This window comes from Pseudopodoces humilis, chromosome 7, assembly GCF_049639895.1.
Source record: "Pseudopodoces humilis isolate 2021_Gansu_Grassland_sample_001 chromosome 7, ASM4963989v1, whole genome shotgun sequence".
Classification (NCBI taxonomy): domain Eukaryota; kingdom Metazoa; phylum Chordata; class Aves; order Passeriformes; family Paridae; genus Pseudopodoces; species Pseudopodoces humilis.
Window position 1 is genome coordinate 59,305,617 of NC_142206.1, and position 71,897 is coordinate 59,377,513.

The 71,897-nt window shown below is 46.8% G+C and overlaps 1 protein-coding gene across 1 annotated transcript; it reads right to left on the reverse strand.

Moving 5' to 3' along the window:
* Positions 1-6,386: 6,386 nt before the first annotated feature.
* TMEM260 (transmembrane protein 260) lies at positions 6,387-40,877 on the reverse strand. Its single transcript, XM_014257431.2, has 16 exons — positions 40,718-40,877; positions 35,620-35,651; positions 34,407-34,555; positions 22,028-22,205; positions 19,983-20,096; positions 17,993-18,172; positions 15,657-15,697; positions 15,243-15,326; positions 14,753-14,870; positions 14,338-14,513; positions 13,126-13,297; positions 12,014-12,162; positions 10,996-11,172; positions 10,187-10,240; positions 9,695-9,785; positions 6,387-8,589 (listed from the first exon to the last, which is right to left on the reverse strand). Exons 1-16 carry the CDS (start codon positions 40,875-40,877, stop codon positions 8,317-8,319), a joined length of 2,148 nt encoding a protein of 715 aa, XP_014112906.2. The 3' UTR covers positions 6,387-8,316.
* Positions 40,878-71,897: the final 31,020 nt, after the last annotated feature.

A 71,897-nucleotide genomic window follows, 5' to 3' on the forward strand; every position in this document is an offset into this window, starting at 1 on the left:
GATATCACTCAAAGACCAAAACAGCTCCCCACACTTTACCAAACCAACCCCAGCAATTTAACAAAATACAAAGTGGGCAAAACAGGAAAATCTCTTATGTATGGATGGGGCTGATGGAGGAGGAAGGGTTATAAATCTAAACCCCCCATTCCGGACCACATCCCCAAATGGGAATAAGCACCAAAGCATGTTGCTACATATTTTTGCAGGAAATAATTCCAAACAGCCTTATCAGCGGCGGCGGATCCGGCGTGGCACCCATCACTTATCCGTTGTGCCCTCTGCTGGATGCAGCACACAAAGGCAAGGAATATTATTTCCAATTAATTTTTGGCATCATCCCTTGGCATCTGCGTTAGGAATGCAAAGCGTGAAATTTGTAGTAGCAGGTTTAATATTTGATCCAGCCAAAAAAAAAAAAAAAAAAAAAAGTTTTTTTTGCTACAAGGACTTACCTTTGGTAGTGTTTTCCTCCCAGCTCGCCCCCCTCCTCCGGCTTCGCGTTGTGTCGCTGCCACCGAGCCTTGTTTATGGTCCAAACGGAGAAATCTGCCACCGAACGCCATCCATGGCAGGAATAATTTCATGCTGTGCAAAATTTGTTTCATTTCACATCCTGTAAGAATAATTACTTAGCATAATGCCACTTAAGCTGAATTTCTAGCTGCAAACATTAAGGAAATGGTAAAAAGCTAGATCCCGGTTGGGAGAGGAAAAAAAAAGGGGTATTTAGGGGTCCCCAGGGTTTCTTCAAACGTTGATTTTAATACCAGGAACAACTGGAAGAATTAAAGTGTTATGAGTGATGTCACTGAATTTAAAAGCACAATGAACCCAAATATTTTCATTGATATTTGAGGGCACCCATGGGCTCGGGTCCTCGACAGGACACTGCCTTCAGAAATTGAGGACAAAACACGTAGCCCATATTTCCCACCTTTCTCGTGTTTTCTGCAAATAAGTTTATTTGAAGGTGACCGCTGCCCAAAATGGTCCTGAATAAAACAGCAAGTGAAGAAGCTGAATCCTCTTCATATCACATCATATCAGATTCCAATTTTTTAGTGACAAATAACAGGTCTCGGTAGGTTTGGAGGAGAGTCAATGTGATGGGTGAGCAGGGTGTATTGATCAAGTATCAGCATGAGCCGATACACTGAGCCAAAGGAGGCTCTGACCTCCCTCCTGGGCCCCCACAAGAAAGAAAAATCCTCTTTCATATCTCGACAGAATTATCCATGGTTCACTCTTACCTTCTAGCAAAACCAAGCTGCTGTCTTCAATCAAATGCAAGACTGGCATGGTCTAATTGAATTAGTTCAATTAAGTTTGAAGATCAAAATTATGATTGCAGATTTCTTAAAAAAAAAATCCCACTTTCTCGATGCCAAACCTTACAGCTCGTAACTGAATAAATTCTGACTTGTTCTTTCCCAAATGCAGGAAACAATCACTTCCAGAGATCTTCTCTTTCTCCAAAAATGGCAACCCTCATGTATCAAGTATGCAGGATAACCTTCATCTTCCTTGAGACCACTGTGTCTCTTCCTCACTCACCAGCAAAGCCCAGTTTTGAATGGGACTATCAAGGATTTACTGATAAAATTCACTGGCAATAAGTACATTTGCCTTTGGTTTGTTCAACCCAACAAAAGGCAAAATCTCCAGTTTGTTAGAAGCAGGCTGTGAAGGATGGATGGATGGATGGATGATGGATGGATGGATGGATGGATGATGGATGGATGGATGGATGGATGGATGGATGGATGGACGGATGGGGGATGGATGGATGGATGGATGGATGGATGGATGGATGGATGGATTGATGGATGGATGGATGGGTGGATGGATGGACGGATGGGGGATGGATGGATGATGGATGGATGGATGGATGGATGGATGGGTGGATGGATGATGGTTGGATGGATGGATGGATGGTTGGATGGATGGATGGATGATGGACGGATGGATGGATGGATGGATGATGGATGGATGATGGATGGATGGATGGATGGATAATGGATGGATGATGGATGGATGGATGGTTGGATGGATGGATGGATGGATGGATGGATGGATGGATGGATGATGGTTGGATGGATGGATAGATGGATGGATGGTTGGATGGATGGATGGATGGATGATGGATGGATGGATGGATGATGGATGGATGGATGGATGGATGGATGGATGGATGGATGGTGGATGGATGGATGGATGGGGGATGGATGGATGATGGATGGATGGATGGATGATGGATGGATGGATGGATGGATGGATGGATGGGGGATGGATGGATGATGGATGGATAATGGATGGATGATGGATGGATGATGGATGGATGGATGGGGGATGGATGATGGTTGGATGGATGGATGGATGGATGGATGGTTGGATGGATGGATGGATGGATGGATGGATGGATGGATGGATGGTTGGATGGATGGATGGATGGATGATGGATGGATGGATGGATGATGGATGGATGGATGGATGGATGGATGATGGATGGATGGATGATGGATGGATGGATGGATGGATGGATGGATGGATGGATGATGGATGGATGGATGGATGGATGATGGATGGATGGATGGATGGATGGATGGATGGATGGATGATGGATGGATGATGGATGGATGGATGGATGGATGGTTGGATGGATGGATGGATGGATGGATGATGGATGGATGGATGGATGATGGATGGATGGATGGATGGATGGATGATGGATGGATGGATGGATGGATGGATGGATGGATGGATGCTGTCAGACACAGCACCCTCTCCAACCAGCCCTCCACCAGCTGAATAAAGTGATTCCATATTCATTCTTTGTTTTCACTCTGTTTCAAAAAAAGCCTTTATTGAAAAGTCAAATGTAACAGGAGCTTCAAGAGGTAGCAAGGGAAAAAAAATAAAAATAAAAATAATTTGGAGGGGCAAATCCTTCAGGCCCAAAGCAGGCAGCAGATCCTCCTTGGGCTTCATGAGCAGTGGAGTTCTTCAGGTGTCTTTTTTTTTTTTTTTTTAAGTGGCTTTACTACCAAATCAAAGAACATGACAGAAAAGACCCCCAAAACCACCCAAACCCATGCTCCACCTACATGTTTTTTCCCCAAATTTCAGCAAGCTCCATCTGACCAGCAGCAATGTGCTACAACTCCAGAAGAATCAAGAACACTCAAATGCTCCTAGAAGGGAAAATTTGGTGCCACCAGCACCCTCCAGTACTGTGTGGCCCTTGGTGGCTGTGAAGCCAGGCAGTGTCTCACAGCCACCTGGCAGGAGCAACGCTCCAAGTCCATTGGGCAGATCCAAACCAAACAGCCTTTCCAAGGGTGCTGACCATGTCTTCATTCCCCACTGTGTGATGGGAGAGCCTCAGCTGCCCTTTTGCTCAGGTAGCACCATGCCAAGCTCCCTGTCCTGGAAGTCCCTGGAAAAATGGTGTGGGTTTGGCAGGGTACAGGCACTGGCATCCCAGTGGGAGACACCATCCTTACTGTGGGCATTTTGGTTCACAAGACCCTCAAATGCAGAGCTTGGGGGATGCATGAGTGGGATTTTCTGCTCTAAAACCCCCAGCTCAGTGTCTTCCAGGTGGAGGTTGCCCATGACATTCTCACTTCTCATGTAACCAGATGCTTTCACAACTTTGCAAAAGTTTTAGTCTTTGTTTGAAATACACAGTGTGGGGGATACGGGGAGAGAGGTCAGTAAGCACCTTCAAATTCATGCAGCACTTACCAAAATCAACATTAAAAAACAATTCACGTAAGAACATCCAAGTGCCTCCACGCTGAAATTCTTCCCATCTGTAAATCCCACCACTAAACCCAGGGATGACTCTAGGTCAGCCAGAGCTGTCTCCTGGAATAAGGAAACCTCAGCAGTGCTCTGCTTCACCCTGGAGTGGTTCCAAACTGTCCAGAACAGTGGTGCCCCCTCACAGACCATCTCCCACTGCTTTTGGGAAGCCTGTCCCATGAGGAGGTTTGGGTAATGCACACCTAGAGGATACATGAATTCCAACTGCACTTCAGGGTGGATCTCCCTGAGCCACATCTGCCTCCATCACTCTCTTTTAAAGAGCAAACACAGGTTGCTGATATCCTCATGAAAGATGAGCCCAACAATTTAGCAGTTCCCTCCTTTTTTTTAATATATATAATTCTAATATTTTTTTAAATACCACATCAAATCCCAATGGGATTTTGGGGGTTTTGTTTTAATGGCAAGGCAAAAATTTGCTGATCCTCCCCGTGGCGAAGTTACTTTCAAGTCAGTGAAAGTTCTTGGCCCGCAATGAAAAGTCTTTGCCAATTAGCGCTCAACAACTTCAATTCATCCCTCCTGGTTCAAGATGAGTAGGAACCTAATAAGGCTGTGATAAAAGGGCAAAAGGCACCGAGTACCCAAAGGGGATTAATGGGCTCTTCCATTTATTTGTCTTCCTAACAGCTGAACTGTTACAAGTATTGACGGTCTTCAAACGCCGGGCGCCGGGGTCTCCAATGGCCAACTCCAGCTCCTGGCCCCGAGGGGCGAGGGCTTCCCCCTGGGCGATGCCAAAACCAACAAAGCCCCCGGGATCAGGTAATGAAACTTCAGCTTTTCCCCCCTCCTCCTTCTTCTTTGAGATTTATTTACTGGCAGCTGACAAGGGGCAAATTCAGATGGAATTGTGTAGTCAAGGCCCTGTCAAGCCTTCAGAGGCACCCTTATGTCGAATCACCTTCCTGACTGGCATGTCGCTGAAAAGCCCTCGGCGCTGGTCCTTAACAGCTCCCGACAGCACAAAGGACACTCCAGACAGATGCCTACATGGCATCCTGCAGCATTTTAAAAGAGAATTAGTGGTTTTAATTATGGTCGTCGTATGAAAGGAAACCATGCAAGCTCGGCAGGAGACCTTTGATCAAACCCTTTTGCTAGCACAATGCCGCGGAACTGTGACTATTCCTAGCAAGGGGCCTTTTCTCGCTGAATGACTCACCAGTGATCTTTGAATGCAGACAAGTTCCTCACCCTCCCTCTTCATTAGCGAGCATTTCTATACAGCCCCTATATAGTGCGCCGAGTCTTGGAGCTATACAATGGGGGGGAAAAAAGAATCCCTACAGATTCTGGCCTCTACTTAGGAAGTGCTGAAGGACTCTGAGTGACTTTATTCATTAAAACAGGTTGCTATTAATTAACTGTCATAATAAAATAAAGAACTATTATTTGCATTTCTTAGTGCGCTCCCTTTAGTAATATGTATAAAAGATGCTTGTAACAAAAATGAATTTATAAGGGAGAAAAGACCCTCAGAAGTCTTTTTTCCCCTCTGCCCCCACCCCCTTTTTTTTTTTTTTTTTTTTTTTTTTAAGGTCTAGGCAGCAGGAGCCTGACTAATTATTAGGACCCGTTTTTGCAAGAGAACAAATAGAGGTAAAACACAAATATGAAAGTAATTAGGAAATGCAAAATCCTGTTTACTTGGCAACCGATTCATGCAACTGAGACTAACGAAGAGCAAATCAGCTTTGCTTGTTTGATAAACTTCAGGGTGCCACCTAAGAGGAGCTGATAAAAATTAAACTCTGCCAGCATCCCTCCGCACCGCCTTTTAGCCAACAGGCTCAGCAACATCCACGCAGCGGCTCCGTCTGTGAGCACCAGCAAATCTCATTTGAACAGGTCCAGGGGGAGGAATTTTGGAAGTTCCATCAGTGCTAGATATTTCCCCCCTCCATGGAATATCTTCTGCTGAACACCCAGCACAGACCCCTGCGTCTCACACACGCAGGATTTATAAGGCGACAGAGCACGTCAGCGGCAGGGTTCTGATTTTCTCCCTAAAAAAGGCATCACCGTCCTACTGCTCTTCACACCTGGGAAGGCTTTTGCCAGTGGTAAAGCCCTTTTTGTAGCCACCACCACTATTTATTACAATATAGGATGATACTTTATTCAGCACAGCCCCTCTTTTCTCCCGAGCAGATAGTGGGATCCACAAAAACTTCCAATTATTTCAAGACTACGCGGCTAAGGAGGGGCATCTAATCAAGATAAAGAAAACCCTCAGCTCAGTATATTTGCTTGAATGGATTTTCAATAATGCAGGTAACAAAAGCATTCAAAAATTGGATTCTGGATGCTTTTCTGCCAGGGCTGGAGGAGGGAAGGAGAAAGCCCTCCCTGAGAAAGCTGCACGGAGGAATGTGTGATATTCCCTCGCTCTGTACAAACACTCCTGCAGGGATTGAGAGGAAGAGATTTAAGTGAGGCACAACCGACCTGAAATATAGTCAATTACAACACAAAGAGTTAAAAGGACACCCCTGAACTGCTCCTCTTCCCTCTCACCCCTCTGCTTTGTGGCTTTGCAACCCAGAAGCCACAGTTTTCCATCTTTTTATTGATCATTTCTCATCCGCTGTTCGTACAGGAATTAACAGGGAATTGCGTATGCTACAAAAACAAATCAAGTGTGAGAGGATGAAAAGTAAAGGATGTTATTTTGCATCTGGAGTTAGAGATTCCCAGACAGCAGCTTGATTTTTACATGGGAAGTATTCAAAGTTGGAAATCAGCACTTGGTTTTCAAAGGATCTTTTAGGAACAGTGGCCACATGTCCCTACACACACCTCAAACCCCAGAGCAGCAGAGCATCCACCTGCAACACCCATCCCTCCTGCCCCCATCCCAGTCTGCTCCAGAGATGATGTTTGATAATGTCATCTTTACAGAAGTACTTGTTTCTTCTCTGATAATTTTACCAGAAGAAATCCTGGCCTGGCAGCAATTTGTGCAAAACACTGAGCTGAGACATCATAAAACCACAGAATAACGTATGAAGTTTTAGATGAACAGAGCTTTGCAGGAACACCACCAGAGTTTGGGGTCTGTTTCAAGCATTTGAAGTACTGTTAACTGACAAAATATTGAAAAACGCATTTTATGTCTTTTTTCTTGAAAAGAAGAAGCTGAGTTCTTGTTAACCCCAGAAGTCGCTTTGCTGTTGGGGCAGATTGAAAAGCAGGGTGGATTTGCACTCAATTATGTTGGTTAAAGCCTCAACACCTCCAAAACTGCACTTCTGGCATCCCCAGGAGCCACGAGGATGTGGCAGAGCAGATGGGGATTCTGGGCTCACACAGAAAGAGGCCACAGCATGGATGCCATGGCCCATGGAGGGAGCAGCATCCCAGGGGAGCAGCATCCTAGGGGAGTTGCTCTTATGTCCCATGTGGGGTCTCAGGACCATGGTCCCTCTGCCCCAGTGCAGGAGATGTCACACTGCTGCCAGCAGAGTCCCTCTGCAAGGGTAAATACACGAGTTGCTTGGTCAGGGTTGGAACTCTAAGCAATAAAGACCATCCCATCATAAAATCCCAAAGGAATGAAAGCAGCCATCCCTGAAAAGCAAGGGAGGCAGAAAAAAATGTGTTGGTCTCTACCCACCTCATTCCAGCAGGACATCCTGTCCTTCCAGCACCTAAAGGGGTTACAGAGAGCTGGAAAGGAACTGTTTACATGGGCATGAAGTGACAGGACTAGGGGGGAAGGCTTCAAAGGAGGGCAGGGTTAGACAGGATATTGGGAAGGAATATGTGAGGGTGGTGAGGCCCTGGCACAGGTTGCCCAGAGAAGCACCTGGCAGTGTCCAAGGTCAGGCTGGAAGGAGCTTGGAGCAACTTCCTAACAGCTAGGGATAGTGGGAGGTGTCCCTGCCCATGGCAGGGGTGGAATGAGAGGATCTTGAAGGTCCCTTCCAACCCAAACCATTCTGGGATTCTGTGGTTATTATTCTGCAGTGCCCTTGGGCACAGGCACAGCCAGGGTTCAGAGCACATCCAAAACAGTGAATGACCAGGCTCCTGTGGGGGGTGGGCATCATCCCACAGCTTGTCCTGCTGGAAACCCACCACAAAAACACCCAGACACAGCACAGCTAATGAAAAATGGCTTTAGGAAACCTCTTTGCTCAGCAACAGGGGAAGCAATAAAATGCTAAATACATTTTTACATCTAGAATGGAAGCTGCATTCATAAAAAAACATATATATTCACAGTTCAAGTTCATAGTTTTCTTGTAAAAGAAAACTCTCCTTTTTGAAACCCGCTATTTAGTGGTGAGCTTCTCCCCTACCCCCAAAAAAGTTCATTTGGCAACAGAAATCAAACATCACTGTGTTCCTGCAGAGGGGATCACACCTGATTTCCTCTCTGCTGCCATTTCTGTCACCTTTTAAAACCCCTCTCACGCTGCCAAGAACTAATTCAGATTTTAAGTCCCGGCTTCAACACTTCAGCAGGACCAGGCGCTACCCAGCTGCGCGCCTCAGCTCCGCTTTCCTTCTCCTCAGCCCCTGCAGCTCTTCCCGGAGGTGCTGCACAGCCTGCAGGATGTCCTGGCGCTGGGGATCATCCTCTGCCTTCTCAGTGTAGAGCAGGAAATGTTTCACAGCCTCGGAGAGCAGCGTTTCGGGATCCACGTCCCCCCGGCGGAGGCGCAGCATCCTCTCGCAGGCGATGGCGTAGTTCTTGTGCCAGTTCACCGGGTGATGGGGATGGGAGTTGACAATTTCTCTGTACGACTGTTAAAGGAACAAAGAAAGAGAAAAAAGAAAAAAAAAAAAAAAAAAAAAAAGGAGGTGAGGGCAGCAAATTAATTGAATGAAGTGGGAGCAACAGCTTCTTTTTAACAGTGCTACAAAACTGCCTGGAAAGAAACAGATGCTATTTAGATGTCCAAGTCCAGAGCTGGAGTATTTCTGTAATTCGCTCTGTGTTTGCCATTCAGCAGCATGAATCAGAAATCCAAGGGGGGCTGAAATGTTTCCCTTCCAAGAGCAGCTGTTTGTTTAGAAACATTACAGATGATGGTGATAACCCCACGGCACATTATGTGCTTCCCCCAGAGAGGTGTTACACCAAGCTGGGGGAAAAAAGAGATTTAACTGCCGCGCCTGCGAGACATTTACTCAATATTTCAGGAGATCAGGACGTCTTCCACAGGACTTAAGCAGTCTGTTGACTTCAGTAGGAATATTCATAAGCTCAACAGCAGGCATGTGCCTGGGAACTTTGCAGAACAGCAAAAATCACAGCAAAACGGGCAAGAATTAAGGAAACTATTTGTTGATTCTCTGCTGGAGTATGAAATACTGCTCCTCTCTGCTGACACACACTGATCACTCTGTGCATCTGTTGGCATCTCAGGCAGTCCAGTATTTCCAGAGATACCTACACCAGCTTATGGGTGTTATTCTTTGGTGTGAAATGCAGCAGAATTAATTTGCAGTGAGAAGACTGTCGGATTTTACACTTGCTGGCTCAGACACACGACTGTGTAATGACAGAGGGGACAAGAGCATAGAGGGGACTTCAGGACAAGCAATCTCTTGGCATGGGTTTGCAGCCCAGCACAGACAACATAATTATAGCAAGAGCAGGGTGTTGACTGGTTTGCTTTTGGCATCCTCCATGACCGAGGGGGCAAGCAGGAATGGATAAAATCCCTGAACAAATCTCTTTGAATCGGCTATGCTCCCAGTTTGCATAAACAAGGGGAATGCAGATCACAGGGCCTGCATGGAAATACCCTATTTCCATGGACTCCAGAAATTTAAAAGAAAAGGGGGGGAAAAAAATTATGATGGAGGCTGCAGGGAGCATTCCTAACCCAAATTCAGGACTTACAGTGTATGCAAATGTGTAAAGTTGTGATTTCATTTCTGTAGTCACACTGGCTGTTTCTGCTAGGTCAAAGATGAAGAAAGCTGTTTTCATCCTAGGAAAACAAGAAAAACTTCCATGTGGTAACTGCCTAATGCAACCAGCTCACATCATACATGGCTTCAACATATCCACCTGTGGAACAGCACACAGGAGCTCCATTTAAACCATCAGTGATACAAATTTCTCTCCATAATCTATTTCCTCACTACATCCCAACCGCCTTTGAGAGACTTTGAGCAGAACCTTTTGGTGAACAAAACAGCCACTTTCCTGAAGGCTTTGCTGGAGGCCTTGCACGCTTCATCTCATCCTGCCAGCCTTTTCCTTCTAAAGCTTGGCACATGTAGACCCAATAAGGCCATGGCCCATCAAGCTGCCTGCTTTGGTGTGTGTTTCCACACCAGTGAGCTGGCAGCGCCCACTGGCTGTTGGAAGAGAGCAAAGGAAAATTACCTGGCTTGCCACATCTCCTCGTTGGCAACAGCTTCCCAGGAAGAGGGGCTGAAACTAAACAGGAATGGAAACAAAATTCAGCCATCAGATCCACGTGGCTGGGTTTCACCCACCACAACCCTTCCAACCCAGGCAGCTACACACATCCCAGGCAGCAGAAAACCTGTCATGAAGTCTGTGGCTCTGACAGCAGGAAATTCAGCTGATTCTCTGTCCTTCAAAGAACTTAGTTCCTCTCTCTCCATAGATGGAGCCTCTGGTATATCAGGTGTTTCACAGCATCCCAGTTCTCAAAGCCAGAGATGTTTTTTACCACCACAGGTCAGCCTATGACATTTAAACCTCTAGATGTCTCAATAATTTTAGATCCTGATCATATTTTAAGGTCAGAATTGGACTTCATGCTTGACTAGAGATGTCCTTGCTATTTTTCACACTATTAAAAATCACAGCTCATGGAATGGTTTGGGTTGGAAGGGACCTTAAAGCCCATCTCATTCCAACTCCCTGCCACGAGCAGGGACACCTTCCACTATCCCAGGTTGCTCCAAGCCACATCCAACCTGGCTTCCAGGGATGGGGCAGCCATCCTCTAGGACAGCTCCTCTAGGCTCTAGAGGACAGCTCCTCTAGGCTGTGCCAGCATCTCACCACTCTCACAGGGAAGAATTTCTCCCTGCTATCTCTCCAGAACACAAAACACTGAGATTATGACTCTTGTTTAATTCCTGTAACACTGCAGCGGGTGTGGCAGTGCTGCTGGCAGAAAATGATGAGCAGGAAGGAGCAGAGGCTCCTGTGCCTCATACCTGCCATAGTCCTCAGTCCAGTTATAGAGATTCCTTGTGAGACGAATCCACTCTCCTGGGTCAAACACAGCTCCAGAAGGAACCAACTTCTCACATGTACCCCAGGGCCAGAGCGAGTGGCTCCTTCTCCAGGTCGAGTCCCCTTCATGAAGACCTATGCACACAAACACTTCCTTACTGCCAAAAAAACCAACAGAGAGAGCAATGGTGAAGCCACCTCAGAGACTGAGGCCACCCCATGTCCCTGAGCAAACCAAACCCCACCACACTGTGCAGCAAACTCGCTCATCCAGCACATCTCCCATCAGCACAGGCACATTGTGGGGCAGTCTGGAAAACAGATGAATTCCCCACCTGGCATTGCCCATCTTGAGCAGCCAGCACAGCTGGCACATCCTGTCCCCTCTCCTGGACCTCCCAAACAGGCAGAAGCTGTAGGAGAAGCCCATTTCTCCCCACTGGCACCTGGCTGTGCTCCTGTGCCTTCCCACCCTCGCAGGGCTCACCCCAGCTAGTCTAAATGCAGATGCTATTCTTATTCGTGTGAGTATCTAATCCTTTCTCCACTCTTACTGAGCTATTTTTATATGATGATTATTCCTGGAATACATTCATTCTATGCTAATCAGTTGGCCACAATGTTCACAAAGGAGAAGCAGCAGCAATTTGCTCTCCAACCATCGTCGTTCTGAGTACACAGGAACGTTCCTATTCTCTGTGATGAATTGTATCAACAACAACAACAAAAAATCATCAGTAAACACTCTGCAGATCACCTTTTTTTCCCTCCTTCCTAAAAACCAAACCAACCACAAAACAACAGGCAATATTCTATCCGGATGGAGTTACTTTTGCAGAGATATTTTGCTTTAATTGCAAAAATAATCTCGCCACCGGGGAGGAAGTCAGTGGAGAAAATTGGTCTTTTGGATGCAAGCTGTTCCATAAACAATTTCAAGAGGCAAAAAAAAAGGTCAGAGATTTTAGGAAAGCTGTTACATATGAAAGAAATGCTTACTGTTTATTTACTTTGAGGAAACGATGGAGATTAAAGGCGAGTGTCCCGTCGGGTAATACTCCTTCCACAGGATTCCACCGGTCCCCAGGAAAATAAACGCCAGGTAAATGCTTTGCCAGCTTGGGTAAATACCATTCATAAGTCATCATCTGGAATAAAAGATATTATCACAACTACAAGAGGAATCTGAAGATTTACAATCCAAGAAATGGATTCTGCAGGAGTAATGACCATTTGCTCAGAGAAGTCATCCACCACATCAGCAATGACACGGCACCAGAGCACCAGGCTGGGTCACCGTGATCAGATTGGGTCACCATGGTCACATCACAGCACCAGACTGGGTCACCATGGTCAGATTGGATCCCCATGGTCAGACTGGGTCACCATGGTCACATCACCATGGTCAGACTGGGTCACCATGGTCAGACTGGGTCACCATGGTCACATCACAGCACCAGACTGGGTCACCATGGTCAGACTGGGTCACCATGGTCACATCACAGCACCAGACTGGGTCACCATGGTCAGATTGGGCCACCATGGTCAGATTGGATCCCCATGGTCAGATTGGGTCACCATGGTCACATCACCATGGTCAGACTGGGTCACCATGGTCAGACTGGGTCACCATGGTCAGACTGGGTCACCATGGTCAGACTGGATCCCCATGGTCACATCACAGCACCAGACTGGGTCACCAGTGCCTTCTGATCAGAGGCACCTGGTCCTCTCTCCAACACAAAGTAGCCACTGCTGGTAAGACACACAGCAGGGATTTGGTTAAACACCAAGAATTGGGTTTGGGGTTTGCCAACAAGTCAGAGACTTGTTGCAAAGCCAGGTGATGAGAGCATGATGTGGCAGTGGAAGTGTGGGTGACCCATTCTGGAACATTTTTTTATTCCCTTTTCCCATTTCTCAGTGAAAAAGGAATGTGCACACCATGCTCCATCCCAGGGTTACCCATAAACCTCTTTTTTAAAAAAATCAATTTTATTTATTCATCACATCATGAGCTTTCTTGAACAGAGAGCCCCTCTCAAGGAGATCAAAGAACAACTGAACTTTTGTTTAAACCTGCCTTTCTAAACAGCATTTTCTGGACATACCTCCTGATCCACTAAGGTGATATCTGGCCTCATGCCCTCACAATAATGAAGGTAACGAAGAGCATTCCCAGGCAAGTCTCCTCTCAGCAGGATCACTGCCCCTGTTGGCATGGAGGATAGCACGTTCCTTGCAAACTTATCAACAACGTAGTTGTTGCTCTGATCACAAGTGCTGAAGAGGACAGATGAAAAACAGAATCTTAGAACCAGATGTTTGCATGGCTTTGCAGAACTTCAGAACGATTTTATGCAATGGGCACCCACAGGGAAAACCCACCCTGGTCAGGCTGGAAACATCACAGAGTCACAGAATGGTTTAGGTTGGAAGGGGACTTGAAAGTTCATCTCATTCCACCCCTCTGCCATGGGCAGGGACACCCTGAACTATCCCAGGTTGCTCCAAGCCCCATCCAACCTGGCCTGGAACACTGCCAGGGATGGAGAGTGTCAACAACTTAATCACTACAACAACTTAATATCTCCATTTCCAGAGAAACTGAGAGACAGAAACAAAGCATTTAAAGCACAGGCCCTCAGACAGCACCACCCACTACAGTTTCACCAAAATACACACTCACTGCCCACCCTCACCTTAATTCTGATTTCTCCTTAAATCTAAAACCTTACTAGTTGGTGCTGGAAGTGCCAGTACAACAATGGTTCTGTAGAGCCCACAGCTCACCTATGGAGAAGCCTTTGGAAAAGGTGTGCTAAAAAAAGGATTCCTGAGGATGAAGTCTACACTTCCTTGGTCAGCCTGTACCTGAGCAGGACATTAGGAATCTATCCAACCAATCTATCTAACTGCACACAGTTATGGGATAGAGAAGCCCCAAACTACAGATAAGTTCTTCCAAAATGGGAAAAATAAATGGAAAAAACTTCAGGGCACAAGGTAACCTGAAGGACACCAAGAGAAGTTCAGGTCAAATGAATTCTGCAGACCTCCTTAGGAGACAAAGCAGAGATTTACAAGGGTTTTTTTAGTAGAAGTTTACACATCTATGGAGTTTTTTTCCTTCAACCTCTGTGACATCCCCATGTACAGCCTGGAGTTGGTGACTCTGAGGGAGATCAAACCAGGGAGTCCTGCAGGTTGTGACCAGGCAAGCTTAGGTAGGGTGTGAGAAGTGCCTTTCCCACTGCCAGCCAAGGACAGAAACCCCAGGAACACCCCAGCTCACCCTGCAAGTTCCCAAGAGAACTTCTCACCTGTAATTCGCCCAAAGTTGAGAAGCAACGAGGGCAAGAGCAGGAAGCCACTCCAGGCACGGCAGCAGCCAGGTGCCCTCCAGCACAGTGCTCCTCCCAAGGCTGGCCAGTGTGGCCAGCCCCAGCCCTGCCAGCACAGCCACCACAGCACTGCTCTGCAGCCAGAACCGCTCCACCTAGGAGAGACAATCCCAGAACTGGCCTTGGCTTGGAAGGGACCATAAAGATCATCCCATTCCAGCCCCCCATCTCACACCTTCCACCAGAACAGGTTGCTCCAAGCCCTGCCCAACCTGGCCTTGGAGCTGTATTTTGGCACCTTCTGCAGCTTCAAGAGAACTGTCTGCTCCTGGTCAGGTGGTTTTAAGGTTTTTTAAGTGTTTCTCTCAAAAATTAACATACCAGAGCAACTTACCACGCCTAGAAACAGAGGCTTTGTAACATCTAAATTTGCTCTCCAAGCAAAGAAAAGGGAATAAAGGCAGAGCATTCCAGTGAACAGCCAGATCACAGATGACTTCTGATGCTTTTTCCTATTAAAAAAATAATGTATCACTCCTGAGACACGATGAAAAACGAAGCAAAAATTGTATGTGCTTGAACTCCTTGCATACCAAAATGCATTTAGCACAAGGAGCTGATGAGTCTTTCTTTACCTTTGCCATTTATGAAACTTCTGTTTTCAAAGCACAAAACCATGAGGATTTCAGGAGTTTTAAGCTTGCCATCTACCAAGCCACGGGGTGAACCAGGAGAAAGGGATATTTTGCTCTTTATCATAGATGACCACAGCCAATTGCTGCAATTTCTGCAGCAGCAAGCAGAAGGCAAAGCGAGCTGCCCGTGCAGGCAGTAAGAGAAAATGTGCAAAAAATGCACATTGAAGCAAATATTGTCCAACTTACAGCAGTGCTGGGCTCACACAGGCCACGAGTGCCAGGGCAAGGACGGGAGGGGAGAGCTCTGACTTCATCTGTGCCAGCTGGAAACTGTGGAGAAATTCAAGTGTGAATGTGTCACCCCCAAATCACCGCTTGCACTCAATTGAAGTGTCAGGAGAAGCAGGGAATAAGCACAACAGAACATATTCCCTTTCTTCTGGGATTAAATCTACCAGAAATGGAGACAAGAGTGGGTTATATGGCAGGATTTTAAAGGGAAAATCACTGGGATGGGGGATCCAGTGTTTTTCCTTCAGTGGGGAAGACAGAGGGCAGGAATTCTGTCCCTCTAGAGAGGATGAGGAGGGGAAGGAGAGGAGCCAAGCTGGCCCAAAGGAGAGCAGCAGCAACAGGTTACTCTCCACTGGTCTTACTCACAGCAGCATCTCTCCCATACTGGATCCTGTCTCGGACTTGGCCTAAAATAAAAACAAAGGAAACCCATGAGGAACCCACACGCTGATTTGGTATCACTGGGGCAAGGAAAGTCTTCTCATTTCCTGTTTGCAAGAAAGGCAACCTCTACTCAAACCTTGACTGCAAGATGTTCTCCCACATTCCTGTTTTATGTGATGCCACTGAAGGATTTACCCCCTGGGAAAACGTGTCTTCAAGGTGCTGACAACACATTATCCTGTGATTAGGGCATGTCATATGGTTTAGCCATGATCTCAGCTGAATCATGGAATCATTTGGGTTGGAAAAGCCCTCTGAGATCATCGAGTCCAACCATTCCCCCAGCCCTGCCCTGCCCACCACTAACCCATGTCCTCAAGTGCCACATCCACACATCTTTTAAATCCCTCCAGGGATGGTGATTCCTCCACTGCCCTAGGCAGCCCATTCCAATTCCTGACTATTCTTTCTGTGATTTTTTTTTTCCTAATATCCAATCTAAACCCCTCCTAGCACAACTTGAGACCGTGCCCTGTATCTTCATGTTGCAATTATTTACTGGGACATCTCCCCACAGCCTGAGACAAGCTCAATTCCTCCTTGCTCACACTTGCCCCTATCTCCTCTGCCCTGACAGAGGCAGAGCTGAACAAAATCTTTGAGACAATGAGAATTTTTACTGCGGAGACCTGCAAACCACAGCACAAGTCTGAGAAAAAGACACACTGTGTGGAGGCAAGGAATTACCTTCATTGCTGCCTGTTGGAAAAGTGGTGGCTACCAGATAAAAGATAAGATAAACAGGCTCAGGAGGTCTGGAAGGAATATTTAATCTCAATAAAAATGGAGTAGCTAATTGCATCCAGGATTTGATTAAAAAAATAAGTGTTAGAGGATGGAGAGCCAGGTCACAGCTCCTGAAGCCCCACCTTGTTGGCAGCTGATGGCCCTGGACACATCCAGCAGAGAGATGACATTTCTGATCCATGGCTTACAGGTGGAACCCTCTCCAAAATATTTTCAGGGCTTTTTTTTAGACCCTGCCTGCCCTTAAAACAGAGCTATGGGATGTAAAAGCTGTCTGTCCATCCAGCAGTGCTCTGGCATTATCCCATCTGGCAGTGGGACCAAATGCATGGATTTCTCTGTATTTATTGCTCCTGCTTCAGACAAGTTCATCCTAAATGTGATTTGTGGTGTAGGATTACACGCAGTCCATCCCTAAGCCTCCTGAACATCAACTTGAATTCATCACATTTGATGGAGAGAGGAGTTAAGGGATTTGCATGCCTTGGTATTGCTCTGCCCAGTGGAGGCTGATTCTCAGGAGATGGCTGGGAACAGGACAACAGGGCAAGTCTCACAAGTCCTCCAGGGGACTGATCTCTGGTCTCTGTAGGAGTTTTTGGACAGATTTAGTGGCAGCAGCAGGAATTATCATGTCTTTTGACACACATCCTACAGCCAGACAGCTCTCTGAGCAGGGTGGAATGGCACAGTGACAGTGATGCCTGCATGTGAGGGGTGATTTCTGAGGATATGGGGCTCCAGGACTCCAAGGAGTGACACCACACCTTTTAATCCTTTTTGCTCTCAGTGGTGTGATTTCCCAGCCCTCTGCCCTGAAATCTTTGAAGCAGGACAGACTCTGGGGTGATGGGCTGGTGATTTCCTTGGGTGGCCAGAGCCCAGCATCCAAGTCAGAGCTGGAGGAGGCAGATGCAAACCCTACACTCTGAAAGCAACCACAGATTCTCCCCTCTCTTGGCAAGAGCAGAGACCTCAATAACTCAGATGAGAGGATCCTGAGAACCCTCAAACCAACCACTCACTTAAATTCAACATTAGTAAGTTAAGAGGAATAATTTAGAACCCTCAAACCAACCACCCACTTAAATTCAACTATAGTAAATTAAAGAGGGATAGTTTTTAAATGAAAACTGTTTACAACCTCTTTAAATGCCTGGGTTAAAAATAGAAAAATAAGATAATATTCATCTTAAAAACACCACAAAATGGATGAGTCCCTCTGGCACAGTTTGTTATTTGGGCTCCTACACACATAAGACACCAATGCAGCTCCCAGGAAATAATATGGCTCACCCCATAAAGCAGTGAGAATTATCTCTTTGCTTTCCCAGTCAAGTGACCCATTCCCACAAAACCTGACAGGTCAGGAGGTTGAAATCAGAAATGAATGCTTAAAAAATGAAACATTTTCAATTTCCTTCCCCACAAGCCCTTAATCATCACAAACAGAACATTTCTGCTGTTGCATAAGTGAAAAGGAAGTAATTTAGGAAATGACCCTTGTTTACCAGATTGAATGTCCCATATTCTTCCCTCAGAAAGTGGGTCAAAAACCCTTGAAAAGTCGTCTGGTCTCCCCATGTCCAGCGGGCTCGACTGAGGTAGGACGAAGCCGGCAGATAGAGATAAGGCAGCAAACCAGTCAAGAAGCATAAACCCAACTTCAGCAAATGGCCTAGGGACAATTCCTGCACCAAAATATGTCATATTGCATAACAATGTTTATTTTAGTTTAATCACGCTGGAACTTCAAGAACAGATAAAGAAAAAACATCAAATATATTTACACAGAGCTGATCTCTCAATTTATAGTAAGTCCCTACAAAATGCTATGTTAAACCTTACGATTTTGTGGATTACTAGGAAACTGCATCAAACTGATCTCCTTTGCATGGCAGGGTGAAATTTAAGTGAAGCAAATAATATTAGCTAGGACTCATGAGTATCATACTCATTGCATCTTTCACATTTAAATCATGGCATGACATGCATAGATGGCTGAAGCACTGCAAGGCTGAGATAACCCACTTTGCAGCGATTAAGAGTTGGCTGGTTTTCCATCTGGCAAAAAAAAAAAACAAAAAAAACCCCACATAAATGCTGCTCTAGTACAACTGCACACATCATCACCATCATCAGGAGTCAGTTTTGCCATTTACTTGATCGTGATTACGCTGGCTAAATTGGATAGGCCAACTTTTGGGGTGGGATTTTCGAGACTGCCTAAGGGGTCAGGGAGACAAGACTTTCAAAGGGACTTCTGTGCCTAACTCCTTTAAGTGCTTTGGAAAATCCCACCCTGGAATATTGCACGCTTGCTTTGTTGTTAGCCACTGCCCTGTCAATCAAAGCACTTCCTCAGCATTTGGGGTTACTGGGAGTGATGATCTATGGAGCAGAGAAAGGAGGTGGATAATGGTGGTGGTCAGAGCTCCTTCAGAAGAAAGGTGGCTCATTTGTACTTTCAAAAGGCAGTTTTCCATCCATTTTCTCTTATTCAGTGGTTTCCTGCAGCAAGCACTACTGGGCTGTCCAAAGTATTTCCCGGGATTATTATATTGGGACAGCACTGCCCTTGCTGGAAATCACAGAGATCTCTCTGGAAAAAAAACCCAAAAACTGTTTCAAGAACATAAATACATTGCAGAAAGTCATTCTTGACTGTGTTAATGGAAATATATGGCCAGAAAAGGTGTTTGCTGCAGATGCTGAAGGGATTTTGGATCAAGCCTGTCTGAGTTGCATCACATTTCTTGCAGCTCGTGTGCTTCACCCAGGCTTGGTTATGCCCTGTGCCACTACTGAGAACCACACAGGGTGGATGTGGCTTTTGCTGGTTACCACCAGGGAGCCAACACACAGAAACTCATCTCCAGGTGAGCTGATGGCATGAGGAATCTCGAGTTTTTAGCTCCAAGTATTATTTTAGCTCGCAGGGTATTTGCAAGCAGCGGGGGCAGAGCACTCCTGTGCCAGGGACACAAGGGGGTCATGGATCACTGGCATGAGCAAGGGCCCTAAACTGTGACCACAGAATCCCAGAATGGTTTGGGTTGGAAGGGAACTTAAGAGATCATCTTCTTTCAACCCCTTGCCATGGGCAGGGACACCTTCCACTATCCCAGGCTGCTCCAAGCCCCATCCAATCTGGTCTTGGACACTGCCAGGGATGGGGCAGCCACAGCTTCTCTGAGCAGCCTGTGCCAGAGCCTCAGCACCTCACAGGGAAGAATTTCTTCCCAATATCTAAATCTAACCCTGTCCTCTATCAGTTTTAGGCCAGTCCCCTGTCCTATCACTCCATGCCCTTGTCAAAAGCCATCTTGTAGACCCTTTTGCAATCAGACCCCCTTGAGATCAGGGGCTGTGGTGTCAAGGCTGTAACTTCAGTGGGTTCTGATTAATCACATACATCAACTTAGAAGTGGCACAAGTTCTGGGGGAGAAGAATTAATCCCAACCTTAGAAAAACAGAGGTGTGGGTCAGTAAATACGTACCCTCTTTCTGAAAAGCCGTGAGAGAACCCAGGGCACAACACAAACGACATAAAGCACAATTGTGTGCTGATTACACAGACTGAGCCCACAGCAAAAAGCACCCAATTTAGAGATCTGAGGGGGGAAAAAAAATACAAAAATTCACAATTACTAACTACAAGTTTGCAAAAACATCCAGAGATCAAAAAGATTCAGCACAGCATCCTTACAGGAGAAAGGCAAATACACCAGTGAGCACTGGTCAGTTGTAACACAGAACTCAGGGGATTTTTTTTTAGTAGCTAGAGGGAGATTTCAACTGTTTAACAGAAAACATTCTTTAAGAAGTGTCCAGCTGAACAGCCATGCCTCCATGCATACAGAGATCCTGTGCAGCATCATCACATCACAATGATGTGATGAGTCCAATTCCTGAACCCAGGGGCACAGGGGAGGCTACCCAGCAGTTCACTCTTAGTGAGTTTTCAGAAATGTCCTAAAATAAAGCCATTATCTACAGAAATCTAATTTTTGTAACAGGAATGGTATTTTCCTCTTCGTTATGCACAGAGGGCTAAAGTTAGGGCTGCACAAACTTCCTAAGGCAAGGGAATTAAAGGTGACACCCCTGATTATTCCAAAAGCTCAAGCCTGTTCCAGTGCCCAAGCACCCCCTGGGGAAAGAACCTTTCCCTGATATCCAACCTAAACCTGCCCTGCTTGTTTCAGCCACTGGAGAGGGCAGTGTGTGAGATGCAAACACTTGCCTTGGTGTAGTGATGGGATCACCTTGCAATTTTTAATTAACTGCTCAGCATTCCATGCTGGACACTGCCCTGCCATGGCAACACCTTGCCCTAAGTTCACAAAAACCTTTATGGGTTTCAGAGCCGCCTGGCAGGGCTCAGAACCACCTCAGTAATTTTTAAAGTACATGGATGAACTTCAATATGATGTCTGTCTGACCATCTGATTTATAAAAAAGCACTACAAGCTTGCTGCTGGCAGCCTGGCTTCTTCCAGGCGTGGGATGCCAGACACTCAAAAAAAACCATTGGAACAAGCTCCTTAACTGCTTCTGAAAATCTAATTTTGAAAATCCCATTGGAAACTGGGCATGCAAAACATGGGAGAAGGTTGGGAAATGCCCAGCTCCATGTCAGTGGAATTCAGGTTGTGGGGATCTTGGGACACTGTTCATTAGAAAATAGTAATAATAATACTAATAAAAAAAAAACTCTAATGGTGAAACAAGGTCTCTGAAGCCATTGATAAAACATGTTATTTGAGAACTCACGAAGCTGAGTAAACTACCACTGCAGACTCCTGAAATTCTAGCCTAGCCCGACAAAAATCCCTTTATTCACACAATTCACAGGAGTCACAGCAGGCAAGTCTGTTGGAGGAAAAGAGATCAGATGTTCAGGCAAACAAAAGTAGAAAGAACAAGACTGCTGAGCAAAAATATCATTTGGCTGCCTAGTCTGTTTATAAAGTAGAAAATACAGCATGAAATTTTAAGTCTCTGTGTTTAACAATGCCATTATTTTAGGGGCACATTTAATTTCGTAAGAAAAACTGATTGAAAATTTGCTTCTTCCTGTTTTAGAGTTGAAATCTGTTTTCTGATTAGATAAAGTTTTCTGTAAAATATATCCATTTATCCTGAAGAAAATTACCAGTTCTTAAAACAAAACCTTGAACACCCACAGCCCAGTTTGTGTCTTTGATGCAGGATGAACTAAAATGTTTAGATTGAAATGATTTTGTTTTTCCTGCTTCCACCCTGTGGGTATTCAATTAAGCAACCCCAAGCCCAACCAACAAGTCCCAACTCAATACTTAAGCAAAGTGGGCAGGGTTTTTTCAATGTTTGCCACTTTTGAACATCCAGGTAGGTCAGGGATGGACCTCACTCAGCACAGGTGCTGAAGCAAGACCCAAAATTTGGCTATTTTATTTAAACAAAACTAAACCAGCAGTAAATGAACAGGAAATTAAACGAACAGGCGATAACCAATTACGAATAAAACAAAGAACAATTCACTTTGCTTGAGATGTTTTACCTTTGATCTTTCTTTTGCAGTGGATGCCTCCTCAAAACGAGCAGTGAGAGCCATCAGCAGCCCCACAAACAGATTGTTTAAGCTGAAAACCTCTGCTGTGATGGACCACTGCCATGTTAGACGAGAAAATGAAAACACCCCCGCAGCAAGGATTCCTCCAGCATATGAGCCAGAAAGCCTGCAAACACAGATAACATGAAATCTTCTTTTCCAACAAAAAAAAAAAGAGCCTACTTCATTGTCCTTCTTTCTTTAATTTTTTATTTTTTTAAAAAAAAAAAACAAAACCATACTTTAGCAGCAGCAATGAGTGGCACCCAGCACCCTGCCAAAACATTATATGGTTAAGATCTCCCTAATAATTTCTCTGCTAAGGATTGCCATTGGGGAAGAGCAGAGCCTGTTTGCCAGCCACCCAGCACCACAGAATCTGCTTCTTCTCGCCATGAAAACTTCCAGGATTGAATTTGGTTCAGAAATCCTGATGAGTGAAGGCCCAGAGGGTTTGTGGTGCACCGAGCCAGGGAGTCATGGCTTTAATGGGATACTCTGGAGGAGATGCCAGCAAGGGTGCAGCCTTCAATTCATCCAGGAGCTGAATTAAGAGTGGATTAGAGCTATTCAGGATGGACAGCATTGGCAGGGCTTTCCAGGGGTGTCCTGGGGCTGGGTGGGGGTTCAGCACCCACAGTTCCAGCAGGGAGAGGGGCCCACCAGGGTCAGGACTGTGGGAAAAGGGTGCCAGATCCAGCAAGAGGGAGGGAGAGGGGGAAGCAGCCACTGTTGGGATGGCTGTGAGCCCAAAGCCAGGCACCTCTGGGACTCCCAGATGGGATTTTGGCACACATTCCCCATGGAGCTGCCGGCCCAACTCAGCTGGATGCTGCAGCCAGCACAGGGAGCCCACGAGGTGGAATTCAGGAAACCCTGAAGAGGTTTCTCTTCCCAGCCAGCCTCACTGGGAGCAGCTCTGGCTCTGCTTGTCTGGAAGCTCCCCCCCTTTAGGAAGTCACCCTGAAAAGATGCTGTGTGGGGCACCACAACATGCTCAATTAAGCTTTATCCAAAACCACAAACAGCTGTGGCTGTGGTCAAAGCTACACTCCAAAAATTCACCATTCCACTGTAAGACTCAGCTAGTCTCCACCACAATTTTTTCTAATTCCAGTCCAGACACACAGAGTTCCATTTAATCCTAACAATTCTAGCAGGTTTAAACCAAAAAAATTGCAAGTTACCCCACCTCTTCATCGAGCTACATGTGTGATTTCTACATGAGATGAGGAAGCTCCTGACAGAGCCCTCTCTACAAAAAATCTACAAAAACCAATCTATACTTGGTTTGCCAGAGTATCTGAAGGTGTCTGGAAAACAGAACTAATGATTTTTATCTCCTCTGAGAAGTATTTTGAGATCTGCACCTGCAGGATGTCACCAAAGGGTGAGAAGTATGGAGTTAACATTGGGGGGAAAAAGGAAACAATTCTGAGGTGTTCCAGGCCAAGCTCAAGGTGACACAGCAAGTTCAACATCAAGACTGTGGGAAGAAATCTCAAAAAACAATAGAATTAGGAAAAAACCTGAAGAAAATTACCAGGAAAGGGCAGCAGGACCATGTGTAACTAAAAACCAACAGGTTCCCAATACACAAATCCACTTTGTAACATTCCTGTTTTTACTAAACCATTTAAACTATTCAAACCTTTAGTTATAAAGAAACAACTTCATAAATCCCTTGGAAATCCCTGCAGGGAAATAAGGTTAAAAAAAAAGGTGAAACAACTTTTCCAAAAATCTTCTTCAGAAAAGCAGCATTTTAGGCAAATGTCCCAGTCATTCACCAGTTCTCCTTGTCTTTCCCAGGGAAGACTCAAACATATCATGAGAGTTCAAATGAGATGAAAGAAATCCCATCCTCTTGATAAAACGTCTCAAACCTGCGAGTCAAGTTTTATGAAATAAGGCTTAAGCAAAAGCCACTCAACCCAAAGCTTAAAGACTTATCCCAGCTATGTGGGACGGAGGACACCTCTCCTCACTGAGCAGAGCAGGGTCAGGAGCCCAAACTAAGCCCAGCCCCCAGACCTGTCTGTCCCCAGAACCATAAAAACAATCATAGAATGGCTTAGGCTGGATGGGAACATAAAGATCATCCTGTTCCAACCTAAGCCATGGCAGGGACAACTTCCTCTAGGTTGCTCCAAGCCCCATCCAAACTGGCCTTGGACACTTCCAGGGATCCAGGGGCAGCCACAGCTTCTCTGGGCACCCTGTGCCAGGGCCTCCCCACCCTCACAGGGAAGAATTCCTTCCCATATCCCATCTAACCCTGCCCTCTGGCAGTGGGAAGCCATTCCCCCTTGTCCTGTCACTTCAGGCCTTTGTCCAAGTCTCTCCTCATCTCTCTTGGAGCTGTTTTAGGTTTTGGAAGGGGCTCTAAGGTCTCCTTGGAATCTTCTCTGGGCTGAAGAACTTTCCCAGGAAATTCATGGGAAAGCCAAGCTGCTGAGCTCCTGCCTCATCTCCTTTGTGACAGCCCATTTCATGCATGGAGCACTAAGCTCCTCTAAATAGAACAGATGTCAAAAAACCAAATGGGAACGTGTTGCATTCTTGAACATCAAGGAAACAGCTTTGGGAAGTGCAAGCTGCAGACCAAGGGGTTTTCTGCAGGTTCTGTTACCAGCAATAGAAATGATGGGTTTGTGAGCTTGCTGATTCAGAGGAAAATCCTCAAAAGATGAAGAAATCAGAGCAGGTATCTCCAGAGGAGGATGAAGGGCACCTAGCAGAAGAAAAGCAATAATCCAGAGTGAAAAGCAGCACCAGCAGGACAAGTAGAAATGAATCCCATGTCACTGTCAGCATGATTTTGGGGCAAATTAAATCAATCCTGCCCTGTAGCTGGGGTAACGTGGCCATGCAGCTGATTTTGCTCAACATGAAGATCTCCATGCTCCTCTGCCTCTTGGAGTTCTCCAGCACAGAGTGACAATGTGCCACATCTCTCCTGCCTCAAAGCCAAGATGACACACTGTCCAAGGAGGTGACAAAAAACAGCTCAGCCACCTACACCACTTTGGACCAAAGACCAACCTCAGGGTGGAGAAAACACTGATGGGTGTTCAGTGATGCAAGGCAGAGAGAGATGAAAGAATTCTCCAGAAAAAGCACAAAAAACTTGCAAAAGAGAGTAAAATAGAGATGGGAAAAACTTAAAAAAGCAAAGGGATAGGGCAGAGCTTTGAAACTGAGGTCAAGAAGCTAAAAGCCATGAATTTTTTTCCCCATCCCTGGAAGTGTTCCAGGCTAGGTTGGATGGGGATTGGAGCAGCCTGGTCCCTGCCCATGGCAGGGGGTTGGAATGGGATGAAATTTAAGATCCTTTCCAACCCAAACCATCCTGGGACTCTGTGATTCTCTAGAAACATGAAAAAAATTTGCAAAGGAGGGCAGTGCAATCTATAACTGAAGATGCTGATGGCGTGTTACGAAAGGAAACAGGACATGAGGGAGCCAGAAGGTGATGGCTGCCTTAATTACAGGCACAGAGAGAATTCTTGTGGTTAAGTCAGTATTTTGTGGAAGAAGGTAAATGCAAGAGCTAAAGGAGATCTCCTATAAGCCCAGCAAGAACTCAACAACACAGTGACCAATGTGGAGACAGAGGGAACGAGATGAAGAAGCCACTTGTGTGGAAGTGAAGATGGCACAGAGTCACTTGTCTCACCAAAATCAAACACCAGGCCTGGCACTGACAATGCAAATTATTTCCTGCAGTGAAGCCTTGCTGGACAAGGAACCACAGAGCCTTTGGGCTCAGCCACCCTGCCTGGAGCCTTCTCAGGCATGCCATGGGTGGGAGAAGGAAATATTTTGGTGGTTTTTTTCCTGGAAATACCTTCCAGTTGCTTAACACTGCCTTTCCTTTTGACAGCACATCAGGACTGCAGAGCAGAGAGCAGCAGAGAATTACCCTCACTCCACTTCTACTCGTGCTTCTGTCCTTGAACACATTTTTCAAATAGAGCTGAGGTGCTACAAAACACAGCAAAGACACCCAACAGCTGAATCCTCCACTGGCCTCATGGAAAAGCAACATCTTAGGAGAGCTTTATCCCAGTATTTTGGGGAGCAGGCAGGACAGATAGCTGCTCCCCCAAAATCCAGCTTGCTCCCCCAGTCTTTGGGCCCAGCAGAAGGAAGAACAGGCCCAGCACACAGGAGCCAACTCATGGAAGAAGAAAATAATTGAAACCACAGCAAAAGTGGGAAAGTCTTCATGACCATCATCTGAAAATGCACTCAGAAGGGACAGAAAGAGTCAGCAAAGGAGAGGTCACAGAGTCCTTAGTGAGAAATATTTTCCCATGGCATCTCTAAACATAAAAGGAAAAGACTAAAAAAAATTAATTATGATTTGTTTTCCTTTTCAAGCATGCAAGTGAAAGAATGTGCTGCTGGGCCTCAGCTCCAAGGATGCAGCCAGTAGGAATTTGCCTTAATCAGGACTATTTTGGCTACAAGTTTTTATTAAGAGTTTGCAGGAACATTTGGGAAAACTGAAATTAAATATTTTAACTTGGGGGTTTTTTTGCAATTACAGTTTTTAGCTTCTCATTTGTTGGCAATCACTGAAACAAGCAAGTTTGCAATTTAAAATTTAGCCTTTCCTTTAAATTTGGTAAAATTTTCCTTTAGCCAAGGTTACAAGTCATATGCATTTAACAAAAAAACTCCACCAGCATTTTTATTTTTTTATTTTGAAATTAATGGCAAACATTCTATATTTAATAATTCCCCAAAATGTATTAAATGATCGGCATAAAGCTATAGATGGATGGGAATTGGAATTTAATTAAAATGTTTTCATTAAATGCAATCTTCAGTGCACCGGATTCATTAAGAAAAGTAAGATAATTGGAATGGTTTATTTTTGAAGCTGATGTATTTAACACTGGCAACACCTATCTATACCTAGTGAAATAAGCTGATTATTTCTGCTTTCTCTTTGCTCCAAAACTTTACAGGCAGCAGATCTTAGCCTTGCATCTTTTATTTTTTTTTTATTAGGCAGTGGAATAAGAAAAAAAACTCTCCTGATTTTTAAAATCTCAATTAATTAACAAAATAATGGATTTTTAACTTTTTTTTTTAAATTTCTGTCTCTCCCTGCACCGGCAGATGATGACCCTGATGTCGGTGGTTCCCTGTTGACTTCCACAGCAACTTCTGTCCCTGCAATTCTGTGGCTTTGCAGCAGCAAAGATACATCCCTTGAATGTATTTTTATTTCAAGGCAGTGCACTGAAGAGTTAACATTTTGAATTTAAGAGGTTTTGCTTGTTAATCAATCAATTTAAAAAAAAAAAAAATCTATTTTTTTATGCAGGCAAAACAGAAAGGGATGTAGAAGACTCAACAACCAAGCTTCCCCGTGATAAATATTAAGCATGCACGAGCATCGGCGCTGAAATGGAAGAATTGTTTAAAAATTAAAATCCAAACACAAGTTTAGGGCTTAAGTAACAATAATTATCCCCAAAAACCCCAATCCCTCTGGGTTTGCCTGCCTCTTAGCCACAAACACTCCATGACAAAAGGAGGTTTCTCTTGCTCTCAGCGCTGAAGAGCCAGCTCAGGTACTACAGGGAATAGCAAACCAGATTTTATTCTTCCTCAAGGACCTGGAGCTCAATAGCCACTTAAGCCCTGCCCGCAGCAGGAGGAGGAGGAAGGAGAGCAGGGCTTGGCTCATCTCTCCTGGTTGAGTTCTGTGGCCACAAGGAGCAAAGGGAAGAGGCAGGGCCACCATAAAATAAAACCAGCGTGGTCACAACCAGCTGCTGTCCTTTGTTGCGACACGGGATTTCAGCATCCCACAGCTCCAGCAGTCCCACAGACCTGTGATTCCTGGGATGGGGGTGAGCAGGCAGCATCCTCACCTCCCACCACACACACACAGAATGCCACTTCCCTGACACCCAGCCAGGGACTGCCACCACCTCCCGACTTCTCTTTCTCGTAGCTATTTTATTGAAACGCCACACTTTGGAGAGGGGATGGTCCAGGGTGGTTAGGGAGTGCTGAGCCAGTGAGGATTTTGGCAAAGGGGAGCTGATCCTTGCACACTCTCACACACATCCTCCTGGACTGGAGGTGTCCAGCTGGGATATCACCTCTGAAGGATATTGTCTCTGCCCGTCCCTTTGGAAACGTGGACCTGTGAAGGTCACCAGCACGTGCAAGAGGCATCTTGCACCCCATCCCTTCTGTCCTGGGGCCAAGACACCTTGGATCCTCTTGCTAGGAGGATCAAACTGCTCTGGGATGGCAGCAAGGACCTCAGTGAGTCCACGTTGAGTCTGGACTCCAGGGATGGGAAGAGCTCCCTGTGACAACTCATCAAGGGCGAGGAACGAGACATCCCAACCTCACACCCTGCATGCTCCAGGATGTCCATCACCACTGGAGCAGAGCCTGCCTACAACAACCCCTGGCCACGAAAGTTTGGTATTTAAATTCAACACCTCCATGCCAAGCTATTCCAGAGCAGCTCAAGGAGTGGAACAGCTCATGACAGATCCATAAAATGCACGCAGGGCTGCGCTGCTTTAAGAAATATCACCCCATACTCACACTTGAGCTGTACAAACTGTGCTTCCAGCCATTACAAATGAGAACTTCTCTCCTGGTGTCTTTGCAAGTGCAAACGGTGTATTAGTTCAACCCTTTCTTTGATTCACAATCCTTGGAAAATAGATACACCTTTATGCTGGGCTCCTGTAATAACCAGTGCCTGCTTCCAGCAGCCAAAAAACCCCAACCCGCAGTAGGAGCCGACTTGAGCTATTTAAATGTTTTATAAGTTGGCTTTTTTTTTTTTTTTTTGTGGGTAATTGCAGAAACTTTTCCTAATCTGACATTTGTTAAAACCCCTTATTAGAAATTATGCAGCTGCAGAAAAAAAAAAAAAAATTAAAAAAAGAAAGGAAAAAAAAAAAAATAAAAGGCGGGGGGGGGGGGGGAAGGAAGGAGTTGAGGGGGGGAAAAAAATAGAATAAAATATAAAATAAAATAAAAATGAGCTGGCTTCACAATTACCAAGTCAGCCCATGCAGCCCTTCGCTATTGTACGAGTGGCATAAACCCCCCGGCGGCCTATCAGCTCCCTGGCAGGCAGGGGGCTGCGCTATTCAAAGCGAGAGATACAAGCTGCAGGGCAAAAACCTGGCAGCTCCCATCTGACCCCCCAATCCCCGGCTGGTGACAGCTCCAAGCTCCATGGCAAATTAGCCCTTCTCACATTACAATTGCAGGAGACAGATTCCATTAGCGGTATCTGAAATTGAGTGGAGAGCTGCTCCGTTATCAGACTTGACTCATAAGCGCCGCTATTAATCAGAGCTATGATAGCATTTATATATTTCAAGCTATCTGCCGCCGCTGTGATATTCTGCTACAAAGGGTTGATGGGACTTAGGGAAGGGAACAATGGAGCTTTCTGGGAAAAGCAGAGTAAATCAAGAAAGTCTGTGACTTCCGCACATTCTGAAGGGATTGCGGTTTACATAAATTTTCTCCCAATTGGAGATTGAGCTCTTCCTCATCTTACACATGGGATTTAGTTGTCACTCAATGGTAACAGCTGTGAAAAGGTGAAGCGGCCCACCGCTCAGAATATTGCCTCCGCTTTTAAAGCAATTAACCCATGAACAGGAGGATACCTGGTGATATCAAAGGGATTAAGCCAGGCAGTGCATTATTAACATTTCCTTGAACTAATTCTAACTCTGACTAGCTGTCAGAAAAGACTCTTCGGTCTTTTTAAAAAAAGGAAAAAAAAAAGAAAAAAAAGAAAAAAAAAAGAGTTTTTTTGCCCTGCTTTTTCTTTTCCCCCACCCCCCCACCCCTTTTCAAAATGAAGCAGAGTTACTGCAGCCTCGTGCGCCTACTTTAGAGCCAAATGCAAATGAACAGATTTGGCAGCGTCTTCAAACAGACTGAACTCGGCGCTGGTATATTCTGGGGACAAGTGGGGAAAAAAATAAAAACAGATATGTGATCAATTAGCCAGAGGTCATGGCAGATTTTCTAAAAACATATCAGTGCCCGAGTACATTCCTTTCTTCTCTCCCTCCTAAAACTTTGTGACTGCTTCTCACTAAGCTTTCCAAATGCCCAAGACGTTCCTGCTGTGCTACAGCAGAGATAATCTATGATAATCTGTAATCTGGAAAAATCCAAACATGCACCATAAGGAGATTCCTCCTTCCCCAGAACCCAATTTCGTAATTTCCCACTCTGGTTGAGCGGGCGTTGGCTCCTCTCTCATCCCTCCATCTTCACCAAGTCATGTCTACAAAAAAAGGGTCAAACTGTTCAGGGAGGAATCCTGCTCTGGCAAACCCAAGTACCCCAGGGACATGGAGCATTTCCTCACTCACCAGGGGCAGAAAACAACTTTTCCCAGCACCAGGCAATTTTAAGGGAGCATCAGCCATGAGGTCCCTCTGGGATGGCCATGAAGGTCACTGATCCTCCTCATCCTCCTTAGGGACATTCCCACAAAAGCTCCAGGACACACCCTGGGAGCCAGAAAGCTCAGTGCCATCAAGAGGATCGAGTGCCACTTCCAAAACATCCCTATGATTTCAAAATGAAGGAATCATGTCGATGGTTTCATTATCCAACATGCCTAATTCTCCTTTTTGTTGACAGTGGGAGAAGAGTTGGCTCTGGGTTTTATATACACTCACAGTTTGTTGCCTGGAAGGTTTAGTGGGCAGGGAATACAAATATATATATATAAAATATATAATAGATATATAAAAATACACATATATAATGTATTAATCCAAAAGTTAATATGATACCCAGAACAGCAAACCAAAGAGATGCGAACTGCTTAATTTAATGCAACATCTTCCCCCTTTTTAAGACCCTGTGTCCAATTCAGCCAGAAAAAAGCTGGCAAAAACTTCCTACAAATACTTGGGCAATGACACTGCCTACTCTGCTACTGCCTCTGCAATAAAAAAGCTTTGTGTACCCAGAAACCCCAAAATAGCCAAACTATCCAAGGTATACCCTGGAAAAAAAAATGCACTTAGAGCAGGGGAAAGCTTCCTATTTCTCTTTGCAGCAGAGAATGCAAAGAATGTATCCCCTGTGCAGAAAATGACACTTTGGCAATCATATTATAAGAAGATAATTGGTTTACTTTGTAAACTTGCTATGCTTTGCCTCCCACAGTAAAACAAATAAATACTTGTTAAAGAAACAATCCTACAGCCGCACTCGCCGAGTCCTAAAAACATAAAGCAGCTCCCCCCTCCTTCAAAGCAAAGATGAATTATTTGCCTCAGTTACAAGCAGTCCGAGAAAACTCTTTGTAAATGGCATTTTACGATAATTACAAGCAATTTATTAAGACTGTGCAGAGAGGGGGGGGGAAAAAATCCATACTTGAGAAGTAACTCAAAGGAGCAAACGGCTCGTTCAGCGATAGTCTGGATTACTGACAGCAAGGCTTTCTGCACCAATGTGCTGCGACGTAATTTTGCTTCGAGAAGAACAATCCAGGCTTAAAAAAAATAATGTAATTAAATGAGTACTATCCTATATTGTAACACAATAAAATGAACAAACAGACGCGATGCGGCGGCTGCTTCCTCTCGACCCCAGCGCTGCCTGCGCGGAGCATCCCGCCAGCCATCACCTGGCAAAGGGGAAATCTGCTCCAGGAATAAATTCCACCCTAATCCCGCACGTGCCACAACATCCCAAACACCACAGAGGGAACCGCGACTCTTTTCCTTAAGCAATGAAATCGCCCCGACCTGCCGAGGAATAAACTCCGGGAAATGACTCGAACAAAAAGAATCAATGGGGAAATTAATAAAAAAAAAAAAAAAATAAAATAAATAAAAGGGAGAGATTTATTGTATGGGGATGCTGGGAGGAAGGAAGGCACGGCAAAACCCCGTGCGAGGGTAAACAGCAACCCTGCCCGGCTGGCGGGGAGAAAAGAAAGGTTTTAGAGGTTAAGTTCAGGTCAGACGACAAATGAAATTGTAACAAGCCAACTGACATTGTATAATGTCTTCTTCACTCGATCAATAGGGCAGCGTCAGCCCCATTTCCATAGAGATGGCTTCCTCCCCGCTGGAGGGTGGCTATTGTTTGAGCAGGCAGATTTGCCACTTGAACCGTGTTGCTCCCCAAGGATGTGTACTTCATCAATTATTTGTACTCCTAACATCTACATATTTTCATATTAACATCCACGTTTCACACGGTAAGAGGAGCAGGTGCTGATTTTGCCACTGGTACCTCGTAGGGGGTCACCCCATCAGATAATTGTATTTAAACATAAAAATAAGGAGGGATTTGATAGACCCGTTTAGTCCCTTTGTGAGGACGGACAAGCCCGGTTTAAAACACACCGCATCACCCTCAGACAGCTACAGCTTCAAGCACACAGTGCCAGTGAACACTTTCTAATTTTTTTTTTTATTAAAAGTAAATAAAAAAGCAATAATTTTTCTTTTTTTTTTTTTTTAGCCAAATGAATGTCCCAAAAAATAAATCAGTTTTCAGGTGCTTGAAAGGAAAAAATGTAACATTTTCATTTTGAAATAAAACTGACCTTACAATAATTTAAAAAAAATAAATCAATCACTGCTAGACTGAATAATTGATCCTGTCAGTATCTATGAAATAATTTCTGTAAGTCTTAATAGTTTTTATCATCTCTCGCTTCCACGTTTTCTGTTCCTTCATGCAGATTCTAAATTTGACAGAAGCGACATCCTCCAAATCCAATTAAACAACAACAAAACACCTAAACCTTCAGAAGTGCTAAAATAATTCCCAAAATAATTTTCAAATGTAGCCTGTCATTTCTCTCCTGTATCTTTATTTCTCTAAAAGAACGACTGCACCATTTCCAAAGCACAAAGCGGGCACCCAAGGAACCGTCACACTGCGGTTCAAACTAAAAACTGGGGAAGATCTTCCAAATAACTGCAATAATGGAAATAATCATCTTTAAAAAAGAAATCAGAAGCAAATACAGAAAACCTTCAGCAACTCCTTGCAGGAGTTTTTAACAGAATGGAGTTGTGCTCTGATGCTGCGCCGGGCGCTGTGCATGGGAGGGCAGCGCCACTTCCAGCTTCCCAAATAGGCTGTGAAATACAGGATATTAAATTAAATAATGCTGACTTAATTACATGTATTACCCACCAGTGAAAGCAATCACTTTAAATGCCTACAGAAATATTTAGGAACTACTCAAGCAATTCCAGTAGGTGTGCTTTGGAGCTGAAGCTACGTGCACGGTGATGCGCAAAAAAAGCATCTCCTCTTCAGCAGAGGAAGACGGACCCTGCGGAACAAAGTTTAAGTGAGCTCAGGGATCTTGGGCTGTGCAGAATCTGCCCCTCACCACCTCCCCATTAATTCCTGCTTTTATTTCTAGGTTGCTTTCACTCCCTGGGAAGGTTTTCCCCGAGGGGTGGCTCTGGAAGCAGGCGGGAGAAAAGGGTTTTTGTCAAAATAATCCCAGTCGGGAAGCGCCCCGTCTCATCCCGAAGCGCCCCGATACCGTTTGCAGCCTCAAAACGTGCCCTATTTTCTCTGCAAAAGAACATCAGAAATTGTTTATACGGGTTGTCATAATCCTCTCAAATATGGGTCAGGCTGAGGTTAAGAGCAGCCAGAACTCGCACATCAAAGACGAGCAGGGTTAACAAAAACCCCACAACCACGTGAGCATCCCGATTGTTCCCTGTCATCCCCAAGGTTAGAGGTCCGGAGAGGAGGCTCCGGACATCCCCTCCCCGAGCCCGGAGCTGCTCCAGGGAAAGGCAGGGACGCTCTCCCTGCTCCTTGGGTACCACGGGCAGGCAACTGCCCATCCACCTCCGCCGGGAGCTGCAATTAAAGCAAGTTCACGGTTTTCCGATAGGTGAAGCTCATCCTGTTAATTTAAACAGACCATCTGCATCTTTCGAGAACGACAAACTTCATTAGTTCTGGTTAGTTAAACCGAGCGGTGATTTGTGATAATGAGCCCGAACAACCTGTCACGGCTGGGCAAGGGAAAGGGCGCACTTTTTATTATTGCTATTATTATTATTTAACAGAAAAGAAAAGGTGGGGGGGGGAAATAAAAGAGGGGGAGGCTTTTGTGCAGGAAAGAAGGTCAAATTCAGATTAAGTTGCTGTTAGGTTAATCAGAGGAACTAATTAGGGAAGGGGGGGCAAACACCGGTCCGAAGGCCAGCGGGGAGCAGAGAGAGCCTTTGGGAACGTCCCGAGCCACCAGGGAAGCACCAGGAAGCCAAGGAAAAAGCACCCTCGAGGACTTTACCTGAAAACCGTGCAAAAAAGCAACGAGGCAGCAGCTGCTCCCACCAAGCCGCAGAGGAGATTGACTCGGAAGGCGGGGGAGCCGCCGGGCAGCCCCGTGGCCACTTTGGCCAGCAGCGTGAACAGGGGGTAGCCAGGAGGGTGGGCGACCTATGGACAGAGCGACACGGGGTTGGAAAAGGGGGAGAGGCAGGGAATGGGAGCAGGGCAGTCCCGAGCAGCTCTGCTTCCCGAGCCACCCTCGGTGCTCATCCCAACCCTCGGTGCTCATCCCAACCCTCGGTGCTCATCCCAACCCCTGGTGTCCATCCCAGCCCTCGGTGCTCATCCCAGCCCTCGGTGCTCATCCCAGCCCTCGGTGCTCATCCCAACCCTCGGTGCTCATCCCAACCCTCGGTGCTCATCCCAACCCCTGGTGTCCATCCCAACCCTCGGTGCTCATCCCAACCCTCGGTGCTCATCCCAACCCCTGGTGTCCATCCCAACCCCTGGTGTCCATCCCAACCCTCGGTGCTCATCCCAGCCCTCGGTGCTCATCCCAACCTCCCCTGTCCATCCCAACCCTGGATGCCCATCCCAGCCCCACAAAGATTTTTTTCCTCAGTGGATCTGGCTCCACGCCTCGCCCATAATAATGAGGCGGTGAGGAAAAGGAGGTGCCACGTTTCATTAGCGTGCCTTAAAGGGCTCCTTGTTTGGGTTCACAGTATATTAGGGTCATTCAAAAGGCTGTTGTTGTTTGGTTTTTTTTTTTCCCCTCTTCCTTTTTTTTTTTCTTTTTTTTTTTCCAAAAAAAAAAAGCAGCTTCTCAACTATTTTATTGGTTAGCAAGTTGAAAGACCACACTGCTATCGGATTACCACCGCGCTGACAGTCCTAAGGTCTTGCCTAAAGGGATCATGCACCATAATAAAGTTTATTAAATAATAAAACTTATTAAAATTGTTAACCCGATTTATTTTATTCTCCCCAGCTTATACAAAATTTGGGTTGATAATAAGCCAGCTACTGTATATACAGTAAAGCCTTTGCTTTATAATTTAGTTTAATTGGATTTAAAACTTGAAGTAAATTGTCGCGTGCTGTACTTATAAGTTAGTAAAAACTGTGGTTTGAAAATAAATTAATCTACTTTACTCCATGCTTAATTAAACTTCCTTAATTCCTAAAACTGTTAATGAGAGCATTGATTAAACAATAAAACTAATACTTACTCCAAGCTCATATGCGGCTGTGATCAGCTCCCCTGTGAAAAAATAATGTAAAACCAATAATTACTATTAGGAAATGACACTCCTCCAAAGTTTTCAAAATCCAAATGCTTGCATTGGGGTTTTGCATTAATTTGACTGGATAAAACTGTAAATCTGTGGAGATTTAACAGCATGAAATTTTCTAAGAATATTTTCTCCCTCTGATGTCATTGCACAAAATATCTTTTGTATGTTTTCGCGAGACTTTTATGTACAGATAAGTGAAAATATAGGTAGGCTCAGGCAAAGAATGGCCTGAGATACTCAAAATGCAGACGTTTTGTGTGTGTGTATTTTTAATTTAAAACCATCTGACTCAATAACTTTCAAGCACTACAGTTTGCAACGCTTAAGCTTCATTGTCTGTTCAACAACCCAGTTGTTTCTCATCAAAAAAATAAAATAAAAAAATAGAAACCAACACAAAACCAGAGCTTTACAGTTTTTAAAGAGGAAAAATATAATCACTGATCGTGCAAATCTGCATCCATTTAATCGGGAACGCTGCTCTCCCTCGATGCTAAAGCAATTTTGCTTCACAAGTAACTCTTTTACCTGTCAGTGGATGCTGCACCCAGCTCCCATTAGAAACAACATTTAGATTTTGCATTTTGTTTGTATTTTATGCCAGGACAAATAACTGCCACAAAAAGACCCACATTAGCAGAATAGTTGGCATTTTTAGAGCATTTGACACTGGAGCATTTTGCAGCAAACACTCCTGAACAACATACATCGAATATATTCAATAGGCACAACACATTCAGGGACAAACAAAATTAAAAATTATGGCTGGTTTTCCTTCTTTCCCTCAAATTTCATAATCCAATTTTCCTGGTCCTGCTCATTTTGCAAACACCAAGGTCGTGGCAGAGGTGTTAGGTGGGAAAGACCCAAACAAAGGGCACTGATGGTTTTAAATGCTAAATTAACAATATTTTAAATTTCTGTACAATCACACCCTCACCACACCACGCAAAGGAGGAGGGGGAGGTTTGCACAACTGGCACCTTTAAATCCTGACACCACAGTAAATGCTGCATTTTAAAAAGAAGATGAAAGTCAACCCATTACTGCTGGTGGCAACTTCTGCAGAATTTGAGCTGGGGCCAAACCTGCCACTTCCTCACCAAAATCTCTCAGACATGGAGTTTCCTGCACTTGCAAACACTGGCTATTTTTATTTTAGGAAAATTTCACCCTACTGCAAAAAAGCTGATGCAATAGGGGAAACCATCCATCCCCATTATGAGCCCTTCACTGTGCAGCAGCTCCAATATTTCCAGGGCACAGCGAGGCTGGGAAGGGATCAATCCTCCTGCAAAAGGATGATGATAATAAAGGAAACCCTAAATTTGGCACTGTGGGGGTTCCCCAGTGTGCAGCAGCTGGTGGTACCCATCACCCAGCACATCCCAGACATGCTGATCCCAAGCCAGGCATGGCTTCACCCCCACTAAAGTCTTTCTGGGATGCAGCAATATGTGCATCTAAAACAGCAAAAATTTAGAGTTCATTCACATTGCTGTGACATTTCTATCAAGGGCAAGAATAACCCCAAAGAAATAACCCCACAAACCAACCAGGAAGCTGCAAAAATAATATAAATAAACCACTGGTGGAAGCCACCACCAAGCTTTGAAAGACAACAGCACAACTTTGTCTTGTAAGAATTAAGAAAAAAAAGCAACAAAACAAAACAAAAAGACCTGCAAAAAATAAGCTCCCAGGCTGCAGGCCTGTTGAATTCCAGTGGGAAAATCAAAATAAATACATAACACCACTACTTTGGATAAGATTAATTCTCCATCTCTCACCCACATACCTGAGCATCCCTTACAGCCTCCATGGGCTGGAGGAGTGAGGAGCACTAATATTAAATAACAAAACAGACAAAGAAGTACAGCACCCACAAACTTGGTTTCAGTGTCTTGTGAGACAGAATAACCTGTGGCATCCTCAGGCACTGGCTCAGACTGAAGAGTTTTTATTCCCTCCAACTCCACAGGGCTAAAAGTTGGACTCAATGATCCTTGTGGGTCTCTTTTAATTCAGAATATTCTGTGATTCTGATGTAAACAACTTTCCCAGCCTGACAACCCCATAAAGGTGATCAGGCAACAGGCCCAAAGCTGCCTGAACTCTGATTTATTCCCAGCAAGTCTGGGAGCTGATGTTTGAAACATCACAGGGAACATTTGGTTGGTTTATTTTCTTTTTTTTTTTTAACTTTATTTGATCCCTTTTTAAGCTGTTTTAACATCTGTGGATGTTTCTGAATTACAATTCCATCTCCCCCTATTATTCTCTCATTCATTTCTTTATTCTAACTCTAAGTAACACAAGCAAGCTGCCAGTGGAAATTCCGACTGCCTTTGACATTTTCGGATTACTGCAAACTTTGGGAACAATTAAAAATACAGATAGCTTAAAAATAAAAATAAAATAAAAATAAAAAATAAAATAAAAATAAAAAATAAAATTAAAATAAAAAATAAAATAAAATAAAATAAAACAAAACAAAACAAAACAAAACAAAACAAAATAAAATAAAACAAAACAAAACAAAACAAAATAAAATAAAATAAAATAAAATACTAGGCCCCCTGCCTGGAAGCAGACACAGCAAATCCTTAAGCAGCTCTTTACTCACACAAGGAGCCTCAGTGCTTTTGGTGGCACAAGTTTGAGCTCCATGCTCAGGCACAGGCAAATTAAACACCTCGAGCAGGGCCATGCACAGACATTCCAGGGACTCCATGCTCAAGCCATGAGAAACTAGGAGAATAATGCCCAAAAAAGTCCTGACACTGTGATGGGACACAGTGGTGGCTGGGACAGGCACAAGGGGACAGCAGGGATGAGCCTGTGTCTGCTCAGTCCCAGTGAACACATGGAAGCCAGGCAGCAAATTTAGAAGAAAATTCAAAAAATAAATAAGGAGAGACAAGGAGTGAAGTCACAGGGCTGGTCAAGGGACACTGTCCTGAGAGATTCCCTCTAACACCACAACAACCCATGCAGAGTGGGGTAAGCCCATCAGCTGTTTGGTTGGGATAATTCACATGAAACAAAAAACCAAATCCCAGATCCATCCATCACATCAGCAGGAGCACCTGCATCCCTGCAAAGGCTGCTGATGGTTATTTGCACCCCAGAGGGAGAATCCAGGCTCAAGAACAATTATAAACCAGGTTCCAGAGGTTTTGTGCAGCATGAACAGCTCAGAGCACAGGGTGCTTTCCACAGACAACAAAAATGCAAAAAATTGTAATAAAAAGCAAAATGGTAACAACTGCAAATATATCAATCATCACATACTAATTGATACACCCAGAAGGAGAAAACCCAGCCCTTTTAGTAATTTGGGAGCAGAAGCAAAAGCCATCATGGCCAACCTGGCCAGTGCCTCTCTCTCCACACATCCTGAGCGTGTAAAATACATGAATCCATTGAAATGACATTTATTTAGAAGGAATTTCATGCACAGCTTGGATTTGAAACCACTGATAACCAGGAGGAACAGTGTTAAGCAGAGCTACTCAACACTGTTCTGGGATGACACAGAAAGAAAGTATCCTAGACACTCCTTCCATGAAATGAAAGTTATCAACATATCCCCAAGAAAAACCAAGTCCTCCTATCTCCAAGTCACACACAAAAAACTAAAGTATTTTTTAAGCAAGAGCAGGTTGTATCAGTAAAACCACAGCAGGACCAACCAGGAGAACTCTGTCCCACCTGTGGGATCAGCAGTGCCAAATTCAGACAGTTCACAACCATTCAGACAGTCTGACACTGGCAGAAGCTGCACTTCCAGACAGGCAGATCTAAAGCTTTCCCAGGAAAGTCACAGTCCAAGCAGTGACAGCACATCTGGCAGGATGTCACATCTGTCTCCTAAAGTCACCAGCTGTCCCCAGGGCCCCTGGCTAAATCCTTTGCAAAAAGGTTCAAATACAGGCAAACCATTATGGGGTGGCCTGAGGGCACCAGCCCCAGCAGGGACCTTGCTGTGCTGACCCCACTGATGACTGCCCTGGCCTTTAGGGGTGAACACCCCAAAGCAGGGTGTCCCTGCTGCACCCACCTGTGGGGCCAGTGCCCTTATGGGGAGCTTCAAATGCACCAACCCCAATGGGGTGAGCACCCCAAAAGTGGCTGCACTCCACCAGTGGCTGTGGGGACCTAATAGGACCAGCAACCCAATGGGGTGACAGCAATGCACCCATCCCTATAGGATGAGCATCCTTATGGGGTGACAGCAACCCCCTGGAGTGACACTAATGCCCCAGTCCCTATAGGATAACAGCAACCCTACGGGGTGGCAGTGAAGTGTCAGCCCTACAGGATGAGCATTCCTATGGGATGACAGCCAACCTAACAGGGTGACAGCAATGCATCAGCCCCTCTGGAGTGAACAGCTCTACAGGGGTGAGAGCCATGCACCAGTCTCTATAGGGTGAGCATCCCTATGGGATGGCAGCAAGGCTGGGGGTGACATCAATGCACCAGTCCCTGTGGAGTGCGCAGCTCTCTGCCATGACAACCCTATGGGGTGACACCAACCCTCCAGGGGTGACACCAACGCTATGGGGTGACACCAACCCTCCAGGGGTGACACCAACACTATGGGGTGACACCAACCTTCCAGGGGTGACACCAACCCTATGGGGTGACACCAACCCTCCAGGAGTGACACCAACGCTATGGGGTGACACCAACCTTCCAGGGGTGACACCAACCCTATGGGGTGACACCAACCTTCCAGGGGTGACACCAACCCTATGGGGTGACACCAACGCTATGGGGTGACACCAACCCTATGGGGTGACACCAACGCTATGGGGTGACACCAACCCTCCAGGAGTGACACCCATGCACCTCTGGAGTGACCAGCGCTACGGGGGTGTCACTGATGCACGAGTTCCTATGAGGTGAAAGCAACCAGTCCCTAAGGGCTCGTCCCCGCCCGCCCCCCGCCGAAGGCTGACCGCGATGCTCCAGCCGTACGGGCCGAGGGTCCCCACCCTCGCCGCTGGCTGAGCCGGTACTTTACCCGCATCCCCGCCGGGCAGAGCGGGCGGCAGCGTGGCCGTGTAGAGAGCAGCCGGGGCAGCGCCCAGCGCCCCGGCCCCTCCTCCCGCCCCGTTCCCTATCCCGATCCCGATCCCGATCCCGGTGCCGGTGCCGATCCCGGGCCCGGCCCCCGCGCCCATGTGCGCCGCCACCTTCCGGGTTCGGCCGCGCGGGGCGGGCGGGCTGTGCCATCCACCGCCTGGAGGGGGAGCATCCCTGTCCTGCCCGTCTTCTCGCTCTCCCCAAAGCGCCTTCCGCAGCTTCCCTTATCTACAACTCTCAGACAGAGAGCGGAGAGAGCCGCAGACCCGCTGCTGCCATTCAGCGGGGCCTCTCGCTCTCTTCCATCCTCCCCCGCTGAGATGAGTTGGTACAGCCGAAGGGGCGCGGCGAAGGGTGCGTGCTGCAGGGCGGCCGGGCGCGACCAACGCGGGCGGGGGGGGACAGGGCGAAACCACCGCGGAGAGACGAGGGGGGGAGGGGACGGGACCGCGGCTTGCCTGTCCCTGGCTCCCGGGATCTTCCCTTCAGGACGAGGTTTTTTAAGGATCGGCGCCTTCTGGCCGCTCTCAGACACATCAAACCCCTCCTCGAACAGTGCTGGGTGCAGGCTGCAGCCCCTCCAGCACAACCTCAGTGTGCCCATACACAAATAATAAAAATTTAACCCCTGGATGGGGTGGCACGAGATGCTGGTGAAGGAAAAGATGGAAGATGTCAGTGTATGGAATATTAAAAGCAGCGAGTCCCGCTGCGGGAAGCAGTTAAGGAAGGCAAATAGCATCCCGAGACCTATCGATAGAGGAGTAAAACACATCCGTGGAAATCATTATGGGATTGTACGAAAGAGCGGCGAGGCCATACCTGGAGAATTGAGACAGATTAAAGAGAGGCTTTTGAATACAAATGAAAAAGGTATAGAAGAGGGTAACGAGGATAATAAACAGCCTTATGGATTAGATCTAAGTGGAGACGTTAGAAAATTAGGTTTGCATTTATTAAGGAAAAAAAAAAAGCAGGATTAAGGGCTGACACAACTGAGGAAATACACGTCGTGTTCTGGGGGCTGGAGAAGGGCCCCAGAACAGCAGCACAAAACCCCCGACAGAAGCAAGGAAGGCATTAAAGAATTCCAGAGTCCCCAGAACGGGAGGGACGTCGACCTGCTGGAGTCCAGAGGAGGCCACCAAGATGATTTGGGGGCTGGAGCCCCTCTGCTGAGAGGAAAGGCTGGGAGAGCTGGGCTTGTTCAGCCTGGAAAAGAGAAGGCTTTGGGGTGACCTCACTGAGGCCTTCCAGTGCCTGAAGGGGCTCCAAGGGAGCTGGAGAGGGACTTTTTACAAGGGCATGGGGTGATAGGACAAGAGGGAACGGCTTCAAACTAAAAGAGAGTAGGTTAAATGGGATACTGGGAAGAAATTCTTCCCTGGGAGGGTGCTGAGGCCCTGGCACAGGGTGCCCACAGAAGCTGTGGCTGCCCCTGGATCCCTGGAGGTGTCCAAGGCCAGGTTGGATGGGGCTTGGAGCCACCTGAGATAGCGGAAGGTGTCCCTGCCATGGCAGGGGTGGAATGAGATGGGCTTTAAGCTCCCTTCCAAGCCAAACCATGTATGATTTTATGAATTTAGGGAAGCTCTGTGCACTCAGCCGGGCTCTACAGAAAAGCTGAAGTTTTGATCCACTCAGAAGTCACTGGGGCTGCTTGCAGGAACTGGTGTTTGAGGGTGTGAACACCATCTGGAGAACGGCTGGAGAACCCAGTGGCTGCCTCCCATCCCAAAGGGAACCTCCCAGCTCCGTGGGGACCGAGAGCTTCCACAGACTCAACTCCTTGGCAGGTTTCTGCCGTTGTTGGCTGAGGACCATCGGGGAGAGGAAAAAGACATGTTCCAATCCTCCACCAGCCATTGTCACTATGGAAATGAGCGGGGTCATTGTTCCCGCGCCCGTTGGGGCTCCTAAAATGTAATTTTAGCAGCAAAGTGCGCAGCCTGTGTGTGAAAGCAGGCTGGTGGCGAGGCTCTTTATCCGGAGCGTGGCTTTTTTCTTTGCCGTATTTTTCCTTCTTTGTGTTTCCCTTGGAAAAGGCATCCAAAGACAAATGTTAACCGTGGCTGATTACAATTATATTGATGGGGGAGGTAGCAATTTACGGGTAAATATCGAAACGTGGAAGAATGGCTGGTAATAATAGGGTGAGGACAAACTGTTCTTTAATTGTCCTGCAAGTTGTTTTATATCTTTGTCATGCAGAAACTGGAACTTTTAGGGTGCCAGTGACAAAGTACTTTGCTGTAATGTGGTAGGGCAGGCTCACAGCAGCCTTTATCTTACTGAATAACTACCACCATTTCAAAGGCTGGGATTACAGGCACACTTTATGTTGAAAAGGGGAATTTACATGTTTCTTCTGTAAGCAGAAATCTATTAATTCGTGAGATTTGCCCCCTCTTTCTTCATCAGCCATGACCCAGGGGTCTGGCCAAGACAGGAAGGACATGCAAACCTCTTTTTTTGTTTGTTTTTTAGAGGCAGGTAAGATATTTTTTGGCCATTTTCACCCACCCTCTGGGAACTGGGAGTTGTCTGAAGCCAAGTTAGATTCACCTCACCTCAAAGCGAACCTCCAGGCTTTCTCAAATCTTTGAGTATGTGCTCAACAGCAATTAAAAAAGAAGAAGGAAAAAAAAAAAAGTATTACTTAGTAAAAACCAAACCACTGGGACAAGTGGAAAGCGTTTGAAAGATGGCCTCATGCTACACAGAGTGATTTATTTCTAAAAAAAATCCTTGGAACTTGTAGCACGAGAGCATACTCTAGTGGCAACTGAGCAAAGAAAGTGCTCTGGTTTGTGGAGTGTCTTGATGATAAGACACCTCCCACCTTTCTTCGAGAGGTTTTTTTCTCTCCTATCTCCTCCAGCTCCATGCTCATTGCTCAGCCCGACAGGAAATACCCAAGGCAGGCAGAGAAAATAAACAGGAACTGCTAAAAGTAATTTTAAAAACACAGCTTGGGGACGTATCTCCCCAAAATGAGTGTGTACTTAGAGAGTTGTCTTTTTACCAGGCTCCGTTGCAGATTTTCTCCTGAGAGACACAGTTTAGAGGAGGCAGGAGATAGGAAAAAAGGAGAATAATACTTAAAGCAAATTCTATTCACCCATGGCAGTGTCATTACAAACTTGAATGAGCACAGTTATTGCAAATAAATAAAAACAATAGACCAGAACCAGTTTTACATAAGAAAATACTGAAATACCGTTCAATTAGTCCTAAGCTTTAGTTAAACCTTTTCTTTTGCCCATCAGGTGATAAGGTTAATACAGAAAGCACTCAACTGCTGTACTCATGTAACAACAGTCAGCACCCATTTAATGAACTTACACGTACACACATTTAGCAAAGCTTCAATATTGTCAGCGCTGGGCTGGCATGGAATTTTAATGGCAAAGTAGCCAGCCTGGGCTTCATTCTAAACAATATCCCCGTGCAAGGAGAGCAGATCCTCGTGGGGGACTACCAACAATACAAATAAGCACAGCTCCTACATTTAAACAAGAAGTTTGGCAGAATTTCTGCCAACAATCTATGGCTGCCTGCAAAGCACGAGAAAGGAGGTTATGCTGCTCTTATTTGTTCTTAAGTTGCTTGAATAAGCTGCTTTTTATGGCCTGCAAGGGGGGCAAGACCAGGCTCCCATATCCCAGTTACAGCGATGTGGCTGCAGTGGATGTTGCAGATGGTGCAGAGGGAATTTCCAAGGGAATAAAGTGGAATAAAAGCACACCAGGTCCAGGGAACATCCTGTTGTCCCTGGTACATCCAGCCATCAAGGACAGGCTTGGATGTGGCTGGTCACCCAAAGCACGTGGGGAACCTCTGTGCTGGTTCCTTGTGGTCTCCCTGGCCATCCAAGGGACCCAAATTCACTCACAGCACATCCACCAGGAAATGCCCAGTGCCTTGTGAAACCCTCAAAATTCAAAAGAAAGGTAAAGATCTCGCAGGTGACAAGGGGTCAGAGGTCTGGAAGAAAACAGGGGCTCAGTTCCATAGGAAAACAGACTTGATTCCATTTCTGTGGAACCTCTTGTTCTTTATTTCAAAGCTCAGCTGCATTGTATTCCCCAAACAGGAAAATGGATTGAACTAATTTCCCCACGTTTCTTGTTTCAATTTTTAATTTTAATTTCCCCGTTTCTTGTTTCCCACAGTTTTGCCAGAAAGGCTTTATTGGCTTGTAGAAGACTCCAGTCTCTTCCTGCACCAGTCTCAGTGGCCTCCCAGCTGATTTTCTATCACACTGAGCAGTCACAGACCCCATTTGTCTCAGCTGACAGTCATCTCTATCTTTTCACACCTGATTTCCTTGAACTAATATTATTTATTTATCCCCATGCCTTATTGGCAGACTCAGGTCTGGTGTCTGATCTGTGCAGTGACTCCACCACCACCTCCCAGACCATCTTCTCTGGCTGCTGCACCACTTGAGGGCCCTATTCCCTTCATCCCTGGGCTGCTCCATTACTCTCTGGTAAGTGTTTGGGATAAGGGAACAATTTTTAATAATTTACATATTTTCATCCTTCTTTTAATTACAGGTGTAGGACATCAATTTTTAGCTCATACCAAGAAACACCCACACAGCATGTGGCTGAAAACCTGTACCAGCAGTTCAGTGATCTCCAGGGTTTAAAACTCTAATTTCTTCACCTGTGCTCATAGGTCCAGCAAAACTCATCAAGGAACTCATTTAGGTAAGAATTTTTCACATTCCATCAGTCCTCTCTTGTTTTGTTCCCATTCTTTAAGCTTCTATCAGGATTGTATCAGCTGAGGATCATGCTCAGGGAACTTGCACAAAGGATGTCAAGTAGGACAGGAATTGTACCCTCCAAAACTTCTCTCTGTACCTGGTTTAACCTGATTTTTCCTGCCTGACCCCACCATATCTTTGTTGTGTTCTTCCACTGAACAAATCCTTGGTGCTGCTGCTCGTGGTTAAGCTACTCCAGGTTGTCTTTTATTCCAGCTGGAAATTGATGCAGCTCCAGAGCCAGTTCCAAAACCTGTGTTCTCCCACAGGGTTTTTGTATTAATCTCATTCTGGTAAGACTGTGATAGGAACCTTTTCTCCTCCCCCTGTTCTTCATAGAGGAAGTTGCAGACAAGGACTGTGGTGTGTTGATACGCGGCCAAAATGAACTTGTGTAGATGCTGAGCAGCAGGTAGTGTTGGAATAGAGGAGAGATGGTGGACTTGCCCCATCCCTGGAAGTGTCCAAGGCCAGCTTGGACAGGGCTTGGAGCACCCTGGGATCATGGAAGGTGTCCCTGCCCATGGCAGGGGTGGAATGGGGTGAGCTTTAAGGTCCCTTCCAACCCAAACCATTCTGTGATTCCATGATTCCCATTTCCCTGGATCTGAGCAGCCCTGCTGATGGCCCTCTAAGCTCTGTCAGAGATGTGCCAGCATGCAGAACATGCCATCCTGTGGATAGTTCACATTAACTGGCTCCAATGTAATAAATCTAAGTTTTGGAGGGGAGAAAGATGGGAGGTTAACCCAAGGATAGGATTTTGAGTTAGGCTGAGTAGGCTGGTTTGTTTTTCCCAGCCTAATCTCTGGCTCAGGCCCCTCAGTTCCTGTCCCAGGGGTGACAGTCCCAGAGCTGGTTTATTTTTTTATTACACAGGAGCAGAACACAATATTCTTCTTTTATCCTCACAGTAATGGCTGAACCATTTAAGCATACAGCAAATTCAGGCTGGGACAGTGGGATTCTCCATAGCTTCAAAAAACAAGCCAAACCTCAGGTGTGTTTCCTTCAGCATGACAGGAGCATGTCCCAGCTCAGCAGCTCCCCAGAGATCAGGTGGAATTTTACCCTCCACACATCCAGGCAAATCTCCTGAATGTGCTCCATCCCCTTGTTTTAAGGTCTGCTCAGGTCCTGCAGTTGTTCTCCTTAGAGGTCAGGAAGCACAAAAACAGAATCAGGATACTTTGGCTCCGTCTCCCATTTCCTGTGGAAGGCCAGGCTAGGAAACAGATTAAATGGATTACATCAAGTCCAGATTAAATCCTGGCGTATTCCCAGACCTGGCTTGCCTGGTCACATCACCAGTTGCTCAGCACCCATGTGGCCAGAGCACTCCATGAGAAGTCCATGCCCAAACCAGCTGCCTTGTGGCAGACATTGTGGGAAGGACCCCAAAATCTTGGTGGAATTGTTTGGGTTGGAAGAGACCTTAGAGCCCATCTCATTCCACCCCCTGCCATGGGCAGGGACATCTCCCACTAGGCAAAGTTGCTCCAAATCCCATCCCATAAAGAGGCAAATCTTCCAATCTGGTACTTCCCAATCATGGATTTGAGGTAAAATGAGCCTTCCCTGAGCATCCTTTTAACACCAAATGCTGACAATCACAAGAAAACAACATTTAACATAAAGCCAAGGGCAGCTTCTATAGAAGAGTACCTGAAGTTGCCACAGCTTCTAATTTAGGAGCCTCAGACTTCTTCTCCTCTGCTTTCTGTCATCTGGCATTTGCAGGCTCCTCTCGAGCTACAATGAGAAAAATGCATCTCATTTTTCAAAGGCCAGAACTGCTGGTGCAGAAAATAGCAAAGTGCAAGGGGCTGAGCTCTGCTTCTGCCTCCACTGGGATAAATCCAGCTTCCCTCGCTGCCTTCAGCTGATTTACTCCCCTTTTGGTGTAACCCAAAGCAGAATTTGCCTCTTGATGTTTTTCCATGGCATTAAGGCCTTTAAGGAAAATCCTACAAAAAGATTTAGGCGCAAACAAAATCTCCTGCTTTCCACAAATCTGCCTGAACTTACACTGCAAAAGGAAGCGCAGGGGAACTGAAGCCTCTTGCAGAGGACAGGGGACTCTCCAGCAGGGTCAGCTGTGCATATATTTACACATGATATTAGCAGGGAAAAAGGCAAAATGGGTGCATGGCGACCCAAGGTAGTCCAAATGTTCTGTGCTATCATTCCTGCTGGGGTCAAAGGCCTTGTGGGTTGAGGCCTTGATAAGCCTGGTGAGCTAATGAGCGACAGCTTAATCAGCACAGATAATTCTTCTACAATACAGGAGGTAATTGCAGCCTTTTTCCCTGTTTTCTAGGAACTTTGTGGATTTTTTTTCACTCATAAATATGAGATAATGCCATTCAACTTGACCTTCCTGAACAAAGCTTTTGCAGAATAACATCCAATGGTATTCATGGATATCAGTTTATCTGGGCTGTTTTTTTGTCCACTGCAGCTGACCAACTGGAAAGAACACCGTGAAAACTAAGAAAAATCTTTAAAATTCATTTGATTCCTCTACACATGGGTGAAATCCCTTGTGGTGCCGAGTTCAAGGAGTCACTCCTGTTATTTCCTGGGAGACACCAAGCACGGAGATATCTGTGGGGTCTCATCTCTTATCTACCCAGAAATGACCCAGCTCTGCGGCACTTCTGGGGAAGGAAATTTTCAGCTAAACACCACGAGCTCTGCATAACCCATCCTTTCACCTGGCACTTCCTACCCGTGTGCTGGCCAAAACCACACCTGTGAGAGGCTGCCAGGAGGGCCCTTTGAAACAGCTGTTGTGTCTGGAAGCTGAAGACAAAGAATCTCTGCTCAGACACCCCCTCAGAGTTAGAAGAGGCTGTGGAAGAGCAGGAGGAAGGCAGGACAGTCTGTGGACCCCAGGGTGGCCGCCTCGAGCTGCTGTGTTCCCCCAGACAAAACGTGTCACCAGTCCAGATTGGAGGGTGGGGGATATCCTGTCTCCCACCTCCTTTGGCTCGCTGGAATTTCCCCCGACTGGAGTTAAAATAAGGAGTCAGGATGATGTGTTGCCAAATTCCCTCGGTGGTGGTCAAACAGGAGCGGCTGCCCATCCCCGCCCCTCGCTCTGTAATCACTGGATTTCCCAGCTGGTCTCCCAGCCCAGGACCTGCTTAACTCCAGTGAACAAATACGAGTAGGGGAATTCGGTCCAAGCAGGCAGGTGCAGTGGCTGGATAGCTTGTGGATTTCCCTTCTGCCACTAAACAACAGTTACTGCACATATGTTGGGAAGATAAAGCCTTGTTTGCCGTCGGAGGGGGAAAAGGCAGAGCCTCCCTGCAGTTCCTGCTGTCCAAGAGATGTGGGAGAGAAAGGTGTGTGTTTGTGAAAATAAGGGAGTATGCTCTCCCAGCAGCTGAGGAATGAAAGCTGAAGCATTTTGATCTCAAATTCTTGCCAACAGGAAATAGCAGTCGTGGAGTTACATCTGGTCCAGCACTATGGGAGCATTAGGCTCAGGTTGGGCTTCCCAAGGAGGATTCTTAAAACATAGGACAAGACTAAAATTTGCTGTGAGCACCAGGCAGGGTGCAAAAAAACCCTCTGTAATTCCATTGAGCAATCTACAGCTTAACAGAGAGGAGGGTGGGGAGTAACATGGCCATGGGCTGTGAGTGCCCCATGAGGAGACTTCTGACTCTGGAAGGATGATTAATTGAGCAGATGAAGCTGAAGTAAACCCAAAGTGCTAAAAGCTGCAGTTAGACAAACTACACCTAGAAGTAAGGTTCTGAGTGGAGGGAATTAAACACTGCAGAAATCTGGCTGGGATGGCAGATTTTCACTCCTCTGCATGGTGATGGCCACACACAATATTTTCTCCTCTTGGTGTTCCCCGTTTCTTTTCCACTTCCCTTTTGTCTTTTCCAGGGGATACAGGGGACATCAGGGCTTGAGATGATTTTAGTGTCCCTCCAGCCATGAGTAAAACAGAGAGAAGGGATCCAGTCTAGCAGGGTTCAGTGTTTACCCACCAGGATATCAAATTCCTAGTGGGGAGGGCTTGGCTTTCCCCTAAAATATTTACTCTAGGCATAAACACTCTTCCTATGTCCATGCAATTCCCATAAATTTCTTTCTAGTCCCACTCAATGTTTCCAAGGGACTAAGATAGGCAGAGAGGCCCAGCCCCATGGGCAGATGACCTGTACATAAAACCAGTGCCACCAGTGCCTCTGGCCTGATTCCACCCCATAAAGCAGCACCCACTCCTGAAGCCCACGGAGCTCCAGGAGGCCAAGGCTGAGAGGAGAGCAAGACCTCCTGTTCCTAACAGCCTCTAATCCCTGCCCTCCATAATCAGTTTTAAAATGGCCATCAAATCTTCCCTCCACCTCTAATTGAAAAAGTGATGTCAGCAGTAATCTGCTGCCCCAATTTATCCCCATATATTTGGGGAGGTTTTGGGCTAATGCATTGTTTCATAAACATATGTTTTAGCCCAGCCGTGTGTGCACACACACAAAGAGAAAGCTCTGAACACACTGCACCAGTTATGGATCCTAATGCCTTAAATATTACTTTTAATACTAATGTCAGATTATTAAAAACATAATCCATTCTCCTGATTGGACCTAATGTAAGCAGGAGGATAAGAGGACTTCTATCCATGCATTAACACATTTCATGTGGTGGAAAGCCACTTTCTTCCTCTTAAAACATAAGGTCAGGAACTAATAGAATCTGTACTTGAAGTGGGTTTTTAAAACATATTACATAGAAAGTTTAGTGAAAGTTAATCTGTTGATAAGTGTCGGCTGGAGCCGTATGGGTAAACAAGAAATAAATGTAATTCACATGCAATTTTTTCCCCTGTTAAAAACCTATCTGTGCACTTTAAAACATTTATGTTTAAATAGAGCAGAGACCAGCACTAAGAAGCACTCAGCCCAAAGCAGCTTTATATAAATGTATTGCAAGGGACTAAAATAAAGTAAGCTACCCAAATCTCCCAAAGATAAAGGGAGAAGGGCTCTGACCCCATGTGAATTCTCCCCTCATCGCAATCCTGTGCTGTTCCTGGGCTTCATTCCCTGTTCTTGTGCACCTCTCTGTGGCAGCACTCCCCATCCTCCCTCATCTCCGTGCCTGACCAGTGCTGGGGCTCAGGGGCAGCTTGGCAGTGGTGGGGCAGCGTTCCTGGCACCCTGGTCCCCACCAGTGGCTCTGTCACCTCTCCACAGAGCCCAGCCTCTGCCAGCTTCTCCCTGCCAGCTGCAGGACCTCCTCAGCCACACATTCCCACTCCAGAGGGCTGGGTTGTTTCCCAAACCAACCCCCTTTGCCCACTTCCTTTGCCTAGCCTCTGGAGAAGAATTTGGAGAGCCCAAGCCAGGTACTGAAGCAAAGACAATATCGACAAAGGGCTGATTTTTGCCCCCAAATTTGGCAATGCCACCATTTTTAAGCAGCATCAGCTCCCCAGTGCTGGTGGAGTCCAGGCAGCTGACCCTGCTGCACTTCAGTTATTGCTTTTTTGGCGGCTTGAGGGCTGGCAGGTGGTTTGGGAAGAAGGTTTTGGAGCACTGGTGATGCCCTCCCCAGGGGAAAGCACGTAGCCAGCTGCCAAGCTCTGCCTCCTCCTTTCTCCAACAGCACATCTGGGCTGCTCCACCAACAGCTTTATGCAGGAACAGTTTGGTTCCCCTAAAATGGATCCAAGAGTCGCTGCAGGGGCTGCTGGCTGCCGGGGAGGGAGATGAGAGGGCAGCAGGAGAAGTGGGAGGTGGAAGCTCGTGCTGGCAGGCACCAGGACTTGGCCCTCATGCTCCCAGCCACATGCCAGAGATTTAAGCTTCATGAACAGGCTCCAGCCACCAGAAAGAGATTGATGACATATGGATTTCATACATCCAGCAAATGGGAGAAAAGCTCTCTACGGCTGCATGGGATTAGCAGAATTTCCACACCGTTCCTGATAGCCAGGGTCCTGCAGGAGGGGTGGATTGCTGAGGGACAGCGAGCTGGGAGGTGGTGTTCAAACCTTTCCACCATCACTGCAAGTCACTCCTGGTCATCCTTGTCTCAGTGGCATTGGAGAGGGTTGGCACCACCCAAGACCCAGGCTTGAGGTGCAGGGAGAGTAGCAGAAAAGCCTTAAGAATGGGCACCTGGAAGGAATTCAGGTCCAAGTGGGTCCAGACCCTCCCTAGAGTAAAAACAAGCAATTCCCTTCCTTCCCTGTCATTCCACAGGCAAACATTGGGCTTTGTCTTTCAGGCAGGTGCCCAAAGGTGGGTGGTGGGTGGCACAGGGCCCTGTCTGTGTGGAGGGGTCGCGTGGCCTCCTCTCCAGTGCCAAAATGAAGGTGGTGCTCTGTGGGGAAAGGCAGAGTGGGACAAAGGTCCCAAAGGGGATGAGGGCCCACCCAGGCACAGCCTCCTTCATTCAGGCCTTAAATCTGCTGTGTGAAGCCTGGAGAAGAAAGAGTGGAGAAAGGGGTGGACAGATAGAATAAGTGCCAAGAATAAGTGCCTGCACTTGGAGGGAGATGCAAAACAAAGTGATTTCCCCATCCCTGAAAGTGTTCCAGGCCAGGCTGGACAGGGCTTGGAGCAACCTGGCCTAGTTGAAAGTGTCCCTGTCCATGGTAGGGGATGGAATAAGGTGATCTTTAAGGTCTCTTCCAACCCAAACCATTCGGGAATGCTGTGACTTTGAGATTTGGCATTTCCCACCCTGTCACACAGTTTAGGCAGCCCTTCCTGGTGTGGACATAAGTTGTGATGCTGCCTTCAACACAGCAGCCTCGAGCTGCTGCAAGTCCTTTGGCCAAATACACCAGCACCACAAAAATCAAACAACAAGGCCTTTCACTCAAGGGGCCCAGTTTTCAGAATGAAAAAATCCTTTTGCCTTCAAATATCCTTAGGACATAACCCAGACAAACATCATACTCCAGTCCACAAACAAAGTCACCACAGAAGGAAGAGGAAAAACATTAAAATCTTGGGTACTGAGTAGTGAGCCCCAGACATTGTGCTGCCTTGTTATTTTGGGAAAACAGTAGGAAAACGCTTTGATACAAATGAAAATTAGTTTGTGAGTCTGATGGTGTTGGAGGAGGAGGGAGCTGCTATCTAAACCCTTTACGTGGCTTGAGTCCTTAGCAGAAGCTGAGCATGCCTCAGGGGATCAAAAATCCCTACAAATGGGAATTCCTAGGCCATCTCTAAGGCTCTGATATTGTCATGGCAGCCACAGGAGCCATGCATTCGAATTAACTCCGTGAAATCTTGCAAATGGATGGAGAAATACCTCTAATTCGGCAGGTTCTTTCTTTCGCTTCCAAAAGATGGTGTTTTGCCACTGACAGCAATTCAAATCAGAGGAGATATCACTCAGCAGGGAATTATCTCCTGTAGCTGTGCCTGTGTCCAAGACATGGAGCGGAGTGGGGATGTGGAAGGAGTGAGGGAATGTGACCAAGGTTGGGACAAGATGTGGAAAATTTGATCAAGAGCTGGCCTTGGGCAGAGCAGCGTTGTAGATCCATGACAGTGCTTTGAGCACCAATTAAAGAAGAAGCAGAAATCAGAGCTAACGAAGAGGCAGCTGCTCTGGCACTGCCAGCTGGGCAGTGTCCCTGTCACACCGCTGAGTGCTCTTCTGTATTGGAAAATTTACCGTGTTTGGTCAAATTCAGAGACTTCAGGGGTGCAAATTCCAGTGAAATACTTGACACCTGTAAAACCTCGGTGCCACTGAAGCCATGGCACTCCCACTGTGGACACTGCCCTCCAAGATGATGGTCAGTGGCCATCAGTGGTGGATGTGACCTCATGAATGGCAGCTCCAGCTCAGGGTCACACCTCCACCAGCTTCTCTGCAGAGTGAATTATTGCCTCCTCATGCTGTTAGTGAAAGATGGAGCTGTCTGTTTGTCTGTCTGCTTGTCTGTCTGCGTGGAAGTGCCCCAGGCAGGTGTTCAGGAGAGATATTTTACTATTTAAAAGCACCTTTAAGCCAAGTTCCTCATTTGGTATCAGTCCAGGAAGTTCCCCCCCTCCTCTAATCTCCATGATTAAGCTAAAAATTAATACTCTGAGCCCACAGATGCATCATCTGCTGGGAATTCCCTTCTTCTGTATATTTAAGTGTCCCTTAAGCAGCATCATGGGCTTGGCAAGCACTTGTGGGTTGCATTTGCAGCTTTCCTCGCTTTTGTCAGCATGTCAACACCACAACCTCTATGTCCCCTGGCCCTTCAGGAAGATGTTATCCTGGCAGGAGTGAAAAGAAGAGATACAAAGACCTTCCCTTGAGAGGAGTCACTTTTGGGAGGCTGTCAGGTGAGGCAGAAGGTGGACATTGCATTAAGGAGTGGTCTGTGTGACCATCACACACCCAAAATTATGGCAGCACCTTTGCACGTGGCACAAGGAAGGTGGCAGCCCGTTTATCCAGGCTGGGATAACACAGGGGGAAGAGGCTAAAAATCACCTGGAAACACAGGAAGCTGAAGTTGAAAACATTAACAAATTTGGCAATGTCTCCTGTTCGGCAGATCAGCAAGTATTGAAATAAAATGGGTCCAGGAGCTAATTATATGGAAATATTTCTATTTGCACATTTCACTGCAAGGCAAAGCAGAGAGTATAGCTAATGTATCTCCACCACTGACAGGAATATTAAGTTTTCTGTCATTTTGCTACTACAACTACCTTACTCAGCGTGCATTCTGTCCTAGTTCCTATTAAGGTGAGAGCAGAATCAAACTCATTAATTGTCTGTATTTTAGATATGATAAGAATTTAGTGGTTGGTGTTAATTAAACTACAAAACAACTCCTCTTGCTGCGGTGTGCATTCCAAGTTGGAGCAATTAATTCACTCACTTAAACTGATCAAGATTTAATTACCATCACTCTGTGCAATTACTCCATAATTAAAGTAATTTGGTTCATTCCACTCGCTGACAGTGTCATTGAACAGCCATTCATAGTACCAAAAGAAGTGATAATTAACTTAAAGAACAGCTCAAGGCAGTTTTACACAGACTTTTTGTTATTCCTAAATATACCTGTGTGGGAGAAAGAAGCCTATCACATACTACAGGTGCTTCCCTTGTAAAGGGGTTCAGATCTTTTGTGTTCAATTTTTTTCAGCAAATGCACTGTAACAAACCCAATTTTGGGGAAGGCTCAGTAGCTGTCACCAAGTAACACAGCATCTCCTAAAGGCAAGCGCAAAAAAACCTGGATCCTTCCAGCTGTAAAGGCCTTCCATGCCCATTCCTACAGACTCCTCATTAGGAAAGAAAAAAAATCCTCAATTAAAGGTTCCCTCCATCCAGATAATACTGCCAGATCTTAGATCTGATTATCTTGTAACAGAGCAAGGCCTCAGCTGATGGGACCAAGGGAAGGCAAAGAAATCTTGGGTTTTTTAATGATCATTGTTCTCAGTCCCCAGGTTGTTGACTATCATTGCATTATAGAATTTTTTGGGTTGGAAGGGACCTTAAAGCTCATCTCATTCCAGCCCCCTGCCATGGGCAGGGACACCTTCCACTAGACCAGGCTGCTCCAAGGCTCTCCAGCCTTCCTTGAACGTTGCCAGGGATCTATAAATAAATACCTGGTCTAGGTGTTCATGGCACATCTATTTGGAATCAGATTTTTTGCTTATTTTGTTCCAGAAAATTATTTTTCTGGTAGAATTATTCCTCAAGGTTTGGAAGTGAATATTGCTGCCTGTTTTCAGAAAAGCTGTTTGCATCCACAAGTACAAAGCTGCCATCAGAAACCTCTGTGCTGAGTCCCCTTCTAAATGGCCAAATTTATTAGACCAGTCTAATCTTTCACCTGTAACCTTGTGAAACGCCCATGCCAAGCTCCCTGCAGGGTGGGCAAAGAGCCAGATATATCTGTCTGCCCTGACTTTTGAAGGATGAAGTGACAGTGAGGGCCTTCAACACATTGTCCACCCATTCCAGAGTTAAACCTTCTCAGGCCAGCAAAGAAATTCAAAACATGACCTGTCACAACCATTTGGACATGAAATACGCAATGTTTGTCCTGATTTTTCTTTTTTTCCCCCACCATAAAAGTGATGTTATTCTAGAGAATCATCTCAAACAAGTAGAAGCAGCACACTTACCTTGATCTGATGGACAGTGTGGACCCCAAACAAGCCAGGTTACAATGATCATGAATTGCCATGGGGAAATGAGGTTTTGGAATTACCAGGGCTGGTTGATTCTGATCAGAGGAAAGCATGGAAGTTTAAGAAGAATGTAATGGGTTTAAACTGAAAAGGGGGAAATTTAGATTAGTTATACAGAAAAAAAATTCTTGCTTGAGGGTGAAGGTGGGGAGGCCCTGGCTCAGAGTGCTCAGAGAAGCTGTGGCTGCCCCATCCCTGGCAGTGTCCCAGGCCAGGTTGGACAGGGCCTGGAGCAATCTGGGATAGTGGGAGATGTCCCTGCCCATGGCAGGAGTTTGGAATGGGATGGTCCCCAGGGTTCCTTCCAACCCACACCATTCTGTGACTCAATGATTCTGAGGTAAAATTAAACCAAAGTGGTTTAAGCAGAAGGTGAACAGCACATAAAGGGGATTGTGGTCCCTGGCTCCTTGTGGCAGCAGATCCCTGTGGCCCTGCACTCCTGTGACCCACTTTGGAGGTGGCAGGCTCCCTGCAACTCCTCTCTTGGTGCTCCTCCATCAGCCAGTAAATCCACAACCCCCAGCAATGCCAGACCTCCCCAGAAAGCTGAGCTATGCCATGAATTATTCCTCCACCTGCAGCATCCATAAATCAGAGCATTTTGGTTGGGCTCCCAAATGCTTGTTAGCCTTCTGTGACTCAGCAGTGGCTAAGTTAATGTCAGCTCTACCCAGGGGAAAATCTTCAATATTTCTTTTTACTTAAAAAGAAAGAGGAAAAAAAGAAATCTCAAACATTATTTTTAAGCTCCTAAAAGAGCATTAGAAAAGAATGAAGGGGAAGAAAAAAAGAGACTGTGTAAAGATTGCTTACCAGAGTCCTTTTACAATAGTCAGCCACACAACAGAAATAGGTGGACATTAATTCATGCTAACCTTGCACACCTAAATACCATTAATTCATCAAAACTAATAACATTTATTCCTTCAAAAATGAGATTAAAGAGAGGCACCCCTTGCAGTCATAATCTGTGGCTGATGACACTAAAATGAAACCTCCAGTATACAAAGCTACCAGCAGAGCTTGCAAAATCTCATAAATTGCAGCTGGCAACACATAAATCCTCGGGACAATGCACATTATTTTCTGGGGAGCAGGCGTTTGCATGCCAATTGCCAGGCAAAAAGCAAAGCAAAGCTGTAAAACTTCTCCCCCAACACAGGAGTTGTTGCCAGAGGTGCCAGTTGATGTCAGGTGATGCCACTCGGACCAATGCTCACCTAAATCCATCAGGCTGGAGCAGGATTCAGGACGCACATCCTGAAAAGCACTTCTGCTTTAAGTTTGTGAACGCAGGGAGCAGAAACCTCTGAGCTGGAGGTGCCCAGGTCCTCTGGCAAGGCATGCAAGGCTTTGGATGCATACCCTGCCCTCGCTGGGGCATGCTGGAAGAGCTGGAATGTTTTTAGCAGGACCTGCTGATGCCTCTGATGGGTGCTGAGATGGCTTTGGGGTGGATAAAGGCTCCAATGAGGAAGTTTAAAGCTCCCCCTTTGCTTTCACTGGGTTTTGGCCATGGGAATGGCATCAAGCTGAGGCAGGGGAGGTTGAGGTTGGATTTTAGGAAAGGTTCTTCCCCCAGAGGGTGCTGGCACTGCCCAGGCTCCCCAGGGAATGGGCACAGCCCCGAGGCTGCCAGAGCTCCAGGAGTGTTTGGATGATGCTCTCAGGCACAGGGTGGGATTGTTGGGGTGTCTGTGCAGGGCCAGGAGTTGTCTCAATGATCCCTGTGCAGCCCTTTCAGCTCAGGATCTCCTATGAATGTACGGGCTTTGGTGGTGGGAGAGCCTCTCATCCTCTCCTGGAGGAACCTTCTGCTACTTTTGCTCATGTCTGAAGTGCAAGTGTCTGATCCCAGTGCTGGGCTGAGCCCCACCAAGGTCCTGCTGCTCTTGAGCTGCCGGTGTGATTCTGTCCCTGAGATCTGTCACACTTCCTTCCCATCCTCCCTGTTCCCATTGCATTTTCCTTTTCTTCCAGGCTCAGGCAAATGGTTCCACCTGCATCCTAAGCAGCTAACCCACAGCCTTTATCTCAGGGCTCCATTTCCCTGTGAGCACTGCCTTGAGGGGACCCTGACAGCACGTGTGCCACCTCCAACAGCACCTGCACTGGTTTAGGAGTTCCACTGACTCCAGGGCAGGCCTGTGAGGCCCTTCATGAACCTACAAATCCAACAGAATTCTGTCTTGCACTCAGAAGTCTCCAGTCTACAGAGGGTGGTTGGGATGAGGGTGTGATCACCACTACTGCTGGTGGCCACAGAGAGCCAGAGATGATTTTGGGAGGCAGCAGGGTGCTGCTGTCCCAGCCAGCTTGCCTGGCAGCGCTGCCCGGGGCTCGTGAAGGACGGCGGCTGGTCCCGCCAGCCCTCCGCCGATACATCCAGAACACCGGAGGTATTATTTCAGATTAAGACCAGATTAAACCCATTTAATTTTAACTCAGATTAAGCCCCTATTTAGAACCTGGCCCTGTTTCCAATGCAGCTGGGCTGACCCCCCCCAGAGGGCTGTGAATCACCACGGAGGGGTGTTGGGTACCACCCAGCCTCCCCCCCATCCTCCTGACACAGAGCAGCTAAAACTCAGCATTACTAAAATAAGGCTTTGCTTGTGAACACTCATGTCAGAGCAGCATTTTGGGATGGGGTTTAATATTTTGTGGCTTCAGGAGGGACCCCAGTGCCTGCAGCCCACGGGGGTGTTGGGCAGACGTGAGCAATAAGGAGCTGAACTGGTTTAATCTCTAAATAACGATGGAAGTGTAAGTGTGTGAATTACTCCAAATGAATGTATCACCCACACACGCTACGCTCTCTGCATATCTAATTACACAGCACTTGCTCCTGCCCTGCTTTTGAAGAAATACTCCACAAGCTACCAGTGCCTTTCAAACAAGTGATTACAATGCAATTTTGGGAAGGAAGAATTTGGGACCCTCTCTGACTAGCTGCAAAACAGCAGTGGGGAGATCATAATCAATCTCATTCTCATTTTTTATTCCTATTTGTGTGAAGAAGACACCCCAAAAGTCCAAATCTGTGAGGAGATATCCCCAAGACAAGCAAAATCTCTGTTTTTCAAGGTCCCTTGAGAACCAGGCCCCGCAGCAAAGGCAGGTTTGGCAGCACTTACGTTTTTTTTATTTGATAGAATTCTGGAGTTGCTGTTATTCTGACTTTACCAACACATCCCTCATGCTAACCCTGCACTGGGCTGTGATATTAGGTGATTGTTTGGTGTGTTTTCACTTCCTATTGACTGGTTGTGTACTTCTCTCTCGCTAATCCCTTGTTAATGGACACTTTCTTTGAGCCAGCTGAGATCTGAGTTATGTTGTCTTTGTGCTTCTTGCAGATTCTATTACTTGGATATCTTTGTTTTCATTATTTCGAGATTTGGGGATTTTGTCTCTTCCCTTCAGATGGATTCACACAGTTAGAGACGGGCTGGCCTCCCACAGCTCCTGTTTGCATTTGATCTGGGAGCGGTGGGAGAGCAGCTCCTGGGATGGAAACAGCACAGTCCCACACTTCAGCAGCCAAATCCTGGAGAAAACCCACTTTTGGCTTTTACTGGAAACCACCTCTTGCTTCCAAAGGTAAAAATAAAGCAATTCTGCCGCTCGCTTGCTGAACTGGGATACGCTGGTTTTAACTGGGCTCTGCTGGAGGGTGCACACCCAGAAAGATTCACACCACCCTGAGCATCAGGGAGGTGGCAGGTGGAGCAGGAAAGGAGGGGACAATCCCCCAACTCTTGTCCTGGGATGCCAAGGAACTTCCAAAAACGCAGAGCCTGAGGCTGACTGCACAGCTAGGTGCAAGCTGTCGTGGAATCACAGAATGGCTTAGGTTGGAAAGGACCTTCAAAGATCATCCAGTGCAGCCCTCCTGCCTTGGGCAGGGACACCTTCAACTCCTCAGGTTGCTCATGGCATGAGGAAGCCAGTGGTGACATCCCTGGACCAGTGCCCATGGCAGTGAGGTGCACGGGAGGAGCAAGGACACCACCCTGGCCTTCGGAGGAGGGGAAGAGCGCAGTCCATGGTGCAGCAAGGATAGATGGAGAGCCCAGAGTCCCCTGGCAGCAGGGTCCCTCCTCCAGGAGGAACATGAGACTCACTGGGAAAATCCAGGGTTGCAGGACAGGCTTGGTGGGAAAGCAGAGAGGTGGAGATCCAGCAAAGCCACCGGCAGGAGGGAGACACACGAAGACTTATTCCTCCCAATCAACTTTTCTCCTTCTGCCACAGCCCCAGGCCAGGAGCAGAGCTTTACAACCTCTTTTTATTTCTTCTTTTGTATGTATTTAGCCCCATCATCCTTAGGATGGGCACTAAGCCAGTTCAGGGAGGAAAGGCAGAGCCGTCAGTGCTGGCATAACTTGAGCAGTCCCTGGAGAGCCAAGGCTGCCCACGGGGACCAGACAGGACTCCAGGGGGAGCTGGGAACAGGAGTGATGCTGAATTGGGTTTTCAAGACAAGCAGGAAGGTGTTTTTTAGTGGAGAAATCAGAAACTACCCCACAGTTTCGGGAAATTAGAGAAAAATAAAACCCCTGAGAGTTCTCCCAAAGGAATATGGTTGGAGGGTGAGTTTCTCAGCTGGGACACAGAGCCTGGTGCTGGTCATGGCAGAGCTTTGGCCACAATGTCCCTGGAGCTGAGAACCTGCTCTTTGCAGACTGGGAGCTGCTCCAGCCAAATGCCACAGCCCAGGAAAGTCCTGGCACGTTCAACATCCCCACTTTGTCTTCTTAGTGCCCTCTCCTCAAAAAAATCAAAAACTAATCTGATATTTTGATGCTTCCTAATAAAAGTTACCTCTGTCAAAACGACCTTTTGGTTAAACAGCACTAGCTGGCATTAATCCTATTATTTCATCACGATTATTATTATTTTTTTATCAATCCAACACAGCTGTCATTTCATCTGGCACTAAGTGAATTGAAGTTCTCAGCTGGGGCACTCGGTGCTCTCAGATGTGTGAAACGCTGGTAGCCACAGCAGGAATCACCCACCCCTTCCCTTCCTGCCACCCCACACTTGGCTCTGGGTCTACATCAAGATGGTCAGAAAAATCAGCTCAGCATCAAGAAAAATAATCTCTTTCCAGTTTGTGGATGCACCAGGTGAAATTCACAGTTGTCTCTCGTGGTCCCCTCAGCTCCTCGCAGCTGAGCGATGCCCCAGCATTCCTCAGCTTCTGCAAAAAGGAAGAAATGTTGATGGAATTGCTGCTGTCTTGAAAGAAATAACAAATACAAGACAGCCCTTATTCCAAGATTGATTTTAAGGCAGATAAAGACGAGGGCTAAAGCATTTCAAATCCAATCCAACAAAGTCCTTAAGAACCTGCTTTAAGGCAAGCAGAGGAATAATGCCACCGACTCAAAGGGGGTGTTTATCTGGTTATATTTATGAGGGCTCTTAAGGGCTTTGCTGGATCAGGGTGTCAGGTGTGGGAGGAAAAACGCCCCACCGTGACCTCGGCACACCCGGCCTCAGCTTCCCTGGAAAACACATCCAGCAGGAGGTACAGCCATGACAGAGTCGCTGGAAGGGCAGCAAAGCCTGGGTGGGGGCCCAGGGGATGTGGTGGGGTCTCATGAGCCAGTCAGACAAACATCTCTCTAGTCTGGAAGATGCTGATCCCACCTGAGAGCCAGGCATGGGTGAGGTGGCCTTTTGAGGTCCTGGAAGGGTTGGAATCACAGGAGGGGCTTGTGCTGAGCTGCTCCTGCTGAGGCTGACCCTGGATAGACATGGAAAAGGGCATGGATATAACCATGGGCATGGAGATGAACATGGAGAGTGACTTTTTACATGAGCAGATAGGGAGAGGACAAGGGGCAATGGTTTTAATTTGACAGAAGGCAGGTTTAGATTGGTTATGATGAAATTCTTGATGGCTAAAGACTGGAGAATTGGGAATTCTCAGCCTGGAAAGAAGAAGGCTTTGGTGTGACCTGGTCTTCCAGTGCCTGAAGAAAGACTTCAAGAGAGATGGAGAGGGACTTTTTCAAGAGCATGAAGTGACAAGACAAGGGGGAACTAAAACTTCAAACGAAAAGAGAGTAGGTTTAGATGGAAGCTGTGGCTGCCCCATCCCTGGAAGTGAATTCCAGGCCAGGTTGGATGGGGCTTGGAGTAATCTCATCTAGTGGAAGGGGTCCCTCCATGTGGAAGTGGTTGGAATCAGGTGATATTTAAGGCCCTTTCCAGCTGAACCAATTCTGTGATTCTGCAATGGATGTGCAATGAAATTAGGTCTGAATCACCATAAGGACCCTCTGGCACCCACCTGAGAGCAGATTCCTGCTGCCACTGGGAGCCTCTGTTGGGGCTGGGAATGTCCCAGCCCATGCAGTGGAGAAGGGACAATTATTGACCAGAGCAGGTCCTTTCCTTGGGGCTTCCCAAGGACCTCATCTCCAATTTGTTCAGCCAACGCAGCAAATCCCTTCTCTTGCAAGCCTCCAATGAACCAGGCCTCAACCCCTCTCCCAGGACCACAATCCAGGTGACAATCCCAGAAGAGAAGGAGCCTTAGAAGATCCCTCTGTTTTTAGGAGACAGTGTTTGATGGTGGCTGCTTCTTCTGCAACTCTTCATTTGTCCTTTACAAGGTTCTGTGATTTAAGAATGTGTGTTAAATCTTCTGCAACAATCAATTCAAATATACAAGTTTGGCTATTCAAATTACTTTTCCAAAAGTACTTTAAAATGCATTAAGTTATTAATTGCCTGCTGGCACTTTAATCAAACGGGAAAATTGACATAGCCAGAGGCATGTATTTTTGTGGAAAGGAAATTTATTTAAGAAGAAACAGCGGCTCTTACTGCTTAATTTAAACTGAGAAAACTGTGGAAAATCAACTGCTATGGAAAATTAATAAAACATTTCCAGCTGCAAACAGTGACTAATTGTACAAGATGAAGACTGCCTGGAATTAATAACTTGCAATCTTCTGTGTGAAGAACCCCCTACCAGTTCAATTTACTGGGAGATTAAATTACTTCTAAGTTTGCCATATTAAAACAGAACATGAATAAAATGTTAGTGAAAGCACATCTATTATTTACTGTCTGTGATATGGATATAATTATTTCCAAACAACCACAATGTGACGTGACTGGCAATATTTAAATTATTTGCTAGCGAATGTAGTTTTACCACCTTGCTTCCTATAAAAACAGCCCAAATGGCTTTTTACAGACAGCATATTCCTGCCATGGGGAATTATCCCCTCATCCTCTGCCCCGTGGTGCCCAGCATCCCTGTCTTGCTGCTCTTTCAGCACCACCTCTTGTCTTCCCCCACTGCCCCATCCTACCAACTCCGCACCTCCTTCGCTTTGCGCGTTTTTTTGTGGTTTTTCCCCCATTTTCAAGCTGACTGCACTGAGTACCCGGTGCCAACAAGAGCTTTGGCGGTGGTAGAGCGTAATCAGGCAAATGTTTTCCCCGTGTGCGAGGGCTCCTTGCTGATCCCAGCGCAGAAAGCTCACCTGTGGAGACAGAAAACTCACGCTTGTCTTTTTCAGAGCGTGCCAAGCTCGCGGGGAGAGAGAGCGGAAAATAGGGAGGCAAACACGAAAACGCAGGGCAAGGGGGTGTTTGCAAAAACCCAAACAAAACCCAGCGGGATTTCCGAGAATCCTGCAAAGGAGCAGGAGGTGGGAGAGCTGCAGAGGGTGGAGGAGTTGCCAGCCCTCAGGAGCTCCCACTGGGACGCTGTGTGGTGGCCCCAGTGCATTGGTAGGTGCTGAGATAATGCAAAGAAAGAGGCTGTGCAATGGTGGAGGGGAGGTAGAGGGGATTTTCAAAGCCTGGAGTGAGCTGGGAGTGAGGAGAGACCACCTGGAACATGTTTGGGGCTGATGGGGTTGACCACGTGCCCACTGCCCTGCCATGAGATGCAAAACTGGAGAGAAAGGACTGTGAGGAGCAGCTGAGGGATCTGAGGGGGCTCAGCCTGGAGAAAAAGAGGCTCAGGGGGACCTTTTAGTTCTCCACAACTCCCTGGCAGGAGGGGGCAGCCTGGTGGGGGTCAGGCTTTGCTCCCAGGGAACCAGCGGCAGAATGAGAGCAAACAGCCCTAAGCTGCACCAGGGAAGGTTCAGGTCGGACATCAGGAGGAATTTCTTCAGGGAAAGGGAATGTCAGGGGTTGGAATGGGCTGGCCAGGAGTCACCATCCCTGGAAGTGCTCCAGAAAAGACTGGACATGGCACTCAGTGCTCTGGTCTGATGGTGATCAGTCAAAGGTTGGACTTCATATTGGAGGCCTTTTCTAACATAAGTGTTTCTGTGATTTGGTGTGGAAAGACTTACAAGATCTCAATATAAAACTGAGACACCTAAAAAGACCCCAAAGTATTGCAGGGAGATGGTGTGGGAGGACGTTGATGGGCCATAGGGTGTCTTGTGCTCTGCTTGGAGGAGGCAGGAAGGACTGTGTGGCAGCACCCCTGCTTTAGAGGGGGGAAACTGAGGGATGGAGTGACCTGGACCAGCTCAGCTCTCTGGACAATCAGCCTTTGTGTGGGGTATCTTGCAGCCACCAGCCAGGCAGAGAGACCACTCCATGTCCCTGGCAATCCATCCAGCCACCAGAGAGGGAGGTGATACCCCCAGCAAAGCTCAGGGGATATAAGGACACGATGAAGGACTTCCAGAACCTGCTAAAAAGGGATGAGAGCCATGGAGCTGGACAAACCACAGCAGGAGTCAGTCCACAACTCCTTCACACAGAAATAAATGATACTGCCACTAAAGCTTGGCACAGACATGGATAAATACAAGTGTATTAACCCAAAGCTGCCCAGGCAGCAGTGTCAGAGAAAGACAGGGACAGCCACCCTCTCCAGATGCTGCTGGAGGTCAGAAGAAGTTAAGCATGGCCTTCACACCTTTTCTTCACCCCCACTGCTCTGCCAGGCCACTGCTCCCAGCCAGGGGTGGTCCTTTGGAGCTGCCTGGGCTCCTGAGGTGAGAAGATCCACAGCTCCATCATTTGTCCTCAGCAGGAACCATTTACTCTTGTGTTTAAAGGGATTTGGTCATGCTCTGTGGAAATAACTGTGCTGCAGGAAAGGGAAAGGGGCTCTGTGGTAACTGTGAGCACCTTTTGTTTGCTGTTTATCCCCATCTGTCCTCCAGTGTCCTTCCCAGCTAGAGGTGATCCCTGTCCCTCACACTCTCTGCATAGGAAGGTCTCCTGAGGAAGATGCTGAGCCCAAGCAGAAGGCCCTGAAGAGATGAGTTAGCCCACTCCCAGACACTCTGGAGAAGGAGCTCATGGTCACAGAATCCCAGAATAGTTTGGGTTGGGCCTTAAAGCTCATCTCGTTCCCACCTCCCTGCCATGGGCAGGGACACCTTCCACCAGACCAGGCTGCTCCAAGCCCTATCCTTGGACAATTCCAGACATGGAGCATCCACAGATTCTCTGGGCACTCTGTGCCAGGGCCTCACCACCCTCACAGGGAGGGCATTTCTTCCCAATATCTGATCTAAACATGCCCTCTACCAGTCTGAATCCATTCCCCCTTGTCCTGTCACCCCAGGCCCTCGTAAAATCCTTCTCTGTCCACAAAGCAGTGAGTTGCAGCTCAGATCTGTTGGTTATAGAGAATGTGGGTGGAGATGGAGTTTTCCAAAGACTCTTTCACATGTCAGTAATTGAGTGTGGCACATTTAATCGCTGTAGTCCTGTTGCTGTGCAAACCTGGGGACCTCTCCTCTTGATGTCAGCTTAGACCTGATTTTCTAATTGCATTACCTGGTTAATTAGATAGAAATATAACAACCCTGTGCTGCACCAGAGCGAGGATCCAATTCCGAACAGAATTAACCTGGCTTTAGTATGGAAAACTTGTACATATACACGGGCACAGAGAAACATTCAACTCAACCCGGCCGTGATCACACAGATTAGACCGTGGGGCTTGTTCCCTTCAAGAAATAGCTCAAAATGGCACAGGTTTGGTCCCAAAGAAGCTGTAGTTTGAATTCAAGCAATTAGAGGCACCGGACAACATGGAAGTCAGCACGTTCCCATCATCCAGCACATCTGCAGGATCACCCAACAGCCCTGTCCAGCCCAGCTTGAGATGCTCCAGATTTGGGCTCACCAGACACCAAGGACCATTTCAGGCTTTATGGGAGCACCATGCTAGGAAAGGTTTGGGGTTGTTCTCTCGCTGAGTCCCGCGGGTGTTTGGTGTCACAGCGTGTGGCAGGACCTGGGGAAGGTGGTGGGAATATTATTGCAGGCAGAAGGACTCACTGCAGCCACGACTGGTTGCCACCATGCCCTGCTGTCACCATGCCTACTGCCACGGTGCCTTTTCCCAGCCAGGGAGGAGAATTAGCTTCACCCTGCAGTGGGTTCAAGAACAAGAAAGAAAAGAATAATCCCCCCACCCCCCGCAGGGTGCAAATCTTGTAAAAACAAGTGGCCGCAACGCTCTCCTGGAGACCTGGTGAGATTTGTTGGCCTGGTGAGATTTGTTGGCCTGAAGGTCCCGTCCCCTTCCCTCGTGGTCCATTCAGAGCTGGATTTCCACTGGTCAGGGACAATCAGCACTGACCTTGGCCATGGTGTGACCAGTGAGGAGCAGGAGGGAAAAGGCATCTTCATGCAGAGGGTGGTTGGTATCGAAAACAGGACCAGCCCCTTATCCAGCCCTTCACACCTGTCTGGGACAACCTGTTCTTTCTTTGCTTTGAAACTCCCATTTCCCATCCCATTTCACCCCTGCCTACACTTGTCCCACCTGTCCCCACCACCCTCAGCCACCACATCTCTCCGACAGCCGCCAACCCTCCCTTTCTCCCTCCTTTTGTTGTTCCTGCCCCGCCCTTTCTCTTTTTTTTTTTGCTTCCTTTTTCTTATTTTTTTTCCTCCCCCTGAAGAGCGAACAAAACAAAACAAGAAAAAGCGATGCCAAGCCGATCCTCTTAACCCAGCGTTCTTACCCCGGGGAGGGCCCCGGCAGCGTCGAGGCGAAAACCCCCACGCATTTTGTCCTGTTTCTTCAGAGCAACTCGAGCAAATTGAAAGCCACGGAGGGGTGTGTGCCCCCAGGCACTTGGTAAATCCACTTCCTTTGTCATAACAAGAACAAATCCCACCTTTGAAGTTTTTCCTTCTTGTTACAAGGGGAATGTCTTTTGTTTAATCCATTTTAGCCTTTAATGCCTGACCTGGATCAATCCTGTTGGGTAGATTACACACTACTCACGCCGACTTTAAACTACCCTACAGGGATTTTTATTCTTCCCCCCTTCTCCCCACCACATTTGTGTGAGAATCTCAGCAATAATCGGCATTACGACTTTAGACCATCACTCACTTTGAAGGAGGAGACTGTCCTTTAACAAAGGGGAGGGAGGGGGAGGAAACCCACAAATATCAAACAGATTTAATCAGCTTTGAGGCCTTTCAATCTCATATTCATACCGGATCTTTATTAGTTATGAAAATCAGTGCAGAACTTGGCTGGGCTCTGTGTCTCCATGTTCTCCTCCCCTGTTTCGTGCTCTGTTCAGGACTGAACACGCCTTTGCAGCATTCCCAGTGCCGGTCCAGGGGAAATCCAGGGAAATATAACCCCAGGAATGCTGCAAACAACCTACCAGGGTGTCCATCACCCACACCACACCTGGACTGCCTTCTTCTCCTCCATCCCACTGCTCATTCCAGTGGAAGAGGCTGAAGAATGCTGCCAGGGGCACCCAGGTGATTCCCACGGTGACCATGGCTTCCATGGTGGATGGATATCAGCACAGAGAATAAATCTGCGTATGAACCCATAACCTTCAGCTCCTTAAACCTTGACTTTAGGACTTGCTGTGGGAAGTGGTGACCCTCAGCTCTTGTCCTTATTTTTCAAGACAACCTTTAGCATGGGCTTCCTGTGTTCCCTGGTAACTACTCGGAGCAGGAATCTCCTGTCCCAAAGCCTTCTCCTGCTGGCAGCTTCTCCCTTCTCCTGCAGCACTGAGGCACTGGCTGTGCTGTGGGTCTTTTTAACAGATTGACATTGGCTCCACTGCTGTTTCTCGTGGTTTGAGGCCAACCTCCAGCCCTGTGCAGAGCCACAAGGCTCAGGCACACGTGGAGCTGCAGGAGAGCTCCAGAGAGGATCGCCAGGAGCATTTCCCAATCTTCCCCAGCTTGGGCCCCAGGATGGAGCTGATAGCATCCCCACCACTCTTGCTTTGCTCCTGGTGGTCACAAAGTGGAAAAGATCTGAATGACCCAGTCCCTCCCCAGGAGCTCCCTGTTCTGGAAAGCTCCAAGGCAGAGGCTGTACGTGGTCCCCTCATCATGGCATTGCTCTTCCAGCTCAAACAATTTTTTCCTTGGGTGCAGCTTTGACCTTTCCCCAAGGAACAGGAGAGCCAAATCCTGCTCCAGGAGGTTCATAGCCCATCTTCCCCCACCAGCTATGGCCCAGCAGCCCTTGTTTCATACTTGTGTGCCTTATTTTGCTCTCCTAAATGTACCTGGAAGACCTGGGCTTTGAGAACTTGTGACTGCTCATTTCTGACCTTGGTTCATCCAAGTCTGTTTTGGATTCCTGCAGAAAAGTTCTGGTCTCTCCCCATCTCCAAGAGTCACAGGTGCACCAGCTCAGTGTCTTATCCATCCAAGCATGGGAAGTCAAAAAAAAGGGATTAAATGACCCAAATATGCCATCAACATCTTGTATTGCAGCCCTTAAATCCCCCACGCCTCTTGAATGGCCGTTTCTGACGGATTTCTGCTCCTGCCCTCTTGATGTAGATGCCTTGGGTAGATGCCCTCTTGGCATGTGGAAACAGGGAACATGAGGACATTGAGGAGGCTGATGAATGCCAAGACAAGATTTGGCTGATTCAGTGATGTCTCCCACCCTTGCCCTTCAAGCAGCCCTGAGTCAGAAACCAGCCAAGGTCACCACAAAAACGCATCCCAAAAGAGGTGGGAACCATCTGCTCCTGCCACCACCAGAGGCCACATTTGGGGCTGCAAAACCCCCACCAAAACCCTGCCTTGGGTCACACTGAGGCATAAGGGAGGGAGTGGGACCATTTTACAGCAAAAATACTCCCCTGGGTTAGAGTGGCTGGGGATTAGAGTACCCATTTCTGACAGCATCAGCCTGGGGGATAAAGTGGCTTTTCCTTGGCTTCCATAGGGCCAAGCCTTAGCAGTGGATGTAGCAGAACATTTTGGCATGTGGAGCCAGCGGAGGGCTCAGGAAGGGGCCAGCGAGCCCCCAGACATCCCCCAGGACAGCCGAGTAAGGAACCATCTCCTTTCACTTTTTATGAGATTGATATGCTTTGAAATTAGTAACCCTCCATTAGCTCTCCAAATAGCTCCGAATCATTAGGGTCAGTACGTCTGCACTCCTCAAAATGAGCTTTTACCTGAATTAGCATCTCAAAGAGGCAGGACTCCCTTCCCCGGTTTTAATTCCAGCGTCGCTCCGCACTTCAGAATGGTTTTGGTGGCCAATCCAAGCCCCGCATCCCAAATACATTCAGGGGAACCTGCTGGCTTGTTTAAAATGTTCTTTTTCCTTCCCATTCTTTACTAAATGCCTATTATATTAATGTTTAAAATCCATTTAAGTTCATCATGGGTGGCTTTGTGAAAGGACAGCGGCTCCATCACTGTAATTAGATGATTTATTGCCCTCTCGTGGTGACACACGCTAACTAGAGAAGCTGTGATTTAAATTGGATGATCCTTCCAAGAGTGTTTGGGTGAGAAATAAAGGGAGAATTATTAATACTATTAGAGAGCAGCGGCGTGTTCGTGCAAGGGATATATTCTGCTAGGAGAGGGATTAGCCAAAACTTGCTGGTTTTGCAGCTGAGCGCGGCTTTCCCCCGGTGTGGGACCGGCATCGCCCTCAGCCAGAGCTGTGAGCAGAGTGAGGTGCTGGCACAGCCAAGGGCACGGTGTTAAAAAACAAGTGTTAGCCAAAACCGCGGGGTTCAGGATTGGAAACTGTGGGGAAACCACCCCCCAACAGGAATTGCTGCTCCATCCCAGCTGAGTGTCCCACCTGCCCCATAAATCGGGATATCTCTGTCCTTCCTCCTTTCCAGAGGCTGCTGACCACAGGAAAACGTGAAGGAGGTTAATTTTTTTTAATTGAAATTTTGGTTCCTTTCTTCTCCCTGCTGATTAAAACGCTTTAAGCGCTACCTGGGTTGACAGACCCTCTCTCCTCTGAGCACACAGCCCTCGCCATTCCCACTCTTGGGAGAGCTGGATGACTCCCAGAGCTATCCCACTGTAAGACAATTCACCACCAGTGCAAGTGAATCCACATGGACATTTCTCACTGATTCAATTAAAACACCAGGCAGGCCTGAGCTGCAATAATTTGGTGTAGAAACCAAGTATAGACCTAGCCTGGAGCTGTTATTTAAAAGCCTGGGTTAATACAGTGTAAACCCATGAGCACATCCTCTTACGATGGGGCTTAAATCTTTTAAGAGTGGCTTATATCAATCTAGTTTAAGTCAATTCCTCACCGAGTTAAGCTGAATTGAAAGAAGCACTCAGACCCCAAACACAGAGCTGGTGTTACCTAATCCCTCTGCACACAGCAGTGGCTTTGGCCAGCACCTGCTGGGAGGGGATGGGACACCAGGGAACCTTGGCCAGGCCCTGGGGAGCACCAGAGCACAGAGTGATCCCCACAGCTCCATCCCAACACAGCTGACCCCTCTCCAAGGTCCCCTTCGCTGCAGAACCATGTGTCCTCACAGAGAACGAGAGTCTCCAGGTCACCATTCCTTCACAATGAGCTTCATCCAAAAAATATGAACATCCGCTCATCAAGTTTTGGAGAAAACCTCTTTGGATGTTGGGCTCATCCAAAGCAATGGGCAAAGATTAAAAAAAAAAAAAGAGAAAAAAGAAAAGGTTTCTTGGCAGGAGGTACACAGGAAGCTTCAGAAATAGTGGATGGATGTCCTGTGACCATCAAAGGTGTGTGTGCAGAGGGTTTTAGAGTGGTGAAGGGAAAAAATAAAGGAAAAAAGCTTTTCTCCTACTTGGGAGTAAGCCTGGAGGCCACCAAGTGTTTCAATGCCCAGCTGCATGATTTCTGGGTGATTTTGGGATCAGCTGGCTGGCACAATGCCCAGGAGCTCCCACCAGGAGCACCATGACCTGCACACAGGTAAAATCCTTGAAGGCCACTAAAGGAAATCGAGCCTTGATTTTGGGCATGGTCATTAGGAAGTTCCTTGGGAGGGTCCCAGGAGTTTGTGGCCCATCAGCCCCAGATGCACCAGGAGCCTTCATCCCAGCCCTCCTCACCCCCCAGGTGAGCAGCACCTTTCCAAAAGACAGAGGCCACCCCAAATGTTGTGGCCTCCAAATTCTGTGTTTGTGTCCAGCCACACAGACCCCCCCATGCCCTCTGCATCCTTCATGGAAATGTGAAATCACCAAAATCCCCTGGAAGGTCCTCAGGAGAGGAGACCCCTCTCTGAGGATCTCTTTGGGAAGGACAAGAGCAGGTTTTTAATCCATTTCATATCCACCCACACTCATTTTGGGGAGTGATTGTGAATGTTAAAATATGTGAATATTAAAAATTATTAATATTAAGAAAAAAAAAAAGGCAAAATAATAAACCTTCTGTAGAAGTGACACAATGGAAGGAACCTGCCCCGAGCATTTCAGTGAGTACCAAACAAATAAAAAGTAATTACAGGCAGCAACACAACTCAGATACAGAGATTAATGAAGATCTAATTTGAAAAAAATTCCCCTACACAGATCTCCCACCCAGCCCATCATCCCAGCCACCAGCCCATGGCAGGGGGTTGGAATGAGGTTCCCTAAAACCCCTTCCCAAATCATTCTAGGATTTTATGATATGACTCTGTCCAAGAAATCATCTCTCCCTCCCTGGCAGAAAGAGGGCAGCCCCAGCAGGACTGAAATCCTGGCCGGGGTGAGCTGGAGGATGTTTTTCCTGCATTTTTTAGCTATCCTCAGCCAAAAGGACCAGCCAAAAGCACTCCAGGCTACCCTGCCTCCCTGCTCCCACGGCTCGCAGTTATCCTTAAGGCTGGAACTTGGGAAAGGAGCGTCATTTTCCG

What these genes read in the sequence shown, in the direction of transcription:
- TMEM260 (XM_014257431.2), bottom strand. Translation starts at nt 40,877, where the DNA reads ATGGGCGCGGGGGCCGGGCCCGGGATCGGCACCGGCACCGGGATCGGG. An exon ending in TCTGCCCGGCGGGGATGCGG is followed by an intron (nt 35,652 to 40,717) that starts GTAAAGTACCGG and finishes ATTTTTTCACAG; the next exon opens with GGGAGCTGATCACAGCCGCA. An exon ending in CACGGCTTTTCAGAAAGAGG is followed by an intron (nt 18,173 to 19,982) that starts GTACGTATTTAC and finishes ATTTTGGTGCAG; the next exon opens with GAATTGTCCCTAGGCCATTT.